At 35.9% G+C, this 72089-nt stretch overlaps 2 protein-coding genes across 3 annotated transcripts; one reads left to right on the top strand and one right to left on the bottom strand.

Moving 5' to 3' along the window:
- Nucleotides 1–33451: 33451 nt before the first annotated feature.
- On the top strand, nt 33452–50167 carry LOC145775776 (uncharacterized). Its single transcript, XM_082587143.1, has 14 exons — nt 33452–33530; nt 34656–34868; nt 35706–35804; nt 37223–37472; nt 38649–38710; nt 39320–39529; nt 40077–40184; nt 40716–40962; nt 42185–42225; nt 43983–44210; nt 46671–46778; nt 47044–47302; nt 47504–47601; nt 48766–50167. Exons 2-14 carry the CDS (start codon nt 34725–34727, stop codon nt 48955–48957), a joined length of 2046 nt encoding a protein of 681 aa, XP_082443269.1. The 5' UTR covers nt 33452–33530; nt 34656–34724; the 3' UTR covers nt 48958–50167.
- A 1045-nt stretch (nt 50168–51212) lies between these two features.
- On the bottom strand, nt 51213–67567 carry LOC145775809 (organic cation/carnitine transporter 2-like). 2 transcript variants are annotated; one of them, XM_082587180.1, is made up of 12 exons: nt 67564–67567; nt 65519–65651; nt 63117–63220; nt 62498–62598; nt 60981–61135; nt 59733–59901; nt 58649–58784; nt 58067–58200; nt 54602–54816; nt 53240–53422; nt 51892–52033; nt 51213–51660 (listed from the first exon to the last, which is right to left on the bottom strand). In XM_082587180.1, exons 3-12 carry the CDS (start codon nt 63177–63179, stop codon nt 51564–51566), a joined length of 1395 nt encoding a protein of 464 aa, XP_082443306.1. In that variant the 5' UTR covers nt 63180–63220; nt 65519–65651; nt 67564–67567; the 3' UTR covers nt 51213–51563. The 2 variants fall into 2 exon arrangements, with proteins under 2 accessions (XP_082443306.1, XP_082443305.1); XM_082587179.1 differs by lacking the exon at nt 67564–67567 and adding an exon at nt 66098–66183.
- Nucleotides 67568–72089: the final 4522 nt, after the last annotated feature.

Here is a 72089-nt window from a genome sequence, read left to right as displayed (position 1 = left end):
TGACGCAGATCCGGTCACGAGGATTAACAGAGTGAAGATTCCGCATGTTGTTGTCCAGTTTGTGAATTATTCCATTTCTCAGCTGCTCCTAAATAGAGAGCTGTCCTTGAAATGCGTTTCTCAAGCGCACAGTCCGAGAGTCGACCCAGCGATGCTTAATCTTGAAATTTATTCTTTTGTAAACTCAGTCGCTTACGCATTACCTATTGAGATAAAAGTTTTATAAAATATCTTACAAAGCATGTACGTATCCCAGCAGCGCTGTGGCCAGCGCATATGACCTGTTCTTCCCCTGCTTGCTGAACAGAATTATCTTGGTTAGAATTCTTGCAAATGCTAAGAGGAAGAGTCCTGATCTTGTCTTCCTGCAAAGTTCGGGGCGCAAAAGGACTTGGGTTACCTGTAAGAAAATATTTGTAAAGTTTTGACATTGGCTGAATGTAGAACATAACACAAGCGAGAGCCACTTCAGTGTGGAAACTAATATCTGGCAAGAATAGTTAGCCTAAAGCCAACATACATAGGAATAATCTATTGTGTACGCAATAGATGCAGCAGGTAAAATTTAACGTTGACTGGGATGGTACAAAACGAATAAAAGGACGACAAAAAAATAAATATTTTGACAATATCGTGGGAATTATGGTAATAAAAAGCATGCCGGAAGTAGGCTACTACTGAAAACAAAACACATAACAAAATGGAAAGAGTTCATATCGCAGATCACGAAGAAGATGCAGTAGCCTATCATAAATTTTTTCTATAATAATACAAAGCGTTGCGCTTTTAAATGAAGTAACCCTGCAACAAACGTGGTTAAGATTCACCTTTTTGCCCCTAATTAGTGCAACGCAAATGATACACGACCGAGAAAATGCTCAGTGGTATATACCCACCGTACTTTCCGTTGCTTTTAAAAGGGGGCATAAATTGTAATTTAGTTTAAGGTTAAATTTAGGTATTAATTTGAGGCTAAAATTAATTAACTAACTTCACACCAGGTCTGTGCTTACAATTTAGGTTTAATTCTACCAAGAAGCACAATAAAACTTTGTGGCTGACACAGCTGCTTGTCGCGATGCTCAAAACTTTCTAAAGGACTTCCGTTCGATACCGCTAAAGAGCAACCGGCAGTGTTTCAGTAAGACACTTATTAACATGCTCAAATAATGGAAAAGAGATGACTACATATTCTTTAGCAGTCTCCAGCTTCTTGCAGCGTTGCATGCATGTAATTAGCCGTCCAGACGAGAGTATGGTGTCGCGATGGGTACAAAATAAAGCATCATTATTATCATTTCATAATATTCCTACGATAAACATTTGCAAAAAAGCTTTAAACTGTCTGAAAAGAGTATTTGTTTTTAAGTTGTATCATGAAACATGAAAATTTAATGAAATAACAGCGGTTTAGTGTGTTTGACAGGCCACAAAACCTATCGCATGTAGCCTACTGTGAATAGTATTCGCTTTTTTATTACGAACAGTTACTATCCATGATTCGAGTTATTTTTATTAATTATTGTTCTCAAAACTCACTTGTTCCCCAGCCCAGTCCCACGCATTGGTAGTCGCTTGGAACAACCTCTCCCCGGGGAAGACACGCAGTTCGTACGTACAGTCCGTTTATGTCGATTTGTCGGTTTAGCTAAATACATTGATAAAAAATGATCGATGCAACTTGTGTCCTACCAACGGTCAACTGACATAACTGCCCGTTGATCTTCATTTACCTGATTAGTCACTTATCACTGACTAAATGTACAAGATTCCCGATTCAGAGACAAAAAACATGAGTTCGATACCTATGCAGACAGTGTTATCGAGTACCATCAATCACTTGTAATCTCAATGCTGGCATGTTGCGCAGTCATATGATTTTGTAGCATTTCACTTATTGCACAATGTGAACGGTAAAGAACATGGTATACCTCTCGAAACCTTGTAGATTAATTGGTATATTAAGATCGTGTTGGAATCGAAACAACATTTTGCTTTTGGTAGCACGAATGTCGTGTCCACCATTGCTTATATTGAATGTCGAAAAAGATTTCGCATATTGTTTGCATTTAAGATGTCCCGGAACACGGCTGACATGACAAAAGACACGTTTTCAATTCAGCAAAACGTACATGGCTTTGAAATTTTAGCTAAAATGCTTCTTATTGGCGTTCGTATTTCTTCATTTAAATTCAAGGTTATAAATTGAACGACACGCTGAAGAATGACGTCTATTGGATAATGCCCAAATAACGTAAGAGTCAAGTAACACCAAGGAACGACCTTCCAAAGTGTTTTGCAACTTTTTGACTACTGGTTATATTTCATACGAGAGAAAGCCATTTACTATAGTAATTCAAGAAAACTATTTAAACTATTCGTTCGCCATTGATTGCTAAATTACTAACATCATTGAAAATAGGCTTAACATAATAGTGAAGCCTATGGAATAGATATACTTTATATGCTATAATATAGCATATAAAGTATATCTATTCCATATTATTGGCATATTATGCCTGACATAAGCTGCACTCACACAAGCAAGTACCTGTAAAATTGCTATATTGTGAAGAAATTTATTTCTGCTTGGATTGTAAAAGGGGTGGACAAGGATCCGTCGCACTTGTCTGACTATAACTCGGCCCGACTGATCGTTTAAAGAGTCCGCCCCGACTTGTACTGATATCGCTCCAGGGGATCTCCCTCTGGAAAGAACAATGATGTTACTAGCCTACGTTTCAAGAACATGTGAAGACGGTAAATAACTAAATATATTAACCTAATCGATTGCTTTGTGTTACTAAAGTAAGCTTAAAACTGAGCAGTAGCTACGTGATGATAAAGAGTTTAACCACTTGCAATTTCATTTTTTTCTTGTGGCTGGAAATGACGTAGGCAACTGTAATAGTCTATCACGTGTTTTCAATTCAGTTTCGAACACACTTAGGCAGGATCTTTCACAATAGTCCATATAACTACAAATAAAGGTTCAGTTTACATCCAACGAACGATCTTCTCATGACATATGACCAAATGTAGATGAAAAAGTAACAAAATATTCTAGCTCGTCATAGCACGTTTTCAATGCATATGAAATAAACTCACGTTTGTACTCATAATCTCGAGGTCTATTCAAATGAGCAGACAACATTTTCTTGCCAGGAAAATATTTTGTTATTAAATCAAATATAGTTATTAATCTTTAAACCCTTGACAGCTGTTTCACCCTAAAACGGGAATCATCAGAAGGTCCTTATTTAAATGGAATTCTATTTGAATGAGGACCTTCTGATGATTCCCCTTTTAGGGTGAAACAGGCTGTCGAGGGTTTAGAGATTAATAACTATATTTGATTTAATTCGCTCTGTTTGACTTTTTGCTTGGCATTGAGCACTTTTGTAGGCTACTATATTAATATTATTTATTGTTTAATATTTTGTTATTATTATTTTGAAAGAACTGTGTTGAATTCACTTACGATACACAATCTGCAGAGGTCATGACGTATGAGGCGTCAATCAAGGTTCCAGCGCAGGTCGTTCTACTGATCCAAACTTGCGCCTGATGTTTAGCAATACAATATAAATGTAAGTTTATAAATAGAATGCTCATCTGTGAACTTTGCAATTTTGAAAATAAAGAACTAACTTCCTTAAAGTGATACTTCGTTTGAAATATGCATGAACAATTGAACATACTGATATTGTTTCTGATGATATGCGCTGTAATTTTATGTTGAATTTATGATTATTATTAATTTTTATGCGATAATTTTGTACTTTTGTAAATATCGTTGAAACCATTTCACCGATCAAAATCGATGTCCGATGCATAGCCGAGTGGTGAGAGCGCTGGAACGGCAATCGAAAGGGTGCCGGTTCGACACCGCTCAAGAGCATTCGGCAGTGTCTTTAGCAGGGCGCTTAAAGGCATGGCTGAAGGTGGATACGAAGATTGGCTTCCTTGCCTTCCCTACCACTTAATCTAAATTTTCAAACTCCAGGTGTAAGCCTGGATACGACAAACCGATCAAAAGCGCTCGGCAGTGCACTATAAATGAATCATTAAAAAAAAACATAATTAAAGTTGGAGATAAGGATCAAATTTATTTGCTTTTTTCTTTAATCAAGCACCAGTTGTGAGATTGAATACGTCACAAAATTGATTCAGTTGCATTTGAAATGGCTGGTGCTAGCGAAAAATTGGTTGCGAGATAAAAAATTTAAAGTTTCCTCTTCCAACTGGCCATTTGTTCAATTATTTAATTTTATAATACAATTTGGGTAGAGAGGTAACTCTTTTAAACCATAAACAGACATAACTAAGCAACAACACTACATTTAACATTATAAAATCTGTTTATTTAATTTTAACCTGTTAGAGTCTTTTATAATATAGTCCACATATTATGTGGAGTTACCCAATGCAGGTCACCGAGCAAACAGAACATTCAAATAGAGCAATGTTGAAAACGTGCTTGCTGCTAGCCAATCCTAGTATCCCACTGCTTACAGCAACAATTTTTATGTATGATACATACCAGCCACGGCCACCTTCCAATTTCGGCTTGTATTTGGAAATAACGAACAGCCAAGCCGTTGACTCCACAGAATGGCGTCTCCCGTCTAGAGCTGTCACAGCAATCATACGATCTTTCTCCATATCGTCTTTGAAAAGGTGAGTTACATGTTTCTAAAAATTAAAAAAGTTTAATCTAATCGCCTATTAATGGAGTATAAAAAAGGAAGGTTTGTTTACCTTCAGTGATAAAGCATCTAAATCGTTTTGGTGAAATAATTTTTCCTTTTCATTGATCCACTTAAGTGTCCCTAACCTGATTGATTGTTAAAATACACAAATATTCATTCAAATAAGAGGCCACTTACGTGGAGGGCAATCTCTTTCGTTACACTCTTGATATTCAACTGGACAGCGAAGACAGGCCCGCCTTGTTTGCACACCCCATCCACAAGAGCGGGAGCATGGGCCCCAAGCTGAGCTTCTTACTGGAACTGAAACACCCAAAAAAGATTTTAAACTTTTTTCTTTGAATGCCAACTGAGCAATAAAATCGCACAACAGTTGGACTCATACAAATCAAAAAAATGCTTTGCACTTTTCCAACAATGTTCTTATTAATACTTAGGACCATCCATAGATTTCATTTTAGTCTTCACTATATTGGTTAAAAGTTTACTATCTAGTTGTTCACATACCCACACAAGGGCCTTGGTTACAGGATCTCTCTTGTGCATTTATTCCAATACAAGAAGCAAAAAACGTTCGTGTGCATCTTCTGCTTCTTCGGGAGATCCCGTTACCACAAGTTGAACTGCAAGTTGACCAAATGCTCCAAATTGACCATCTGCCTGCAAACATAAATGCTTTGGTAAACCATCCAGGTTAAAATTACAAACATTTGCATCAATGCAACTTAAACACCATTGCAAGTTTGAATCGCCTTCTTCATTTGCTAAAGCACGTGCCTTGATAAAACTTAATACAGTATATCTGAAACAGGTGAAACGATGGGCTCGGGTTCCAAATAGCGACTGTCAGAACAGCGACTGTCAATAGAGCGACTACACGACAGCGATTCATTTAAAACAGCGACTGTCAATAGAGCGACTACACGACAGCGATTCATTTAAAACAGCGACTGTCAATAGAGCGACTACACGACAGCGATTCATCAAAAACAGCGACTGCCACAACAGCGACCTCACTTCTTTTATTAAATCCAAGGCTTACGCGCACACGCACTCTTTCACCCCCTCCACACATACCTTCCATCCCCCACACCTCTCTACACACGTATGCACGCACAAATAGGCAAACACTGCGTAGTGAAAGATTGAAACCAAAAGGGACTTTAAAACAACATTTTATTTGGACTATCCATAGAAGTCACATGATTTAAAAAGAAATAGGCTAGTCAAGCCAAACAACAGAAAGTCGTCAAGCCTTGCAATAAAATTCAGGGTCTAGAAAAAGATTGAAACCAAAAGGGACTTTAAAACAACCAAAAGTCTTGCAATAAAAATCAAGCCACGTTTATTTCTAAATTGTGAGCAAGGGCTCGAAGGAACTACCGCAGATCATACTGGCCTCGATTTTGCTGTACAACAGTGATTCGTGTGTTCATTGTCACGTATCTTTTCATTCGCTGAGTCAGGTCTCTGCCTTGTAGTAGCTGGGTTCGGTTTGGTTCGGTTTAAAGTGTTAAGTCGCTATCATAACAGTCGCTGTTTTAATGCAGTCGCCATTATGACAGTCGCTCACTTTATTACGTCGCTATTATGAAGTCGCCATTATGACAGTCGCTGTTTTGACAGTCGCTATCCGGCCTGGATGCCGAAACGATGGTCTTCCAGTTAGAAAAATTGATTTGATTTTTGCAAAGTGTGTAACCTACTACCATAGTTTGGAAGCCCTACTAGTGCGTAAAAGGCAAAGACGATCGTTCTTATTTCGACAGAGAAACTACACTACATATCGATATTAGGCTGTCTATGCTGTAATCGGTAAAAATCCATACCGAAAATCCACACAGAAAATAATCTAAACAGAAAATCCAAAGGGAATATAATCTATACGAAAAATATCAATAGGGAAAAAACTTCTTCACTAGGAAAATATCTAAGAGAAAAATATTTCCTCTCTCAAATGATAATGATATTTTCAATTTGGGATATTTTCCATATGAATATTTTCTTTATGAATATTTTCCGTATGAATATTTTCCGTATGAATATTTTCTGTATGAATATTTTCCGTATGAATATTTTCTATATGAATATTTTCCGTATGAATATTTTCTGTATGAATATTTTCCGTATGGATGTTTCCCGTACAGATATTTTTCAAGAGTACATTTCTCAATGCCTAGTTCAGGAAAGAAAATTTGGAAACCCTTGTGGCAAAAATGATGGTACGCTATGGTCAGACAAACCTCATGGCTATAGCACATGTCTGTATAATTGGTAATCGTTGCTACTGTACTTAGTAACTGGCAACAAGCAACTGTTGCCGTCTAACACAAGTCATATAACCTAAACATAAATTTTGCAGTTCTGATAATGGCTTATGAGATTTATGATAAAAGAACGACTATGTCGCAACTGTACCTGAATACGTCACATTTTGACGTTCTCCTGAAACGTATTGTTCTGTCTGCGTCTGATGAATAAGCGAATCATACGCAAATGACAAGGGAACTGTGTTTTGAAAACTCTTGAAAAACCGCTATTACCACAGTGAACCCGTACGCATTAGGCAGAAAAAGAACAGTTAATCTACTCTTATGAAATAATTTACAATTATGCTGCTAAAAGCGAAACTCAATCTTTAGCATAACCACAAAGTAATCAACCTTTAACATTTGCACACTTTGAATTATTGCAGAAAGACGGATTTCGTTAGTTGGCACCTGTGATTCTCTTGCTTCAGATAACTCGTGCAGCAAGTACGTATTGCATGCAATTGTATATTCATGCAAAATTAATTATTTTATATATGAAACAGCCAGGCCCTTATGTGAAAGTTATAGTTGATGGAATATCGCAACCCAAATATTCCTAACCACCTTTTTGTTAATTAACAGTAGTATTATTTTTATTATGATCACAGAGCTTAGGATTGTAAAACTATGATTATATAGTAAAAGTATTGCAAATTTTTAATGCAGATTTCTTGTAATGCTAAATTTGTAGCCAAGTTATTATCTAAACAATTCATTTACAGAGCTTCTAAAATCTAAGTTGTCTTGTTTATTATCACCTTATAATACATTATGAAGATTAATTGTTACTGTAATATTCAACCAATTCTTACTATGGACACTGTTGCAATGATGAGATCTACTTTGACATTTGTTGAGCAATCTATCCTACTGTATGCTGTGTAATCCACGATTCAATACGCAATTTATGATGCACACGTTTTATTCAAATTTTATGTATGACTGGCCTTACTTCTGTCACGCAATATACATTGACCGAGGTGACACGATTGGGGGATTTCAGATTCTCCAGTACAGCGACTTCCAAAAGGGATGCAAGTGCGCACACGGAGTCTTCTACCTTGGCCACATGAAGTGCTGCAAGGCAAATCTTCCCAACTTCCCCACGTTCCTTTAAAAATTGTTCAATGTCATTCAAAATACAGTATATGGGAAAGTGAAAGAGGTTTACACAGGGCAGTTGAGAAGATAATTTTGGCACTGTAGGCTATCAATGACATCTTCGATCCCACATATCAAGATACTTTTAGTATGTCCAAAAAATACGCAGCGGTTTCTTCAAGTTCCTGGGCTCATTGAAAATATTATGAGCCCTTAAAGTCATCCCGGTTGGGTCCACAAGTAGCCTACCCAATGGACCCCCTTTCAACGCTACTATGTTTAAATATTTAAAATGTTTGTTGAAAGTATAAGCGTCACAATCGTTTGCAATTTATGAGCCATAAACATACAGTGACCATAAATGTAATTCACATTAGAATACATTTTACGATAAACATTTCCAATTTATTTCTTTTCAACACCATTAAAATCACTGCAGAAAGTTTTTTTATTGTAGATGGTGCCACAACTAAAATAGCACAAAAACAAAACAATTTAATTAAACTTTGATAAAAGGTTTATATTTGCTAACACAACCGTAGAAATGTTTAAAGCAACATTAATTGAAAATCTGCTCTACAATTCAGAGTAGGCTACAAAAGTCACAAAATTGTTACCAAAAATTACCCACCAAATATTATAGGAAGCTGAGTTCTAACAACAGGAAATGTTGACGGTGCTCTCGTTGGGACTACGAAAGGGGTCTGAGGTAAACGTAAGGTGGTGGTGGTGGTGGTTGCCACTCGGCGAGGTGGTGGTGCAAGCACTGTGGTCCGAACTGGTTCTATAAAAAACAAAGCATATAATTAAAAATGATGAAGACGATAACAAATTTCGAGAATAAATTTTATAACTGTGCTGTTTAACTTTGGCTCATCACATTAACTTTAATTAGATTTAAGGCACAGATGTCTTTGCAAGAAACTCAACGATTGGCAATGCTTAACTTTGAGGTCACCCGTAACATAAAAACATTAGACACCGAAGATGTTAAAAAAAAAACATTTCCATCTTTGATACAATTTTCTACAAAAGCAATAAACCGAGGTTCAGACATTTTCGCTGTATTTTTGAAGGGATTTAACCAGGGTGGACATAAAAGAAACCTACTCTTAGGTTTCTGCCCAGTTGTTTTTTCCGGGAGGCTATTTTCCACTCAATTGCTTCTCAAATCACCAAAACGCGTCACCATCTAGACATTTAAATTCGTCATTTTTACCATGATTCAACGTCTGCGGACGTTGAATCATTGTAAAATAACAGATTTTAATGTCTGGGTAAATAAAGAAAAGTTGATGGTGTGACTAGTGCAGACTACTGAACTTACTACAAGCAAAGTCACCAAATAGCAAAACTGTCAAGATAAAACTTAACTAAAAGGCAAGCGATATCTATTCACAAGCATTTGCATAACAAAATACGCTAAATATTGCTTCTTGGTAATTGAGAAAGCACATACAACAAAACACATGATGAAGTTATACTGTAGTGATCCATTCCCACTGTAGCAATGAAGACTTCATACCAGGACAAGCTATTGGGTTCGCACAAGGCCTCTCTTGACTTCTCACTCCAATGCAGCTGCTGAAGAAAGATCCAAAGCATTGTCTTGATCTTCGTTCGTATCCATTGCCACATGACGTTGAACAGGAAGCCCACTCCGTCCACACAGAAAACACACCTGTACATGAAAACTCGATGTCAACATTTTTTTTCGCTGTTACATTCATACATCAGGCATTCAATAGACAGTTTTATACAAAAGTCAAGCAGGAGGCGTATTTGTGATCTGTAGGTCGCCGCACCAGATGCAGTGTTTGATTAATTGATTGATTGAATCTTTATCCTCGGACTGGGAAAGCTTCTTGCAGAGCTTAATCCTGGCAGTTTCGCATACTTGTAGAGGCTTTGAATCACTGACGCAGGCCCGGTCACCGAGATTGACAGGGTGAAGTTTCCGATTGTTGAAGTCTTGTTGCCAGGGAACTATTCCATCCATTAGATGCCGCTGAATGGAGAGCAGTCCTTAACGTGCGTTGCTCAAGCGCACACCCCCAGAGTCGAACCAGCGCCGCTTGATCTTGAAGCTTCTTCGTTCCAGAAGTGACGCGCTAACCAATTGAGCTATCGGGGCGGATATAGCACGCACTCCCGATATTGAGCTATCGGGGCGGTATACACTTCAACATAGGACAATTTTGCTTATGAAGCAGCTGACTGTAGCCATTGTGACCCTTCTGAGAACCAACCAGAGGTTTGATTCTTGCTTTGAACTTTGCTTGGGAATAATAGAAAAAAAAATAATGCCAGATGTAGGAACCGAACCAACATCATCGAAATTACTGCTTACATAATCCTAACCTCAAACCGCTAGTCCCAGCTGCCGACGCTAAACATTCACTTAATTTAATTTATATAAGAAAAACGCTCACAATATCACGCGCATGAGTCACATGACTACAATCAGCTGATTTAACTCTTGCCTTCTGAATGGTTAATAAACCTCATCAGCTGCAGCGACCTGCAGACTAAAGTACTCACGCAGGAGTTTTTTCGCAAACCGAATGTCAAATTTCAAAACAAGGTTGATCCATGTTTGCTTTGTAATTGTAGGCTACTATTCTACAGTATAGGCCTATACTGCAAGAGTTGCAAGAGTGATCATCATTTTTATTAAAACTTCAAAACGTGCTGAAAACCTTGTTCTCACAAAGGAGATGGGCAAACTAAATTCACATAGCCTTTTACTGCATTTATCTCAAATAAGTTGTCTGCAAATTGCTTTGCTATCTATCAATTGTCGATCTGTGAATTCATCATCATCATTAAGTTCCTTTCTCTCGTCGAGGGTTGAAGGCAATGAGACGTCACGTTTCTCTGTTGTGAGATTTTCTTACTGCAGTTTTGTAATTAAGTCCTGACCAGTCTTCAATATGTGAATTAGCAAATACAAAATAACAATAAGCATAATTTATTTAATACTTGCTAATTTAATTAAAATAAAGATTTGCCTCACAGTATATGTTGTTAAAATGTCACACCTCTGGTCTGTTGTACGCATTGGCCAAGGTTGCACCGAACTGTTACATCAGGACTTCCCAAGCATCTGCTTCCAACTGGCACGCACTCGCGAAGTCTTTGTCTGCTTCCAGTGCCACACGATCTACTGCATTGTGTTTCAGCCCAATTGGTCCAAAAACCTTACGACGAAAAAAAAAACGCTTAGTTCGTAAGAATGTCACAAAATTACACAAAGATTGACGTAATTTCTCAAGATTGAGGTAAAACTACTTTATAAAACATTTGAAATGTATAAAAAAAGTTATATTATTTAAGTTGCTGTTATGTTACACAAGTTGAAGAGATTATTACATTTATGAGGGCCTCTGGCTACACTGCTTCAAAAGTATGAGGTTTAATTTATGACAAGAGGTATAATTTTATGTCGTGTATTCTGCATCATGCGTTGGCTTCCCGTAGTTTATTGGGGTCAGTGATGTCATCGACGGTTCTCAAAGGCTTCAGTATATTTTAAAATATTTAACATAAAGGTTTCATATTATCAGTTGTAGAGCGATATTTAATTTTTTTAAAACCTTGGCTTCTCTGTTGTGTTCTTGATCTTTCTACTGTCGGAGATTGAACAGATGGACGCAGTCTTGAAAGTCTGGCTTCAGAGTTACCTCCAGCTCCAACTACAAGTGAAAATATGCTGATGCATTGTTTGGGCTGGTAAAAAAGCATAGCGGTCTATTAATATAATTGCAACAAAATTTTCAACCATTGCATGATTAAAGGATTAGTTATGGAACTTAGCTTGATTTCTACTACTTCATAGCACATGATGTATGCCCGGACAAACGTAATGTTATTTTTTACTTGCTTTGGCTAATATTGAATATGTTCCATATCCTACAGTGAGACTAATTTACATTATTGGTGACACGGTAAGAATATACTCAGAGATTGTCTCTATGTTACATTTAATTTAACCTGTGCAAATGGCTCCACGACAAGGCCTCTCTTGAACTGTCACTCCTGAGCAACTGCTGAAAAAACGTCTGAAACATAATCTTGTTCTTCTGGATATCCCTTCACAAGAGGCAGAACATCCACTCCAAGCAGTCCAATCGGAATACGTGCCTACACAAACCAAACGAATTGATACCCTATAGATGTGTTATAACATAAAGATGCGGTTCTAAATGTGGGAGTAAACCACCCCAATGGACAAAGATGGGGTTCCTTGGGGTTATAGTGTAATGCAGCATTACAGCCGCGCTTAAATGCTGTTGTTTTTCAATGTGAGGGTTCACTGCAAAAAGTCTTTCATTTCAAATTCGAGCAGCACTTGTAAATCAGGCGTGCCAGTAATGGTTCTTGAAATAATGGGTTGCAGCCTTGGCAGTCTGGTATATTATTTTAGGCAGCTCAAAGAGCTTTGGTAAACTATGCAGTGGACAATTATAATTTTACTGAGATTTCTTTTAATTTAGTTTATTTGGTTTTGTTGGCCAAATACAATACATGTATCACAAAAAAAAAATCAAAAAGTTTAGTTCGCACAACGAAGATGGCAGCGTACAGAACTAAAACAATAACTTATAAATACGAAGAAAAAGGCTAAGTTCTTTCTACAGAGCTGAAAGGTAAACATAATAAAGTTAAATCTCTACTTTGGTTTATGTTGCTGCTCAGTAGAGGTCGACAACCGGCAACATAGAGTAGGATACACATTAAAAAAGTTATTAGAGGCAAGAAAAAAGAAAATTATTTGAATATATCAACCAATAAACAGACGACATTTGTCGTAATAACTTGGAACTTTAGTGGTGAAATGGTATGGGAAGTAACCTGGCATTAAAAAAACTTTGTATGAAGGCAATCGTGTTTACTATTAGAGTCGTTCTAAGTTACCTTCTTGGATATGCTGAGTGTTCATTTTTCATCATACTCACAATTCCTTATTATTACTCACCTCTGTCCTCTACTACGCATCGGCCAAGGTTGCACCTTTGAATAACGTCTCCAGTTCCTAAGCAACGACTTCCATTCGGTGAGCACCTGCGAACTCGTTGTCTTATACCTGTTCCACAAGTAGCGGTACAAGCTCCATCTATCCAACTGTTCCAGGTTCCTAAACAAGCGTTGAAAAGCTCAAAATATACTTCTCTACATTGTCATCAATGTTTGTTTGTTTGTTTGTTTTTCATATCTTTATCCTGTATTGCGGGAAAGCGGACTTGAGCGCCATCCATCGGTGTACGCCTTCCGACGTACACCTGACCCACACTGCATCTGACAGCAATGTCTGTTTCCGGTTGTCTACTCTACTTATGACTTAAATTTAATACTACCCATTACTCGAAATCGATCACTGGGTAGAGGCAATTATCGTAAAGTTTCTTGCCCAGAGAAACAACAGCAAGTGCGGATAGTTGGAGTCGAACATGCAGGCTCTCGACTGCGAGCCCAACGCGCTAACCACTCGGCCAATGCTGCCGACGTTTACAATACAACACAACGTCTACAATGTAGTGATATCCCATAAAGTGCAAGAAACAAATTATACGTCATCAACGTAATAAGTTGTTAAAAGTTACGATCAAAACAATATAAAATTTAAATTGACGTTTAAGATAGCCTACTGTAGGATAGCAACGTCTTTTTACAGCCTGATGAAAAAGCACTTTTAACACACGTAAAATTTATGATTTCAAGTTATTACGTCAACACTTCATTAACTTGTCTGGAATTTTGCCTTGTTGGTAACAAATCAATATAAATACCTAGTGGTCCTTCCAATAGTCTTGCAGTGACATCAGGTGTAACTGGACTGGGTTGAGGCTGTAACGTTGGTGTTGTTGTAGGAGGAAGTATCAATGTTGAAGTTGGGGTCGGTGGGAGCCTCAATGTTGAAGTTGGGGTAGGTGGGAGCCTCAGAGCAGAGGTGGTTATTGCAGAAGTTGTTGTTGTTGGTGCAGCTGTGGTTGTTGTTGGAGCAACAGTAGTAGTAGTTGTAGTTGTTGGAGAAGCAGTTGTAGTTGTAGTTGTTGGAGCAACAGTTGTAGTAGTTGTAGTTGTTGGAGCAACAGTTGTAGTTGTTGGAGCAACAGTTGTAGTAGTAGTAGTTGTTGGGGCAAGAGTCGTTGTTGTAGTTGTTGGAGCAACAGTTGTAGTAGTAGTTGTTGAGGAAAGTGTTGTAGTTGTAGTTGTTGTTGGGGCAACAGTTGTAGTAGTTGTGGTTGTTGGGGCAAGAGTTGTAGTTGTAGTAGTTGGAGCAACAGTTGTGGTATCAGTTGTGGTTGTTGGAGCAAGAGTTGTAGTTGTTAGGGCAGCACTTGCCGCTATTGTTGCAGCAGTTACAGTATTAGATACTGATGTTGTGGTGATTGCTGCTATAACAGAAGTGGTACTTATGGGAGTTGATATTGTTGTGACATCAATGGTGTTTTGAGCTGCTGGTGTAGTCAACGTTGTCATCATTGCCGCAACAGTTGATGTCGTTGCAGCACGTTCAGTTGTCGCCCCAGTGCTTATATTTGCTGCTGCAGTACTTGCAGCTGTTACCGCAATACTTGTAGTGGTCACTGCAGTACTTGTAGTTGTCGCTGCCATGCTTGTATTTGCCGCCGCAGTACTTGTAGTTGTCGCTGCAATACTTGTAGTTGCCGCTGCAGCACTTGTAGTTGTCGCTGCAGTACTTGTAGTTGTCGCTGCAGTGCTTGTAGTTGTCGTTGCAGTACTTGTATTTGTTGCCGCAGTACTTGTAGTTGTCGTTGCTGTACTTGTATTTGTTGCAGCAAGAGTTGTAGTGGTTGTTGTAGCACTAGTCGTACTGGTTGTTGTATTTGGTGGAGGGGGTGGTAATCTCAGTCTTGGTGAAGGCGTTGGTGGTAGTACTAGTGCCGAGGTAGGGGTTGGTGGTAGTACTAGTGCTGAGGTAGGGGTTGGTGGCAGCGATAAGGACGTTGGTGACATTGTAGAACTTCGGGCTTCTGCAACAATTCACTTGTTAACATTTAAAAAAAGTAGAGACAAATGGAAAAAAGATGTGCTATTTCTCCATGTGGAACTTTTTTGGTATACAGGCAACTGTAGTTTACTCTTTGTACTGAACTTTCTGAATCAAGTAAAATAGAATAATCATTATAAACTGTTTTTCATATTTTATTCGAATTTTAAAAATCTATGCTGCACACGACGAAATTTACTCAGGTCAACAAAATATCCTTTTTAATGATGAGTAAAGTGTATTGATTGGTTGATGATGAAAACCTGTGTCTTAGGACAAACAAAGTTTCTTTGAAAAGTTAATTCTGGCTGCTTCGCATAATTAGAGAGGCTCTAAACCAGAGGTGACGAACCTACGGCCCGCGGGCCGCATGCAGCCCGTCAAACATTTTTGTGCGGCCCGCAAAGCAATTTGACAATCGCTCATGCATTAAAGACAAAAGACATCTCAAAGCTTTTAATATTTTATGCTTCAATTCTGTATTAGATAGGTTCAGCTGCATGATTGGCATGGGCTTTTGTTTGTTGTATGAAAAAAAAAATTTCATTAACTGATTTGTTGTTTCGGAGCATAATGGTCGAAACATTTAGTCAACTTGAGCAAAAAGGATAGAGCCAAAAAAAGAAGAAATCATACTCATATGAAAGCAAACGCTTCGAAAATTAAACTGTCTTCATTATCAGTGCAAGCACTGTTGCTCTATCCTTTTTGCTCAAGTTCATTTGATTTTTTTTTTATCGTTGTATGTTTCGATTCTGCGTAAGATAATTTCAACTGTGTGGGTTTTATTACTTTCATCTGCCGTTTGTTACTTTTCATGAATAATAGGCTATCTTGAGTCGCTTCTAAAAGATTTCATAGTAGATTACGATTAAAAAGTTGTGTGGCCCGATAATAATCATTCGCTATCTCCGCTTGCAGCAGATTGCGCATCAACATGGGTTACTTGACAGGGTTCCATGTGATTTTATGAGCCGTACTGCTTCCATGCTGGCTCAAGGCAGATTGGAAGAGGTTGATATGTCACCAGATTATTAACCGATTTATCCTCACTGCGTTATGCAAGTAGGAGCACAACCGGTACCCTTTTTAAAGTCTTTGGTATGACCCGACCTGGAATCGAACCCAGGGCTACCAGCACCAAAGCCGAAGGCGATAACCACTGAGCCACGGGTGCTGGTAACTCATGCTGATTGCTGGCCCGATAACTCATGTGTAATTGATAAAGTGGCCCGCGACCGCAAAAAGGTTCGTCACCCCTGCTCTAAACCAACGGTTCAGAGCCCACGCACGGTCACCGAGCTTAACACAGTAACGTTTCTGCTTGTTGAATTGTTGTGGTCTGTTAATTATTATATCACTTTAAGCCACCCATCGGAGTGTAAGGTCTGCGTGTATGATGAAAACTGGCACTGGATGATGAAACTAAAGACTGGCTAAGAATCTGGGGTGGTAAAAGGATAGGCCCTCGACCCCAGAGGCTCACACGACGACGACGACCAATTATTATATCCACTCGCTATCTCTTTTTATCTCTTTCCTTTATCTTTATCTCTTTCTTTCTTTCTTCTTTCCTCACTTTTTCTCTTTCTCCTTTTTCTCTTTTTCTCTTTCTCTGTTTCTTCCTTTCTCTCTTTTTCTGTTTCTTTCTTTCGCTCTCTTTTACTTTCTTTCTATGTAGGTATTATAGCTGATACAGCTCTCGATGTGTGCAATAATCTTCCGGTTTGATCGGGTAGGCACTATAACATGCAGATATCCAATCCAGCACGAACCAATCAGAAGCTACGCTTTTCATGACGTCATCAAGATTGCGTTTGGGAAGAATAAAGGAAAAACGCAAATTCTAGCTAAATTAAATCATCGCTTTGCCATCGGTTGGCTTGGCGCATTGGGTTAGGGCGGTAGTAGTCATTACAATGTCGTGGGTTTGATTCTCACCTCTGCTATAGCTCTTTTTTCTTCTGTAATTACCAAAGTTCAAAGTAATTATTAATTCTCTGGCTGAATGCTGGAATGGTCACAATAGCAGATAACGTAGCATCTCATTGGTTCGTGGTTGGATTGGATACGCGCGTGGATTATTAGAAATCTGCTTGTTAAAGTGCCTACCGTTTGATCGATCATGTGCGCCTTGCCAAAGCCGCTGAATGGAGAGCAGTTCAAATGCGCGCACATCGCAAAAGTCGAACCAGCGCTACTTGATTTTACTTTTGTGCACAAGTCACCACGCGTCTGTAACATAGCATTCCATCGCGGTAATTACAATGCCACCTTACAAGGTATAACTGTTCTAACTTAAGACATACGATAAGTTGTATTAATATTAATTATTATTATTTTTAACCATTAGTGATATTTATATTACCGCTACAGGAAAGTTGAGTGCAAGGTCTTTCTTGTGCTCTAACTCCTGAGCAACTAGAAAACAAAAACCCTCCGCACCGCCTTGTTCTTCGAGATATCCCGTTTCCACAGGACGCCGTGCATGCACCCCAATTAGTCCACTCTGAGAATGTTCCTTCAAAAACACATTGCAGACAATGCACAACATTTATTTGTTATTTGATAAGTTATTTTTGGCACATTACCCTTTTTATTGAAATTTTTTGTCAACAATCAAGTTGTATTATTATGGTTTTTGATGCAAAATGACAAAATGTTTTTATGAAAAGCATGATATTTGAATGAATCAAAATGTATAAATAAATTTGATGGTTCCTATCAGTTATATAATTCATCAAATAGGCATCTGTCCTGGCAAAAGTTTTTTAAATTAAAATTTGAATTGTTTAAAAACTAATAGGCCTATTGAAGTGTATAGATCTGTACATACATCTGTATAAATACTAAAAATATGAATTTATTTAGAACATTTCCATGATTGCCCTGAAAATTTGTAATCTTTTAGATTTCACACTGCGTTATTGAAATTTAGATGACTACAAAACTCAATGGCTGATCAACACCTGCTCTGACCTATACAACCTACGTCACCCGCTGCTTCAAAGGTGGTAAAAGGCAAAGTTCCTTGACTTTAGACCAGGCCCGTAGTTGCCAAGGGGGCTTGGGGGGGCAATGCCCCCCTAAGCTCAAAACTTTTAGTTATTTCCTTGTAGAAACATAAGCATTTTAAAACGTTTGTCTGACAGCCTGCTGCGTTTGGGACGCACAATGTCCTTTCCAAGCGAAAACATGCGTTCCACAGCCGCGCTGGATGGTATTGGTGTGTTGTATTTCAAAAACATGCCTTGAAAACGTATACTCTGAAAGGTATCACTATTCTAAGCGTGCTGTGATGGTTTAGCATATATAGCCTAAATCTTTTAGTGAAGTCCACTGCACCAACATCGCTCTTTTCAGGGGCACAGAGCTCTTGAAATAAAGTATCTTCAACCTCCGTGATGACATTTATTAATTTTTCGCTTTCTCTCTCTGATCCCTCGTGCTCGATACTGATCCCTCGTGCTCTTTGTTTCAAACTTCTAAAAATCCACATTTTCAACTGCTTAAAATTTTTATTTTTTGTCCTGAAAACACCAGGAATGGCATTTTAGAGCATATAAAAGTGCAAAATTTTCTGGAGGGGCATGCCCCCAGACCCTCCTAGGAGGCTCGCGCCTTCGGAGCTTGTCCGTTCCTGTCACTTTACGACGTCATATTTAACATCACCATTTACAGCACCTCCATGGCCAAAAGTCACGAGCCGCCACTGGTGCATAGCCTTTTACTTCGCAACAGCTTTTGAGCCCCCCCCAAGCTAAAATGTATAACTACGGGCCTGCTTTAGACGGACCAAGAACGGACTAACAATGACACATTATATGTTAAAAAGTAAATGTCTATTGCTTAAATTGAAGAAGATCCAGGCTCACCTTGTTCTGATTCAGTGCAACTACCCAAATTGCAATTTTGTGTCGACTCTCTGTTTCCCGTACAAAGAGTTGTGTTAGGAGAGCAAGTTCGAGTTCTTATTCGAATTCCTGAACCACATGTTGCGCTGCACTCCAATTGTACCCAACTGCTCCAAGTTCCTGTTCAAGCAAAGACATTATTTTAGGATTTATATTTTCATGTTCTTCATCTTTAAAATGTTGGATAATCCGCTGAATATCTCTTGAAAATATTATTAAGTTGCATACAAGTGCTCACATCTTCTAAAAAATTTCAGAAATCTAACACAGAAATCCAAAACTTTGGGTAGCCTATTCTTTATGTATGTGTACAAACACTGTTTATATCAGGTTATTTTGCTTTGCTTTTGTTGGTTTTAGTTGAATTTAAAGACTTAGTATCAGCCTGATTTTCAGAAATTGAATCGTACCGCATGGACAAGTGAGCCTTGATGGACACATCTGGCATTTTCGTGGACAAAGAACTCCATATATACGACCTCGTCCGCAGTCAGAAGCCTGGACAAACCTTTCACAGAAGGACGGATCTAAATCGTCACATGTCTGTTCATTTTGAACATTTTCAGGACAATCACACCTAAAGAAGATTGCAAAACAGAAATCAGCAACTGAGAAAATAGCGTGTATAAGTTGAAAAAAGACAGTTGGAGATAATAAAATATGTTTTGTTTTTCAGCAAATTTGATAATATTAAAGGCATACTAAAGGAAAATTTCAAACCGGAATTAAGCATTAAAATGAGTAAACTGAACATTCAAGAATACATTTCAAAAACAATTACCCAAAAAAATTTGTTTTCAATGGCGCTGGCAAGGCCCAAAGTCCAGTGTTTCATTTATTTTCATTTTTTTCAAAATGACCAAAACGTGCAAACACAGCTCAAGAATACGTCATAAAGTCCAGCAATAACAAAAACCACGTTACCAATCTGATGTTTTGAGCAAACTGTCTGCTGTTTTGATGTTAAAATGTGCTGTTTTGATGTAAATACATACATAGCCTACAGTCAAATCGCCCGCAGTAACAATTATTGCGTGATCGGTTGATTGCTAGACTTTATGACGTAGACTTTATGACGTTCTTTACAGTCGCACGCTTCGTTGCTCAGGCCAATGTCGTTTTGAAAGCTCTGACAAAAGCACGCGCACAATGGTGGTCAGACCGCAATGGGGCAAAATTTTATTGAAAATCGTTTTATGGTAGCATGTTAAACACAAAGAACGTGGAAAATCGCCAAGTCAGGTTTTTCCTTTAATACCCCTTTAAAAACTGATTAATCTTTTGAAGAGGAAAAACTACCAAAGTTTCTGTACATAGGTGAAAATAATTTATACGCGACATCAAGACCATTTGAACCATCTTAGTCTGTACGTACAAAAACGTTTTCTCAAGCTATGTAATTATATTGTCTGCTATTTCAAGTTCGATTTTCGAGACGTCAAACGAACGCTTTTCGGCCGCTTCTACAGCGCAGCCTACTAAATCACTTCATTATACAAGATAAAATCGAAATTTTTTTTACAAAATTTCGCTTTTTTCCCGAGACGAACAAACATCCGGTGATCAAAGCCACAGACTAAGCTGTATCACTAAATCGGTTGATTTGTTTAAGCCTATTACTGTACGTCTTATATTGTAGGCTGCGTTATTTGAAAAACACATAATTCAAAGCCTGCTTACTTACATTGGACACCTTTGTGTGTCACATCGCCTTCTTTGGTCAGTGTGGACCCTACATCTTGTTCGTCGTCCCATGCAATTTCGGTTGAATGAAAGTAACCCACAACTCGATGCGCATCGAGTCCAGGTTTGCCATTCGCCCCACCCTGACGAAATAATATTTGCATTGTGGTTTGAATGAAAACTGCTTGTTATCGGTGGTATGGAAAATTGAAAACTACATACTTTTGTTGTACATTTCTGCATAACTGATCGAAATTTTTATAAATGTTGCGAGCAAGTGATTTAAATCACTTTTTGTAATTTTTTCTTGTAATTTCTTGTCATAGCTACCGCGTCGCGATTACTTGCTTAGATGTGTAGCCTATTGTGTTTTAAAGTGTTAATAGAAACCATTAAATCATGTAAAATGTTAATCTGTTTCGGCATAATGTTAAATGACAGTTTTATACTTTCTCATAGGCCTACTCCCTTAATTTTTCCTAAATTGTGTTACATAAGCCATAGCTACGTAAAAATTGATTGCTTCATTTGGGTGCTCAAGTGAGCCTACCTGATAGCGAATTTGATCCAGCTGAAGAGAGGGGAGGTAGTGAAAGAGAAGTTGTCGTTGGTGAATCACCTAAATAAAAGTTTGTTGTATACAGCTTTATTTAGTTATAATAATTCATAATTGTTACTATCTGAGCTATAGTTTAGAATGTTACTCTTGATCCTTCGTAAGTAGGTGCATTAATGGTAAATAAGTAAGTTAAGGTTTATAAATCATCAGCTTTGAATTTGACTGTCGACGGACCTAGTAGACCATAACGTATATCTATAGCAATTCTCCATAATACCAACTCAATCTACCAGTTGAAAAAAGCTATTGAAACATATGTTTTAATGCTTCTTTTTGTTCATCTGTTTATTGTAAAATCTCAGATAACTTTTTTATGACAATTCTATTGCGATCGCTGTTTAAAATACCACGTGTTTTGTGCACGCCTCTGGCAACTAGAGCAAAGTGTTTGATTATTTTTGATTTAAAATAACAGCAGCTGTCTAGAGCTGCCATTATTTGTTTATTAAATCATTTACAACCAAGTTAGGGTACATTAAGTAAAATGATTTATATTTGATCAAATGCTGTATTCGTTACATTATACTTTTCTATAACCTATAATTTTGTCATTACAATACAAAGAGCTTTACGTAGCAGATTTTAACATTTGAAACGCAATCATAATTAACGGATTGGGCAACCAAATGTCAGAGGCTGTTAACTTGACTGAATTGTAAGATCAAACTTTTGTTTTAAAATGAATAACTTTTAAATTTTTATATTCAACAGAACTTTCATCTATAATCACAGTAAGCAGAAGACTATCTTAGCGCTTTAAGAAGGGCCATAATTATAGTATCAAGCCTTTATAAACAATAACTGGTGTAACCAATTTTTACTGTAACTATTTTCCATCTCATTCTTTATTTTTGGAATTTATTTGTAAACCTACAATGTAGAATAAATTAAAAACGAAATCCTTTCCAATTTATTCATCTTGCACACAATTCATACGATTGGGTGTTTACAATAGTAACATAATTAAACAACAATTCGATTTTTTGCCCTGGGCATTCTAATTCAATTTAAGCATCAAAGTGTACAGCAAACTCCACCTACTGCAGTATCTTTGCAGTTTTTCATATTATACGTATCAATACAATCTGGTTGAACCTTTCAGAAAGGAAAATAACTTGGATTGATTTCCTTTAAAAACAACAACAAATAATTGCTGAAGTTCAGAAAGTTGTTGACCAATAAAAAACATAAACTCCATTGCTATTGCAGCTAATTGACTTGAAGAGAAACCTGTGTAGTTTGTGATTTGAATAATGAAACTTAAGTGATTTTCTAAAATTCTGCACACAAAACGTAAACACTGGCAAACTCTATAGGAAAAGTGTATCTGCAGTTTGCAGCAAATAAATCTGTAATGACTTTTTCAGCTATGACGTCAGCATTTACAAAGTGATGTTACTTTTTCGATAGTGCATTGCAACGAGTTGTGCTTGTTTGGTGGATTTCCGATGCACGTGCATGCGATGCGTGTCGTGCTGTTAAATGCTCTTTTTACCAGTTTTACCGTCGCACTTTATTTCATTGACCAAACATTCTATCGCTACAACAAGCATTTTATGAAAGAGACACTCTTTAATGTTCTGTTCATTACTGAAAAACGCAGATGAAAAGTTGTATAAGCAGCTTATTGATAAAGAAGTATTTTCGAGATTACACAAATTTAACAAATACTTTTTCCTTTTTCTCAAGTTTATCCGCCTAGCATTTTCAATGATTCAACATATTTTGCTGTCATTGCAAATAAATCATAAGCCTACTAGAGTCTTTCAACAAACACAAATACAACGAGTCGTGCTTCTTACAATAACAAACTTATATTATGCAAAGCTCCAATCACGCTCTTATGTACTGGAAACAATTTATTGTGTTTTATAACATGCTTTTGGCTGGAGCGTCCTCTTGTCATCATAATTAACTTCTCACTCAGTTGTTAATCTATTTTTAACTATTGAAGAGCCTGATCTTAATTGATAAAAACAAACAATAACTATCTGACGTAAATTCTAATATTCAATGACACCATTCAAGAGAAGAACCATTAGCAAAAAAATATTGATAGAAAGAGAAAGTAAAACCAACTGACACTTTCTTGAAGTGATTTGTCCTACAGGCTATCGTGCTCACTTTTTTCTCACCTTGTGCTTTTGTTTCCGAAATAGCCAATATAAAACCCACGAGACAAACAGTATATGACAATGAGTTTTGGATTTTCATCACTGTAACAATTTCGTGCTACTGGGACTAACAGTCTGCTTTGTCTAAACAATCAAACTAGAAATGGGAGCATTAGTATGCCTAACATTTAATGAAAAGTTTATGATTTTTTTATGCGATTTGTCGTGTTTTCGTTCATCTATAATAATCAACCAAACGTGCTAGAAAAACTACAATTTGTTCTCTTGTTGCCGCAATGCTTTTATTAAGAAAAATATGAAAACGTTTTGTTGTATTATTAATAATACCGCAAAACATGATAGCCGAATTGCCATCTGAACTTTCAAATAAAAATAATACGTGTGGCACTGGATAGGATATCTTGCTTGCATTTTGTTTTGTGACACAACTTCAGTCTGAAATCAAAGCAAACGCCCAATACTAAACTTGAACAAAATAAGACGAAACACCCTACCATTTTAATATGGTAATGATAATAATAATGATGGTGTTGCAAGCACAGTAGTGCTTTTTCACTTTGTTTGAATGGTTTGAATGTTAACTTTCATACATATTGAAAAATGAAATAAAAAAATTTGGATGCTGCATGTGTAATCGGAAATTCATTTATGACTAATGGTTAAACACGTTTGGCTGTCACATGCTCTTGAATACTCCATAGTTCATCACAAATTTAATTCTAGTTGTGATTTACTCTATAGGCCTACTGCAGATAGGCTATGTTATAAAAAGTCATCTTTGTAAAATGGGTAAGTTTCAACGAAAAATGTCAACGTAACCTAACAACATAATATGTGTCTCCTTAGCCAAGTGTAGTAATAATGTATTTGACAGCGATAAACACGTGTTTCACCTATGAGGCTGGGTTCATCAGTATTGCACCATTAATTCATGCCACAGAGTTACCGACCGCTGATATAGGCTACTCGACTGCCGAGAAAAAAATGTTTCTGGAATAGCCTTGATGGCTCGCGTGAAGGCTACACGGGTATCGTTAGTGAAACGCAATGCTGCTGTTCCACAGCATAATGAGTAGTCAGCCTTGTGCCGACACCAGGAAGATCGCTCCTTGTAAACAAAGCAATCAATCAATGTTTTATTTGTCAGTAACAGGAACATAGGTAGGCCTACATGTTTGAAATATGCAAGTAATACACACAATGCAAAAGTTACACAAGTTCCCATACCGACAGGGAGACAACGAGACGACCATACGGTATACTAGTCAATTGCCACCCTACGGAAATGACAATTTTGCCATTTAAGTTTTGTTGAGCTACATATATTTATTATATTTCATTATCACCATTATTAACCTGTCATGCCACTGCTGTGGGATACGCTCCACGAAAAACGTTTTCATTCCTCCACCATTCTACTGTTTGCTCATATTATTTTTATAAACCTAAAACTTAGACTAATGTGACTTTAAAGTTGCCAACACAGTTGCTATAAAATTTGCGTGGGCAGTCTGGGAACCCTAAACTTATGCAAAGAAAAGCTTCACTGAACCAAACAAATAATGAAAAGACAAAGCTTGATTTATTGCTTGTTCTTCAAAAATCAACATCATCAGTAGACTGGTAAAAATTGTTTTGAAAATACGTTTATCTTATGGATCAACTTCATCTGGAAAGTCCTTGAAATCTTCAATCTTAGTAGAATTTCATGCTCCAAAGATGGGTTTTGAAGGAAAACTATTTGGTGAAAAAGTGCTAAATCACTTAAATTTAAGAAAAGCAACGCTCATGATTGATGATAAGTATGAGAAAGACCTGACAGATCGGTTGAAAGAACTAGTAGCAACATTTACGACTAAGTTTTTAAGTAACAGCAAATTGTAATCAATGCAGAGCATACAGCAGTCGGCAACCCACGATTAAAATCCAATGCTGTTGAGAGGATAATTTGGACCCGATACAAATGATATTCCAGACCCCCAAAGCAAAACCCCGCTAAAAATATGGGAAAAAATATTCGCAAAGTGTTCACCAACTTTTCGTACCCTTTAGAAAACTATGAAGCTCCAAATTTATTCTGGGCCTGGGTTAAAAGTACCTCTTGACCTTCTGTCAACGCTACTATTAGAGTCCATTTGCCGTCTTGAAAGCACCAACCTCAAACATTCAGTTGTCTGATAATATTTCTTGGTCATTTATTCGACGTCGTTCTTCCAAGAATGGTTCGTATGAAATCCTAGTTTTATAGAAGTTAAAACTGCTGAGTAGTTAGTTGATCCAAACAGAAGGAATATTCTTTAAATTTACGTTATATTCTGTAAAAATACAATATAAGGAAAAGGTTTGACAAACGTTGAAAAAAGTTATGAACTAAATGAGTGTCTGAGATTTAAGGAAAGATGGATTTTATGGAATAACAGAAAGATAAATTTTAATAAAAAGATGGAAAGATCATCAGAGTATTGGATTTCATAAAACCCCAATGGTTTTACAATTTTCGTCGCGTTATGAAACTGATTGTACCATGAGTGCGGTTGAGTAGGCCTTAGACGATTTAATTTGCAAAGCGACAAGCAAATGTTTATTATCGATAAATTGTTATGTAACAAAATTACATCGTAGCTTAAAATACTTTGCATTACTTTATCAGAGATATGAATTATTTATTGGTTCCACTTTACGTTTGTCTTTTGTTGAACTTTGATTAAGTGAGAAACGCAAGGTGTCGCACGAGACACGATATCTGTTTTCGGCAGTTTTTATTCCTGTTCTTGTCCAGTGGTATTGATGCAAAATTGCAAAACATTATATCTCACGCAGTGCATTGATGGCGCAAAGATGGGCTTTTTGATGTTACACAAACCCTAATAGTTTTTTTGTTTTTTTTATATTACGGACACTTGATATGTGCTCATGAAGTTTTGGGTTAAAATGGGCTGCACGTAAAGTAAAGTATGCATTTTACCATAAGCCGCTGAACAAACACAACTTCTTATAAAAACGCACCGGATTTAATATTTTATGTTGCTAACAGTGGCATTAGCATTGTTGCAAACTGCGTTTTCTAGCATATCTTCCCTTACCAATAGGCTGATTGCTACCTTTTACTGGTCGGCTTTTCTTAGCGTTGGCAAATAGCAACAATTTCTTGGGCTTGATACTTGCACAATTTTGTTATACTGCAATGTAGATTGTAGTAAAACCTCTGATTTTACAACATTCTTTAATCTACTATTTACATAAAAATGTCCCGTTCTTAATATAAAAATATCTTCTTTCGAAAATGGATTAATGCTTTGTCTTTTTTTCAAGTTTGTGACGTTTAATATGCAAGCGGTAAGGTTACACTTCTTCTACGTTTGCTCCAGCTGTAACATTTTTTCCAAATTACAATTCTGCATTTTCGTTACTTTCCACTACCCTTTCAGTGTAGTCAAATAAAATATAATGGCTAGTTATGTATGTTGGTATAAGAATTAAGAATAGACCGATGGACTCAATAACTCTATAAGATTTTTCTTTCCAGGACCATTTGTGCGAATTTAGAAGCTGGAAAAAACTAAATTCAAGAAACTATAACAGAAAAACTACAATTTCTTCTTCTTCTTCTTTAAAAATTTGCAAAGGAATCACAAATTGGAATTTCGGAAAAATGTGGGGAAAAAGAAAAAGTAGACTTTTAAAGTGGAGATTCGGTCATTTAAAAAAATGCCTGCCTTGAACTGGGATGTAATTAATTATCATTAAAATACAACTTTGAAGTTGACGGGTAGCCTAACTATAATCGTATTTCTAGAAGCAGTGCTACCAGTGGCGTATTTAGAAAGTTTGTTACGGGGAGGCCAAGACACTGTGTCAGTCAGCCGCGTAGCCGCTGACTCGGCGGTTGGAGGCCAATGAGGGACTGGGGGTAGTACACATGGGGTAGTCAGTGGTAGTAGGCTACACAGTAGGCTCAAATTTGATGAAAATGGCTGTTAATTGGTTCAAATGTTTCTACTTGGGTTAAAATTAGACTTATTTGACCTTTTAAATAGGGGTGGGGTATACCAAAATGTCATATGATGCGTCAGAACGGAAGGAGATAGGGTTAGCTGAAACCGTCAGATAAGGGGGTCCGAAATCAAGAGCGAATCCGCAGAGGTAAGTTACTGTTCCAGTCAATGAACCAACAAAAGATATCAAACACTTCAGAACATAAATAATAAGTTAGTCCTTCCGACCTCGAATACCTTTAGGCCTAGAACATTCTCGCCTCTCGGCGATTCGCAATGACAATTTACAGTTTAATGCGATGGCTGCGCTTGGCAAATATATCAATGACTGCATCATACTCGAGTACAATAGGCCTATCCTTGTTTAAATACTTCTGAGCTAGAACATCCAAACGTGGTCGTGCGGTAATAATTTTTCAGGTACTTATTTAGTGAACTGAAACATCGCTTATTGGAGGCAGTTGTAACTGGAAGCGTAGCAAAGATTCAAAGTAATTTATGGATATAATCGGATAAGTGACGAGTTGTTCAGCCGCTTGACACGCATCCACAAGAGTCGCAGGTCGTTTATCCACAGAAACTGCAAGCCAATTCGCTCTCCATCTTCGCAATTCAATAGTAACTGCAAAGCAATTGCTTGGTTCAACATCCAGCATTTCATGGTAGAAGCCGAAAATCTCGTCGATCGTGCAGTCTTCATCTTCATGAATCAATGAAGGCAGAAATGTGCTGACTTTAAAAGCTAGCGAGCAGTACTCATTGAATCTCTTGTGAATTTGTGCCATGCAATTGTCAAAAAAAGGAAGAAAAACTGTTGACAAATTACATTGCAAAAAGTATACCCCCGCCCTCCGCGCTATATGAATCATCCAAGCAATTATTGCGCAACAACTTTTTTTTTTTGCAAAATTTGTATTTTTTTTTACCTGATTATTAGGGGGAGGCCATCGCCCTTTATCCTCCCCCTTAAATACGCTACTGAGTGCTACCAGATATTTTTTTGTATCTTTTTGCACTAAAATTCATAACTTGTATTGTTTACGTGTTGTATTGTTCTTTTGTGTATTGTAAAATTTAAGTTGCCCTTGTTGCACTTCAAGTGTTTGTTTGTTTTTTTATCTTGCATTGCAGGAAAGCGGACTTGAGCGCTATGCATCGGTGTACGCCTTCCGATGTAGCCTACACCTGACCCACGCTGCAGCCGACGGCAATGTCTGTTTCCGGTTGTCTACTCTACTTATGACTTGAAATTGGTACTACCCATTACTCGAAATCGATCACTGTGTTGATTGTAAACTTATTTTTACAACGGACAAAATATGTATTTTTTTTCTCTTTGTTTTAGATTTGGTAGCTGTGTTTTTCAAACACTGTTTTATCGAAGCATATTTTAAACCTTTCGGTTTTGTCATTTTTTCTTGGTGTCAAATTTGTGTGTTTACTTATCGTTTTCTACATTTTCGCGCCAGCAATGAAAAATAAAATTGAATTAAATTTACTCAAGAAACGAAGATTAGTTGTCTTGTACTAGAATGGACACACCTTTTAGATCTCTATGCTTGCGGCAAACAGGCTACCACAGCGATACATGGGTGATGCAATTATTGTATCAATACAGTGTATCTATGACCACAAATAAATAAACTATCTGCATACAATTTTTGATGTTACTGGCGCCTACACCTCATTACAAGCTATTTCTAAGTTGCTAAATATATAGACATTCAAATAGCTTTCTGACAAAGATCTGTTGCGATTTTCTGTAATTAAAAGATACTAGTATGTCTTCAAAATCTGAGCAACGACACTTTGAAACCAACTCGTTCGCAGCGTCATTTTGAAAAAAAAAACACCTTGACCATCTAAATAAACATTTAGCTTTTTTCCAATGCAAGTAAGACTCTTTTAAAAAAATGAAGATTGCAAGTAGCGAGTGCTTTCGCCAATCGTCGTCGGCGGAAGTTGTAGAAGCGTCTTTCGGAATTGCTCACAAGATAGCTATAGAGAGAAGAAACCACACAGGCAATTTACAAGACGAATTCTTGGAGCTAACATGAAATTCTACTGAAAGGGACTACTTTGAAGCAATGCCACTACACTAACTGAGTTCTGGGTGAAAAGAAATGAAATTTATACAAACGAGCATGACTCAAGATCGTCCTTCTGCTTACCAAATATTTTACACGCATTGAGGCTACGAAGACGCGGAATCAATGGTCAGTAAAAATAACGGATTAGCTGTATGAGCATTTGCAAGAGATGACCAAATCACTAGTCCGCAGTTGCAAGTACGCTTTTATTGTTTATTATTTCGAAATATGCAGCAATTATTTAATTTTTTTGGACCCATTAGAATGATTTTGGTCCTTTAAAGGTCCAATACAAAAGTACTCCTGAACCCCCCTCCCCCTTTCAAGGCTACTGTACATATCCTTAAAAAATCCAAAACTGTCTAACAGTTATGTCATGATAAAATACATTACTCATCAAAGGATGCAGATTACATAGGAGAGAACAATGGATCATTGTTGAGAAAATGAGAAAAGCCCTTAGAGTTTGTTTATTTTTTAAACACCGAAAAAGGATTTCTCTTTTAACTGATTGCTGATAGGCCGAGGATATAGTGTTTTTACGTTTTTGTTGAGTTTATTGCTTCAAATATATCAAAAAAGCATTAGAGCCACATTTTGTAGAGTTTTATCGAATACATAATATTACATAATGATAGTCGTGATATACATGGAAAAACCAGCAAAAATAATGCAGTATATATTATTTTCAACAACTGCAGTGAATTAAGTGCATTTTAGGCAACAATATACTTCGTTGCGCTTTTATACGTCTATGATGGTAATGTTTGCTTCTAATGCAATAAGGGCTACACATATCTGCGATACATACAGCGCTACAAGAGCATCCATTTTCAGTAATAATTATATACTGTAAATGCAAGTGATATTTATTTTACTTGAAATGAAATCTTGTAATGGACACAATCCAACGATAACCAACAACAATCTTTGACATGTTGCTTCAAGAAGACAAAGCTAAGAACGCAAGGTTCAAGAAATGTCGGTTTTCTTGCCTTTTGTATCATTCAATGCTTCCAGAGGATGATGAAAGTATAGTTTATAGATAACAATTTTAGTTAAGATTTTATCGTTTTTTTTCAACTTAAAGTCTGGCTTTATGACGCATTTTGACTTCAAACATTTTTTAGTTAGCCTACATACGGTAGTGGAAATACCCTTGTTCATCACAACATCAAACGCACTTCTCTGTTATGTCATGATTAGCAATATTGTCAAATTTGAATTTTTCTCAATGCGTTTACTCTTTCCCCATACAGCAAATGAATTTTTGCATCTTACATCTTTGATTAATTTATTTTTTAATTATGAGTCTACGGTTCTAACTACATGGCACCAATGTTTTTATTGGCTTTGCATACTCTACTTTCAGAAACAACGCCTTACTTGAGTATATGAGGACAGGAAAAATTGAATGCCTCTAGGGGATAACTACAAGATCTCTAATAACAAAATGCTGGATAAGATCTCATACATTCCATTGCAATGAAAAAACAATTGCTTGAAAAAATAGCAAAGCAAAAACTTCAATACACTTCAGAAGCAAGTAGAAATACATTAGTGTCTGCATACAATTACCTTGAAATACGTTTTTCGTTTTCTTTTGCCTATGAGATGGTAGCAGTTATATTGTTTTATGTAAACGCTTTAGCCGTTGTACTTGCTATCAAGCGCTGTGAGGTTTGGCATTTCCATCTCGAGGTTTGTAGGTAGGACAATGATGGACAGTAAATAAGTTGTGCGGTTTGGGAGTCTAATTTACATGCACATGGTTACGATTCTACATGACCGCATTTAAACATATTCTTGCTGAAATGTCCAAACCCACAGCAGATCTAACTGTAAAGTGTTTGGTGGGGAAAACTATTCATCTTCGAAAAGTGCAAATGGAGTGGTAGAAACCCGCAGGCGGTGCAAACTCTTTAGCAGTCAAGATCTGAACGTCGTGTGTTGAAAGGACAAATATAATTAGTTCAGGGTATAGTCGTCTTTGTTCAGTGCTATTCAATGCTTTAGTTGTCAGTGCAGTTTGTTCCCAAGCTAGTCAACTGATGCAATCTCTGAAAGTGCAGACAAGAAGTTAAGAAAAGTGGAGTGCAGACTTCCCGTGAGCTTTCTTATTGAGAATCTTTCCATCTTGATGGAATTACACTGGAGCAGATTCAGCCAAGGCATCTCACAGAATGATTTAGTTTTGTGAGTTTGGCATGGGGAACTTTAACATGCTGTTTGTATGTGGACGGTTGATCAAGTTTTACTTAGGGGTATGTTGGCTTGTGAGTGAGTTGTAGATGAGGTTGATAGATATTTCTCAGTTGAATTCCTTGTTGTGATTTCTTGTTGCAACCTTCTTGGGTTTATTTTGTGACAAAAATCTATCTATACTTGAGACACTTTAGAGCGTGCTATACTCTTGTGTCACTGCAAGGTCACGTGTCTTTTAACCTATGTCTTGTAACCTAGGGTGGTAAAAATAGATCTTCGATGAAGCTACATTTGATGCAATTGAAGGCAAGCGTTACTGCTATGCATTATTTATTAAAAATTGAAGAATACAACGAGAGATACAACCTAAAATTGTTATTAAACGTTGTAAAGCAAGCCAGTAATATCATAACAAAGAATGAAGCTATAAGACGTACAGTCGTACACATATTGCTATTAAGTTAGAGTTAGTTGTTACCTGAAAATCGGTTATGCACGTATCAACTTTGCGAGTTACATATAGAAAGTCAGTAACTTCCGAAAACAGAAAAAGTTTTTGTATTGAAACTAAAGTCAAATCAAAAACAAACATATGACCAACTCATAAACTTTACTAATTTCTTTTAATTTAGGCTACTGTGAAACCAAACAAATTATGGAGACCTTAATGATGTGCAACAACGTTGTATTTACGCAAATGTGGCTTAAATACCTTAGCTCGAGGCAAAATATCGCAAGTCTTGTATCGTTACTTATTAGCGATTTTGCCTGTCACTTATATGTCATATTGACTTTTGAGTTTTTCAAGTAAAAGTATGTCATTTAGTTTGACAAGAAGTTACAGAATATGGAGGTGGTGTCATAAGAATTTTGTAGTTTTACTGTGGCCTATAGCTGTTAACCAAAGATTGAAAGACAGCAACTGTTTATAAAATACTTTATGTAGTTAGCAGAGCATCAAAAACCACGCCTTGCCAGAAGAAGTGTGTTCTAAAAACAGGGTAAAGTGAGCTTTTAAAAGACGCTTTATCTTTAGTGAAAAGTCATCAGCTTTACGTAATTATTTAGAGTTTAGACTAACCAGCTGTTATTTATTGAAGTGACAATAAGAAAGATGTAAACTTTATTAAAATTAAAGTCATGTTGAATGCGATGAGGTCTATTCTGATTTACAATTTTAACTGATTCCAGTGCGAAATAACCTACGTAAGGTGTTTCAGTCGGTATTTATTGGTTAAAAAAGCATGACGTAACAAGGTCTTACAAACTTACAACTTGTCATAATGTATTAATGCTAACCAAATTATATGCAGCGTGCAGTATAAACGAGTCGTTGACATTTCAAAACTCCCTAGATTCCATTCAACGCAGTAAAATCTGCTTCTGAGTTGGAAATATTGTATATTTTTGGGCTTATTAGTCATTTAGCGTCGTATCTTCAAAATTAACAAAAGTTAACGAACCAACATTCTCAAATATACCACAGCCAGCAAATCTGTTCTTTTATCAGACCTGATATACTTGGCTGAAAAGGGATAGACATGAAAAGTAATTTATTTTCACTTTTTTTCGACAATTTGTAAGTTATGTTGACATTTTAAAAGTAATTTTGCTATGTTTTCAGCAATTCAATTGATTAGATCAGATAGGCTGCTGCAGTGCTTCGCTATGTTGTTCAAAAAACGTTTGTATTTTCTCTTGGAATTAGCGTTTTTCTGCAATAATTTTCCAGCAATACAACCACAATGGGTAAGCTGTCTTTGTGAAATTGTATTATTTTATAGCAAACAAAGCGTAGTTTGGCTATTTTTATTTTCACGCTAGCTACATCTACACGCATATCAAAGATAATGCGCTGCCACATGATATGTAAGTGCTAGTAGGCTACTTTTCTGGTGGCCAAGAACACATTCATGGCAAAAAACTTTCTGAAATAAAATTTGAAAAGTGTAGTCTGTGTTATTAGGGAACTGATTGTCATGAAGACTTGCAGCAACAATTTAACGGGAATTGTTTATTTTGAAATAACACTCACTGCTACCACACCTTTTCCTACCTAATTGAATAAGATAAATACTGACTTTGCCAAACGAATCGTGTTATTTTCATCCTGGAATTAAACGACTAAATTAGCACTTAGGCAATGCTTTTGAAAATAATGAAACTGACTGAAAAAATGTTTCTAGCAGTTTTAATTTGTTGTAATCGGGTCTTATAACTGCACTGTTTCAATTTTTCTGATTGTGTTCGTTTAGTTTTCTCATGCGACCAATAAATTCTCAATTCTATTTTTTGTTTTGTTCATTGTTTTCACTTTTTGTTTTCCTTGTATTCTTACTGAAGATGGTACTGCTCGTTTGCATTCATCAAATGCTGGCATTTGCACAACAATCTAACCTCTTAGTGTAATTTATTAAGAATCGATTTCGCTATAGTAGTAAGTTGAAACGTTTAAATACATATTTAGAACTAAGCAATCATTTATTTAATTTTAAATTTATTTTATGTTTCTTCGCATAGCAGCCTGAGTAATTTTAGAGTAATTTTTACGCCTACAGTAACGTTAGAAATCGGCTGCAGTGTTGTAGGTGGTAAAGCATGCAGTACAAAAATTGTAATCTGAACGAAACGTAAAAAACGTTATTAAAACGTTGATGATACATAAAACAAACATTTATTTATATACATCAATATATTTATTCTATTTGAATAAGGACCTTCTGATGATCCTCCTTTTAGGACTTAGGTGAAACGGGCTGTCAAGGGTTTAAATAGTGATAACCATATTTGATTTAAAAAGAACATAAATGTTATTTGTGACTTTCATGTACCAAAAAAATAAGCATTTTGAAGGCCAGCTTTCAATTTTAATAGGGGATTGGGACGCTACCAAGTGAAGAAGATGACATAACTCGTTTTGATGACGGTGGTGGAATATGGCGAATGTCAGAGGGATGTATCAGTGCATGCCGTGGCGTATCTTGGAAACCTGTCTTAAAAGATGGTGATTTTGTTATGGAATTTCGACTTTCTACCTCAGACAGCAAAAATTACATGGCTATGGCGATTTCAAAAGACACTAAAATGGTAGGTTTCGCTATCATCATTTTCAGCCTGTGTGGTAGCCCACTACTGAGCAAAGGCCTCCGCCTTTTCTTTTCAATTCAATCAATCGTGTGAAATTGAAGTGAAAATATTGTGCTAAGATGTTTAGTTTCTTTCTACGCCCCCTATTATTATCACCTCAATTGTGCAATAGATATGTGAAGTTGCAACAACTTGGATCTTCAGCATAGAAAACTGTGTAGCCAAATATTCAGAGAACTCTGGAAAAGCGCTCGAAAAAATCCCGGTTTGCTATTGCTCCAGAAAATATTGTTGCTATAATTTCATAAAAGTTTAATGCTGTTGAAAACAAAACTTGTGATTTAGAAAATTTTTAAGTCTTGTGCGGAGAAACATCCTAACCCTAATCTTAACTCTATCCTATACTTTCGCCTTACCACAAGCCTTAAGTTTAACTTTGGTGACATCTTTAACAAAACAATGCTTTTTGATCGCAACCATGGCAACTCGAGTGGAAAAATAGCCTTTTTGCTCCAACAAATGCGACTGTGTCTTGCCAAGGCAATAGAATGAGAGCGGTTGACCGGTTTGACTATATTGTCCTTTCGTTACTTATAGACATATGTTGTAGCTGCATGTAACAATGAAGGCCACCGTGTATGTGCTGTCACAATAAAACGAAAGCGATAGGCTTTTCAAAAAATTACTTTCTTTGTGTCAGTTCACTTTATTCACTTAAAATTATTTAAAGTAAATAAACTAATTAAAGAAAGAAATGACATAAAAGAAATTATTAGCAATTTAAGCACTGTTGTTGATGTGCTGAACCTTTTGTTATACAAATATTGTTTATTTCAGGGTGACGATGACGTATATGTTTGTGCCCGGAACGGTAGCACATTTATGGTCAGATCTGGTTACCTGACTGAACATTCTAAACCTGTACTTGGAAGTCCAGTAAGAAACATTTTTTGTGAACTATGGATTTACAAGTCAAGAGCACAAAAACAAACAGTTCTCGTAATTTTTCATAGAAGCAAATATATTGTAAAGAAAATGTAAAGTTTAAAAGAAAAAATAAATTCAGATTAAGACCTATCAACTACTTAAGATACATTCTTTAATTTACTTACATCAAATATATAAATAGAGTGATAAAAAACAATAAAAACTATTAATACTACAAAATGTGCTCAATGCTAAGCAAAAAGGCAAAGCAGAGCAAATTAAATCAAATATAGTTATTACTATCTGAATCCTTAACAGCCTGTTTCACCTTTAACGGATCATCATAAGTTCTTATTCAAATAAAATAAAAACTATTTATTTATTTTATTTTATATTTATTTATTCTATTTAACTAAGAACTTATGATGATCCGTTAAAGGTGAAGCAGGCTGTTAAGGATTCAGATAGTAATAACTGTATTTGATTTAATTTGCTCTGCTTTTCTTTTTTGCTTAGCATTGAGCACTTTTTGTAGTATTAATAGTTTTTATTGTTTTTTATCACTCTATTTATATATTTGATTAAATAGAGAGATAAATTCCCACAGCCTGGCAGAGAAGGGCAAGAACACTTCAAGTACAGAGATTTGGAAGTGGAGCATTGAAAGGACAGCACCAATTTGTTTAAGGAATTGTCTATGTTCAGTACAATAATAGTGATTTTAGGAAGTAAAGACGTTGAATCAAAGACACTTAATCACCACAGTTAATTTCTCAGCAATTATTAGCTTAAGAGTGAATAGTTTAGATACAGGCGTTAGTTACGAATACAGCTTAGGTTTAAGAAGAACTGATTTTACGACAAAATGATAAAGTAATACCAAAGTGAAAATTGTGTCCATATGAATCTGACAGCTTAAACGTTTTATTTTGCACAAAATGTTGCCAATTTGTATTTTTTTGGTCTTTCTACTGAAAACAAAACACACTTTAATTCTAAACTGGGTTATAACGCTCATATTATAAATATTATTATCCTGAGCATTTTTATGTAGTTATTATTATTTATATTATTACTATTGCTATTGTTGTTATTGTAATTAACGTTATTTTTATTATTATATTTGTAATTCATCATCATCATTATGTTCCTTCCTCGTATTGAGGGTTGGATACAATGCGCCATTGTTCTCGACCATGAGCTGTTCGTACTGCATTTTCATAACTTAATTATGTCTATTTAGTGATGTTTGATGTCCAAATCATTCTTGGTCTGCCTTTTATTTCTATTACCATTTATCTTCCCTTCTATTAATGATCTTTGTAACGAGCTTTGCCTTATTGTGTGTCCGAAATGTTTGTAAATAGGTTTGTATTATTGCTATTATTATGATTAGTTATAATTATTAATTGGTCGTTTTCAAATAGGAAGAACCTGACGATCACTTGTTATTTGGAGGACATGCATCGTGTACCTTCACTCGTCCTCTTCTTGTTTCAAGGACAGTCAATGGGGTTGTTAAGAAATGGGATGTGACTATAAACGCTGTCAACATTTTGTATGCTGAGGGACCAACAGACTCATCCGGCCAGATTTTGAAGCACACCTTTAGTGCAAGTACTTCTCATGCATTTGATTTGCTTCGGACAGCAAACTACAAACCTCAACCATCACAAAGTGAGTCGATCACCGTTTCTATTGGTTCTATGACGCAACAAGTAGTGGACAATTGATCATGCAGGGTCACACTCTGATGCGTGACATAAAAATGTTTTCAGTTTTCCAATTAACAAAAATGAATGTACAATACTTTGAATCTTTATAACCTTGTTTTGTTTGTCGTACCCAGACCTACGCCCGGTGATTAGATTAAGAGCACGGGAAAGCAAGAAAGCCACTCTTCGTGTCCACCTTTAAGCACGTGTTTAAGTGTCCTGTCAAAAACACAACCGTATGCTCTTGAGCGGTGTCGAACCGGCGCCCTTTTGGTTGCCGTTCCAGGGCTCCCACCACTCTGCTATGCAGGCGACATATGACCTATGAACTATTACATATATATTTCTTACCTTCATGTGAAGACAAAGGAATTAAAAAGCATAACATTTTGTCAAAATTTTACGGGTGGTTAAATGTCCGATGATTGGTTGCTGCATAGTTACACCGTGTACAGCACTGTCGATTGCGAATTTACTTAGAAAGGACGCTACATAGTAAACTTATTTTGTTAAATTTGAAACGGTCACTGTACCGTAATGCGAACATGTTAGTTTGCTGTGATAAAGCTTTATTTAATAAAAATATTCAAAAATCACCACTTATTTTGTCTCTTCAAGACAACTGTGCTGTAGGCCTAGTTTACGTTTACCATCAACATATTATCTTTCGCTTTAAAATGTAAAGTGAAGAGGAAGTTTATCCTACTTATCATCAGCACTCACTGGTAAAGCAAAGTAAATACTTACTGAAAAATGCAAAAAATGAGATCAACAACAGAAATCTGAATAGCAGAAAAAGCAGATACTACAGTACTTCTTTTTTTTTCTTTATTGTACTGTAGTGTGATAGCTACTCTCTGTTATTTCATATGCATCATACCCACTGCACATCCATATGAATCAATGACTAATTTAAGCGAATAAATTTTATGAAAGTTTTCAGAAAAACTTTTAATTTGGAATAAATCTGAACATCTACACCCAGTGTAAACGAGCTATCCTAAAAAGAGACAAATAAGCATTCAGTGCAAACGCTGCTATTCTTGCCAACGTATAAATGAAGTCTTACTTAGGCTCAATTATCATATGCTTTCATGCCAGGCGAAATCAGGCTACTCATTGTTTGTTACCGCTTTAGTGCCTTCAACCATACCCGCAGAAGAAATTTCGCCCGAAAGGATAGATCTAACATCAACTCAGGTAATCCTAAACAGCATCGAAATTAAGTAACATTTGCAATTAATCTTGAAATACAGGTACGCCTACGTTAAGTTTGTGAAGTGAGTAACATTTGATTATTGTAATTATGTAAAAACTGAAAGACTTCAAAAGAAATGCATTAACAATAAAAGAATAATAATAGCAGCAGCAAGACAAGAAAACAGATTTAAGAAACCTAAAGTCCACTTTAATTTTTCGCTAACCATTTACTGTAAACAACCGAGTCAATTAATGTAGTAGGCTGCTCTTGGAATGCCTGCAGTCCTTCTAATCTAAGGGCTATGGTCTGCTAAACTGAACTTTCTAATTTGATACAATAAAACTTAAAACATCTGTTCATTACTACAATTTTGGTAGAGAGGTGACTTTAACCATAAACAGATAAAACCAAGCAACCACGCGGCACCTGATGTTAAATGCCGTGCGGTTGCTTGGTTTTATGTGTTTATTACACTTAGGCTACCAAAAACTAATCCATTGTCTTTATTTATATTGCCTTCATACAGATGAAAAGTATATTCAAGTAGCCTAAGTTTTATTGTAATTTGTCCATGAAACAAACATGATATTAAAATCACCGACATTTAGGTGAATGACTTGGACAATATCATAGCAACTCCAGGGTACACAGATAGAGGGGTGTGGTACGTTCCCAACGAGAGTTGTAAAAATAGTATTTGTAAATCTGTTAACTGGCAATTATTGGAAAGTGACGAAGATGGAGTATGGATGCAATTTATTATCACTGGAGAGAACAAAGGATGGATTGCTATGGCTTTGTCTAGAGATGCCAAGATGGTATGTTGGAACTTTTTCATGTTGCTTGGTTTTACGTTTACTTTGCTTTATAAATTCAAGCTCGATAGTACAGAAAATATCATAACTAGTTGGTTGTGAAAACACTTTACACTCAAGTTAGCACCCTGCATCTATAATACACATCCTGCTGTTTGGCTACTGCCGTTTGTGTAACTACACAAATTTGTAATAGAATACAAATGTAAACATTGCATAATTTATCCAATTCTAAAGGGAATCCTAATACAAATCTTTGAAGGTAATTTACGATTGGTAAACTGATATGGTAACGTAACTAAACCGTTGGCTTTCGGAAAGGCAACTTTCGATGCACTTTGAGCATTATTGTTGCAACTGTCACGTGTTTTGTCGTTTGTTTAGCGCTGTCAACGAGATGTAAAAGTTCGAAGCCAATGTACCAAACTATTTATATTGCAATTGATTGAGTTTTGCTTTTACCAGCATGATCGTTGCTTACTTCGCAATGTAGATTTTAACGACGTGTTTTAGCCTGATGGTTTCAACCTACTTATATTTTTTGTTAAAGGGAGATGATGATTCCTACATTTGTTCTCAAGCACGGCAGAGAAGTTCAGACATAACGTTTACATCGGCTTTCAATACAGGAACTGTTGCCCCAACTCCTGTGAAGACGGTATTGGGTTGATAAGATTTTCTTACTAATCTAAAAAATAAGCAGGGTTGAGAAAAACCCGGGTTTTTTGGGGTTGGGTAAAATACCGACAACGTTGAAAATAAGTGATACGGTTCCCACATTGCTTTCCACGAATTCAAAAAAAAAGTTTGAAAACCAATTTCAAGTGGCCTGCAGTAGAAATTTGTCGAAATATCTTAGTTCCGCTCTGGGTTATTGGCCTCGTTTTGGCCATGCGATTGTTGCAGTGGTCTCATGTTCTTTGTCTCTAATTATGGAGAGAACAAAAATTACTATTGAAATGGCACACAGTTGTCAAAAAATGTATTAAGAATTTTAGTAATCACTCATGATACCTTGCACACAATAATACACATGTTTTATTACAGTATACTAATTTAAACTTAAGGAGTCTTTCTCCACGTTTGTTCAGATCAAGATGTTTTAATCCAACAATCTTTCAACTTTAAATTCCAAAGTATAATACTGAATCATTATCCAAAACAAGCACAAGCTCTCTTCTGTTTCTAGGACCCAAACGTTGCGTTTCAACATGGCACTGTAATTGACACCCATTTGGCATGTCAATTTAAACGTCGTCTTTCCATTACAAAAACTGTGGCTGGCACATCTACAGTTTGGAATCTCAGAAACGAAACTTTCAACTTGCTTTTTGCCGAGGGGGAAATAAGCGAACAGGGACAATTTCTCCCCCATAACTTTGCTCGCTACACTCACGGTCCATTATTCTTTCTTTCAAACAATGGATATAAAAAAGGTGAGATATATATTAACTTTATACCGCAAGTGTAGGCTACTGTACACTGCATAGTTTGAAAATACTGTAAATAGAGCTAAAGTTAAACAAGCAAAACTACCGCAAAGAAAAATTAAATTAATTTCCTTTTCAGTTGATCACTGATAAGTATTGAAAACATTAAATACAAAATACATTTTGTTTTTGTACTTGTAGCAAGCGTAGTTGGTTACATATCTCCAAATAAGGAGGCTTGCTAGATATCGTGTTTTCTAACTAAATGTACAATACAGTATAGGCTACTGTAACATGTATAAATATTGCGTGATAACAACCCGCTTTAACCCTTTAATACACAAGCTCAGATGCACGTAAAAATTTATATTTTTGCTTGATTTCCTTACAGTAGCTTCTGACACTAAAGATTTTGAAATATATATTTCTTGTTAAATGTTTTGTTTGTTTTTGTTAAATATGTGTGTTCTCATTTGGGAACATTGAAAAGTCGTTAAGGTAAATTCGTTGTTTCTGTGCACTGCGATGTATAAAAGAGTAATCAAAGTCACTATGTATTTTAGCGTTATCGTTCCTTGAAGTTATGTTTATAAAATGCAAAGTTTGTATACCATAAACAACTGTTCATTATCGTTTGTGGACCAAAAAAATTTATGAAACATTTACTGATTTAATAAAACGTCATTAGGCAAGTATGTGTTGGAGCGCACCATTGTTGCACAGCAAGTTACAACTTTTTGAAACTCAACCTTGTGCTGATTTGCTGTGTGGTGTCTAAACCTTGTGCTGATTTGCTGTGTGGTGTCTAAACCTGCTTTTTTCATTTGTTTTCACCGCTAAAAGTAAAATGAAACAAATAGAAAGAAATTTTGCTCAGCTCCCAGTTTCTTTGGTGGACACGCTCAAAATAATGTATTTCCCTTTTGTAGGCTTAGTTTGAGGACTTTAGTTTAAGTGTAAGAAAATATAACGGTCGATTTGATTTTTTTGAGATAAAAATTTGCACAACAACAAACAAAACAACTACGTAATAAAAAGCTGACCTCACGCCATCCAAACTGATCCAAGCTTAGTCTAAGTGAGGAGAAAGGCTGTTACCAATTTGTTACTAAGTTGTTTGCTTAAAAATGGCAGGTGACGTCTATAAACATGATGTCTAGCTATTAGTTCGAATTAGGCTATATCATATGTTGTTGTCTTAAAATTACTACGGTACGTTTTTCTGCAGATGAGGGCTTAATTTCGAAGCCACAAATTCCATTGTCAAAGGTTAGTAATACTTCAAAAAGTGTACGATTTTCCGCATGTGTTACTGTGCGCAAACGGGCTTGTTCTCTTTCCTTTCTTTGGTCTAAGTTTTTAACGCCATGTAAATAAAAAGAAACAATTGTGCACTTTTCGTTTTATTTCTTCTTTTTCTCAATTCTAGTGATAAGCAAAATAAACGACCCTCCTGTAACTCAACCAAACTAAAAACTGGTGAATTTTGCTCCACGTAATCGAAAAATGGAGATAAAGCAACTGTTGGGGAATGCAAATATTTTAATGCTTAAAATAAAGAGTTTGCTCAAAAGTATAACCACTGAATGCATCGAAACATCCATCAAATGTCATTAAACATATAATACAATGCCATTGAACGTTGTAATAGTATTGAAAACATACATTTTTGGAGAAACAATATATAGTTTTGGGGGAACAACTGATCCCCCAAGTCCCCCGTGGCTACGTTTGTGTATTTCATTAATAATGCTCAACATATTGTGACAAAAGTGAAACAATTACCTTCAAATGACAACGTCCATCCAACAAAAAGATATCCTCGAAACAATATCGTTTGATACCGAGGATATATGAGTATATCTTACATACATTCACATCTGAGGTTTCTATATTGTATACTCGCCCAAGTAAACAACAAACAAACAACGCTATAGTGAACTGACTGCGTTGAAGTTGTTGCTTTAAAAATACTTTTTTGTTGCATTCAAAACAACCATGTCTAAGCTTGACACTTAATGCTCCAATAATGTGCTTTCTAAAAGACGGATTAAAATGTCATGTCAATAGGTGAAGAGTTCATAAGAGAATTAAATCAAACGAACAAAATTATCTCGGCTTATGCTGAGAAGACTTTGAAGTGCTTCCAAAATATATAGTTTTTTCTCGCCAAGCGCAAAGTCACTCTAATGTGATGTAGATCTAATCACCTGGATTAATAAGGCGCTCAATCGGCTGATCCAATTGCGCTTGACATGCAGTATGCTTATTACGGTAGTGTAAATTTCTGTCGAAAACAATTCAAAGCTGTTAGTTGTAATAAATATTGTACTTACAGTTTGACTCGTTTGATTTTTTTCTGAATAAAAACTAACACAATTCCATTGGTTCGGATTTATCGTGGGTTTTGTCTAAGCTTTTGTCAAATAGATGATGCTTAACTTTTCATAAAAATGTGTGACCAATCACAAACACTGATCACATTTATATTTTCAGCTATCAATACCCTTCATTTTTGCATTGATACAAAGTCTGCAAAGGCTGAACCAATAAAAATGAAAAGATTTCATTTGAAGCGGATTGTAAATCCTAAAATTTATGGTGTTGTTATGGCCTCCAATAGCTAGTTTTCAAAATGCGCAAAATTTGACATGGGTTGTTATGTAATAGGTAGCCTGAACAATCACCAGTTAATCAAAGGTTGCTTTATTTACAGTGTTTCAATGTCCGACGTCGATACTTTTTTCTCACAAAAAATACCCAGACAACAAAATGCATCATTTTACATCAATTCAACGTCAACTTAAAAACGTTGACGTTGAATCAATGTAAAAATAAGGCATTTTGCTCTCTCGGTATGTTTGAAAAAGGGCTGATCACAAAAGGAGATTGCCAGAAGACATAAGTATTGGAAAAACAGTGAGATTATTTTGGATTTCAGATTATGCACAAACTTATAGAAAAAAAGACAAATACAGCAATCGACAAACTTGTTTATGCTTGCTGAATTATTTTTTGATTTGCAGATACAAAGTTTGGATTTATCGCAAGTTATTTACCAAGATGGTGGCTATATTTGGATATTTCCTGCTAAATGCGAAGACGATTGTAGAACACTGCAATGGAAGCCAATCATGAACGAAGGACAGCTTGCAGTGAAATTTATACTAAATGCCTCGTCATCAGGGTATTCCGGATTCATGATAACCGAAAATTTTAATGATGCTTCATCAACACCTGAAGCTCAATTGAAGGTAAGCTGCTATTTACTTTGCAGTGCATTGGTGGAGCAGCTTTACTGTACAGAGACAACCGCAGTTAGAGCTTTTACCGCAGCTAGAGCTTTAACTATTTTAAGTTATTTTGCTGCAAAGCAAAACTACCACAACCCAATTTATTTACAGTTTTAGACCAGAAAAAGATCTTATGCTTTTAAAATAGATGCCTGGAATTTAGTCTCAACTATCATGTCATTTTTTATTAAGTTCATCTGTACCTGCATACTGAGTTGGTGTACAACTTAATTAAAAAAAGTGTATAAATAACATGATTGCCTTCTACTGGTACAAACTAAGCTGAATCATCACAAGATGTAGGCTATAGGTGATAATCTGCTTTTATCCCAACGTTTCGTTCCGGGTTTCGTCAATCAAACACGATTGACTTCTTCAGGGGGCTAGGTCAGGTAGTGACCACCTGTAAACATTGCAAAACAAAAGACCATGTTGCTGAAAACCAACCAAACATGCAAAATGAAATTCAACTTCCAAACAAAAATTATCGCACGCAAATTCAAAAGAACGCGTATCATGTTATTTAACTAAATGCTTGGTGAGCAATTTCAAATATAGAAACTATAAATTTACAATCATCTGTTGTTACAGAAGAGCGTGTCTTGCTTGGATTTGATTTTCGATTACTTTTTCGTTTTCGATTTTTACGTTTTCGATTACGTTTTCGATTCAAACAAAGTCGCTTCGGAGTAGAAACGACCTTTACATTTAATTACCTTATTTTTCAACATAACTTAAAGGTTGATTGTTTATAAGTGGACAACACACCATCTGGGCGCCATCAATTTCTGTGCAATTTGTAAAGCAAAACTGCAAATAAAAATCATCAATATCAAATAAGATTTAATTTACACAGCGCCACATTCATCACAAAAACAATGCTGTTAAGCTTTGTGCATGACAAATATTTATTCAGCAAGTTATTTGCAATACCAAAAAAATTATGCAAAGCAAACGAAAGTTTGTACACCAACAAATATTTGTAGGCTGTGCGATAGATAACGCAGCGAGACACTGAAGCCACTTTCATTACAGCAGCATGATCACGATTCGCGATTGTTAGAGAAATTAACTGTTGAAGGTGGGAAACACCACGAAGTTGGGTGTTGCAAATGTATCGAATAAAGATTTACATCTAGGCTACTAACATCGATGAAGTGATAAGCTGTGTACTGTAATTTAACTGACATTTCAAAACCTAAAAAAAAGTATTACATCATTGACAAAGTTTCCATTAACAAGATTGGATGTAACACTCAGTACTGGAATTGGAAGAATGTAAATTACTGTTGATCAGAATATGGCTCATGTGACTAACATTTAGGGAAAAACAATAAAACGCATTTCTTGCTTCTTTTAAAGCATAATACGATGAATCTAAATTGAAAAAACAATTATACAAGTTAGAAATTTTGATTTAATATTACTGCACAATGAGAACTGGTCGGCAGAATGTAAATATAGCTGTAAACCTTCGGCATACGATTGGTATGTGAAGCCATGCTTCTTTATGATCTCATTGAGCAGTTTGATAAATAAGCTAGCTGCAAGAGCTTATTGCAGAACCCTGGACAACTTTTAAAAAGAAGATGCAAAAGATAAAAACTCTTTTCGGTCTTGTAATTATGTTAAAACAAGCAAATACTGTTCCTAAAGTCCGATTTTAGACGAATAAGTAAAATTTTGTTAAGGGTGCATTCTTCCTTTCTATCAGAACAAGGCTGAGCACCAACTAGTACAGCAAGCAATTGGGATTCGCTAACCACGACGGTGATGCTTCCACGCTAGCCATTTGATGGTCTAAATTTTAGACCATCAATCAACAATATGTTCTTGACAGACAATTGTAACAAGAATTGACAGCGATATACATCGTGTTTTGCCGTCAGGCTGGACTCCACAAGGATAAGAGTTAACTGATTGGTAAAAGCGGTGGTCGAATACCCTTGTGACATGAATTAGTGGTGCGATACTGACGAGCCCAGCTTTAAGAGCCAAACACGTGTCTATCGTTGTCGATTCTGCTACAATCGGCTGCCGAAAAACATAAGAAAAATTTTGTTGAACCATAAGCAATTAACAATGTTAAGGTACCACTCCACCAAAATTGTATGACGTGAAATTTTGAGACTAATGATGTCAAAAGTAGTTGCAAGATTAAGAGAAAGTAAAAAGGATTATTCCTGCCTCTGTTGTGTAATTTTTTTGGTGAATTTAAGTTGAAATCTTTGAACAAAAATCACCATTGACACTTTGTGATCAAGTTTTTTCAATGAAGCTGAGTGGATTAACCTAATCTTTTTACCAGATTACACCAATGTTGTCGTAAACAGTTAAGCAGAAAAGGAACTTTTGAACTTTAATAAGAAAGTGTTTATGTCCCAACAAACGGGATTATTACTGGTATGTTTTTCAATGCAGGCTTTTGGAGAATGCTACTTCTGTTATCGCAAAGATCCATCTACAACTAAAGTGACCATTGGAAGAGGAAATTGTACTTTCTCTGACCTGCCAGTCATGATTGAAGAGGTATAGATGCCATGTGTTTTTGTTGGATTAATAAAAAGATTTATTGAACACAAACGTACAACAACATAGGATTTATTTCTCGCTCTAGGTTTCTATTATTATAATCATTCATTTGCGTCAGACAAAACGCCCACATTTGAACCAAAAAAAAAAAAGAAATAACGTTACACAAAAACGAAAGGCATACACAAGCAGTAGTGGCGTAAATGTAACCAGAAGACATTTATTGAAACCAATTTTTAATACCACCAACTGTAAATTTCAGCTTGGAAGCAACTGGTCACCAAATTCAACTGTTAATGGCGATGTGCTCACTTGTTCTTTTGTGAGACCTTTGTCATTGAATATCTCCCGTGGCTCTAAAACTGTGAACTATGATTTGTCTGCAAAGAATTACTATATTTTGTATGGAGAAGGTGCAGTGTCGAAAGATGGAATAATGCAATCTGTTCGTACCAGTTCTGCACTTTCCGAGCCTTTATTAAAAGTTAACAAAACGAACCAGGAATATTTAAAACCATCAGGTACGTTTTGAAGCATCACGTACTGTATGTAGTCTATTGTAACTATGTTTATGCATCACTACCATAAAGAATAAACATTGCAAGTTGTTTATCTTGCTGATAATTCAGGCTAAGAATGACGTAACATAAATTATTTATAGATAATAGTATTTTAAACTAAAACAAACTAATGTAATTGATGAAACTCTCATTACACTTCAGCTGTTACGAAGTTAAAAGAAGAGGAGATTGACTCTGGTGCTGAACATTCATCAACTACAAAATTGCCAAATAACTTAGAAGAAAACATTGAATCTATGGTAGGTTTTTCAAAAATATCCAAGAAAGAAAACACTACAAACATTGTTAACTTATGTGTGAATCAGAAAAACTGGAGTATGTTGACCTTTTTGTTTATTTTCTCTACGAAAAGAAGTTATAACCCATGGCCACCTAAAGATACGGCCTGATTTGTCACATTTTGCAGAAATTTCCAGGTTTTTCTAACTTTGGGCAAACGATTAAATAAATTTTTCTAAAAATTAGATTTTTACGCTTTCTTTATTCTTTTCCCCAGATGACACAATAGGTTTTAACATCCTCACATGTTCAAAAACAAAGAAAATTTGATTTTGAAGATTTTAGTCAGACTGTTAATTTTCAATAACAGTCTGATTTTGCGTTTTTCAACTTACTTTTTTTCATTTGCTACTGCTTCCCCAAGGCAACAAAAAAGTTTTATGTCATTCGGACACCGCAAAAAGTAAAAACATTTCAAAAAATGTCAGTCAAGCACTAGCAGTAGCTGTAATCAAAATCTGCAAATGTGACAAATCAGGCCGCATATCCAGGTAGCCATGTATAACCCAAGTAAAAAATGAAAAAACCTCAAAATGTGTATAATAAACAGGTGTCTACCAAACGTTCCGAAAGATAGAAGATTTTCGTTTTCAAACCCATAGAACAGCATTGAAAACAGACTAGTTTGCGAAACGTTTGCTGAACATGAGTTTAGTATCCACATTTTGGGCTCTTCAATATTTATTAGATTGACCAGGCGTTCCAACCATTTTGCTCATTACGGTATGATATTTCTTTAAAAATGTTATGCTTTGTTTTGAAATTCTTGTCTCGAATTTTATAAATGAGATTTTTATATCTGAACTTAGCAAGCGAACGTAACACTTGCTTCTTTGTCATTATAACAAAACTGGCAAGTAATTCAGCGAACTTCTTTCTGTTTTTCAAGTATTTAGGTAAATTTAAAACTATTCCAGTAATGAGTGAATTTAACATTGCTTAACCTAAGCATGGATTAAGATGATATTTTGATTTGACAAAATGTTTCGTGAGACTACCCGTAGGCTATTTAGGTCAAATACTTTTACGCTTTCTCAAGTGCGTAATAATGACTTCTAGTAGGCCTAACAGGATATTTTTCAAAGATATTTCTAGCCATAATCTCCAATAATTTTTTTCTTCAGCAAACCACGAAAACAGCCATGGACAGTTCAACAAACCGGCCTGATAATTTACTAAATTCAACGGATTTCGTGGTTTCTTCTCCTTCAAGCAACGCTCAGAATCATACGTCAGATAGTGCCACACCGCCACGAATTCATCAAACATTATTGTTATTTCAATTGTGCATTCTTTTTACTGTTTATGTCGTTTGATTGATCATTTTTTGCAATTTTCTGGTTAGCAATTGGTTCAAGCAAGCAAATAATAGAAACAAAATGTTTCAATTTTTTGATATGACCTCGAATTTTTTACAAGTTTCAACCTTTAGCAATGTTTCTGTAGCAACATAATTTTTGTTTGTACTATTTTATTGATGAAGCTTCTCTAACGTATTAATAATAGTTAATTGGTACATATAATAGCCTACAGTAAAAAAGATTCACCTGCTTTATTCGAGTTATGTGCCGTTCTATGCATATGGAATACAATAGCAAAATCTATAAAGTTTAATCACTGAGTACAGAATTGTTCATTAATTCTATCATTATGCTGATGTCAGCACTTTTGCAATAAACGTTTCATAGATTTGATTTTATCGTGATTTTTTTATCCTCTGAAGTGTCTTGCATTTGAATGCCCTTTTTGATGATCCCATGGTGTGTCTCTACAATCGGACCATCTGTAGCTTACTGTTGTCATTCCAGGTAGGACAATTCATGATTTTCTATATGTAGACTATATATTATCTTTTTATTGTTTTTCAAAGATTGAAGATCTGCTGGCTACCTGTTTGTTTTTTAATGGAGCGGTATTACTATTCAATGCAATCAAAGTTTAATCATAGACAACTCGATATGGCTAGACAAATTTCGACTTTCAACTGCATATTTCTTGATGCTTATTCAGTTAGCTAGTTACCCTCAAGAAGTTGAAATTTATTGTTTTTTTATAATGTTTTCCGATTCCTGATGAGGGCTTAAGTTAAGTCGAAAACGTTCGACTGTTAAAACTATTTGTAAATATATAAAGTATATTGTTATAATGCTCAACCCTGTGGTATTGTTGTGTCTTGCTATCTTTGGTACAAAAAAGCAAATTCTCTCTCGAAACTATGCTGGAAGAGTCGTATTATGCAATTTTAATTTTGTTTACTCGACAGGCTTTTCAACACAGGTAGTAGGCTATTTTTGTTGTTGACGAGCATACCTTCTCAAGCCAGAAAATCAGTTCTTTTTATTCATTTATAACATTGATTCGTTGTCTGCAGATGCGGAATCAATGTCAAAAATGACTAAATTGCTGACTTGGATTTTCGTCACCTTATTGCAGAAGTTCACTTCGTGTTTTGAGTTTCGCTGCAAAAAAGTTAGGCTGATTGCAGCAAAAATAGTTTGCACTGATTTTTGTACAAATAAACTACTATGACGCAGATGGGTTTAATGAGAGTGCTGCTTGTGACTTCACAGAAGGGCTGACGACAACTTATATTACTATGGCCTGTCAACCGTAAAAACACACCATGATTTAACTCCAAATTAGAGATACTATCTCAGAGTGTCTGAAATGCTTTCCAATTATTCCATTGTTAATATTTGGTGAGTGTGACTCAATAAAACAAAATAAACTTATCCTGCATCATTAATATTTAACAATCTTTCTTCCCTGTTTTTTTTCACTGAGTTTACAGTTGCGATAGATAAAGATGGCTATGATTTACTGATGGGTAACTGAAAATGGCTTTGATGTTAACCCTTCGACTACCGTCTCAAACGAATGTGATGCTGGCTATAGCCTACTTTAACCAAAAATTTCAAACTATCAACCTAAGTGACCGGAAAGTGGATTATTGGCTTAAACTGATTTTGATTTTGCAAAAAAATAATAAAAGTGTCTTCCTTGAAGGAACATAATCGAACATGAATATTTCGTTATCTATGACTGCATTGATTTACTCTGATTTTCTTCAGCATTTTCTTCACTTATTACAAAAGAAAAAAGAAGACTACAGAAAAGGAAACCCCCAATGCAGCTGTGGAAAAACTATAGAATTATATCAAATTTATTTTTAGTCTGATGTGATCACTTTAGTTCATAGCTACAGTAGGCTATATTATCGCTGTGCATGCTTTGCTCTCATCGAAGCAGTGGAATCGATACGGAAAAGCAAAAGATAATACAGTTTTACCTGAGCACGCAAGTAAAGTACCGTGTTGACCTATAGAGCAGGATACAAAACATGGTTATAAAAAAAGCAGTTAGCAAAAATCTCTACAAAAGCTAGATGATAACACGTCGATTGCTCATAATCTGTACCGGTACAAGTGTTTCAAAAGATGAAAGCAGTAGGCTCAAAACTTTCGAAAAGTTTGCTGAATCTAAGTATCATATCTACACTTTGGGCTGTTTACTTTTTTTATTAACGGTAAGTTAAGATGCATTAGCATTTCATCCGTTTTGATAGCGCAATTGGATTAGTGCCGACTTTACAGGCAAAGAAAGGTATCTCACCTTAGTCACCTATTGGGAGTGCATTTGAGTAAAGCACTTCAACGAAAGCTTTTTATTCGTTGGCACCTAATGATTTTAAGAATTCAGAAGCCACACTTCACTAAGCGAAACTTTCACTAAGTGGACCGCTGCTTGACCGGGTTTACATTGGTGGTTAGTCTCCATAAATATGAAACACCGTTAGGTAGCCTATAACGTTTTAATGGCGCTTTCTTAGTGCGAAGGTAACGATTCAATCAACCATACAAACAAACCGTTAAAAATGACTGATGCTAAGTGAGGTTATGTCAAATCAGCATTTTAACGTCTTCTAATTGTTGGTATTTGCTTCTAGCAGACTTTCTGTGTTGTCTTCAATGTTCGCTTCACTTTTTGTTTTTTCTGTTTTGCAGCAAATGGAATAGCCACTGCAAATGCAAATAATTCGTTACAAGCTACGACTGCTTTTAAAATAATTTGTCGTTTGAAAACAGTTTAAACTAAGGATGATGTGCCTTTTTTTATTAGGCCACAAAAACATTTCACCTTTTGAAATATTTCCCTTCAACTAAAAAATCTTGTTTCGAACGGTTCTGAAAAAATATTTCAACTTCTTCAAAACGTTATTGGGTGTTAGTTTGACACAAAAAATAACGCACCTTTTTAGTTTTAGCATGTCTTCGATAGTTTCTGGTAAACCACGGTTTTGGGTATCCGGAAGAAAAAGTAAAGTACAAAATCCTGAGGCCACGGAGAAACAGCTCATGATGATATAAGGAGTGTAAATTCCATGCAATTCCACTAAATGAATAATAATAGTAGGTACGTACGCATATTTGCAATGTGTAGGTCGCTGCCGCAGATAGAGTGTTTCGACCAATCAGAAGGCAATATTTAACACTGCTGAAAAAATTTCAAGGAAAAAGTTTAGTAAATCAGGTTTTTCACAACTCACAACATTTGCTTATGATTTGGAAGTTTCCACAAGCATGCCAGAAACGCACTGATGAATCTTAACAAGTAACCTACCTGAAAAATTAGCATTTGAAGATTTGTCCGCAAACCTTATTTACTAAACTTTTGTTGCAATGTTTTCCAAAACTTGCATTCTGAATTTCACAAGTTCGATTTTCACCAATAATGTTGAGAGAAACCTGATCTCTTAAACTCTTTCTCGCAAAATTGTTCTCAACTGAGTTAAATCTTGCCTTCTGATTGGTCAATAAAACTCATCTACTGCAGCGACCTGCATATTACAATTACGTCGTACGCCTACATATCTCAATTTTATCATTGAAACTTGTGATCTAAATTCTTAAACATAAAAACATATAAGAGTTGAATTATTTCGGACTGTTTTAGTTTCTGTCAATGGGAAAATTTCAAAGCCATTATAAAATTTGCACCCCCTGATGCCTTCTCTCGCAGGGTTTTAATCAGAAACCTTATTGATCAACCATTCACTCTGTCTAAATGTGAATTAAACAAAACAGTCACTTTTAACGTAAAAATGGACAAAAGCATAAAAGGGGCTACACGACTCCCCTAACATTGCCCGAAAACTGCCACTTTAAAACAAGCCTATTGCAAAGTGCCACAATATTACTAACGCAATTCACCTAGCACAATAACCAGGTTGCAAGTAGATTAATATATTTCTTTCAATCTTTGCCTATTGAAATCTAGTTTCACACTATTTGACCTTTTATTTAATTTTTGTTCATAAATAAAATCTTCCCAAAATGTTTATACTTAATTTTGCGGCTAATTCAATATTACAAACATACAGTAGCCTAACATCAGAAAAGTCAAGATTTGTAGGCCTACTTCTAATAAATTGACATCCACAAATTCAAAGTGATAAACTTTTTGTGCTCAAGAAGATAACTTAATTTAACTCGATTGAGTTCTCTACATGGTCTGTTCTAATTAAAAGTTTTCGATCTGTAGGCCCCTTCCCAGGCAGCCTTTGTTTTAGCAGATGTAAACACGTCGTAAAAAGTTTACCTAAGTAGAGAAGGTATGGAGTTACAAGAGAACCCACACGACCACAGAAAGATCCAAAACTCATGGCACTGTTTCGAATCAAAGTTGGAAATACTTCGGCAGTATGAATATATACCAAGTAAAATGCTCCTGCATTGAGAGATTTTCCTGCTAGCCCAACTATTGTTGCAGCTTGTGGCCTGTCTGTAAAGTTATAGAATTATGTAAATCTCAGAAACGAAGTTATATACCGCACTGCAGTATATAGCGTAGTAAATCTTATTTTGTATGTTATTCACTCTGAGAAAGCGCATTGTCATGGAGTCCGAAACGCCAGTGAAGCAATAAAACAACTTGCTTGTCTTTGCTTTTACTTTCGCCTTCATCAGATGAACGCTGCAGCTAGTGCTAAGCTCAGGGCCGGATTTACCAGTAGGCAGAGTAGGAAGTTGCCTAGGGCGGCAAATTATTGGGGGCGGCAAAATATACGAATATTATGGAATATATTACATTGATAATACTGTACGTGAATATAATAATTCACAACAGATATATTCAGATATATAGCAATTAATAAATATGTTATCACATCACAGACATTTATAAACAGTGCGGCAAGTCATGTATCATCTCCCCTAGTCAAGTCATCTCCCCTAGAGTACTTCACGCTTGATTGGTTTTCAACAATATGTGCTGCTTAGCGCTTCTTTGAGTTATCTGTCTCGCTTAGTATGGAGGACTAGGCTTTGTCTGTGCAATTTTTATTAATCTTTGTTCGGTTTGTTTCACTGTTAGTAAATTTGAAGGAACCTAGAAAAAATGTTTTTAGGCAATGTTAGGTTGATGGAAAAGTTGCAGGCTATTTTGTGTAGCCTACTTGCCTTGATGCTTAGAGTATGTAAACAAGCCAAAAAGTAAGAGTAGTATACAAAAGAACTTTAGTTTCATGAAGTTTTATAAAAATGGCGGCATTGAGGACAAGTGCCTGTCTTGTATCGAAAAATAGAAAATCACCATCGAAAATTTTTTTTTGGGGGCGGCACTTTTCTCATCTGCCTAGGGCAGCACTTAGGCTAAATCCGGCCCTGGCTAAGCTAGAAACGATAATTATCTTGCTGAACGTGAACACCCAAACGTTTCAGTATTCCAAAAGCTGTTTTTTGTTTTGTTTATTTATTTTAGTTTGCAACTTGCAAGTATAGTAATGGAAATGTAGGTATAGTCATGAATGATGTTAAACCAAGAGCACGGAAAAAAGTTGCAATGGACTTAAAACTAAAAGCATAATCGTTGAACGAAAACATAAATTTTATTCACTCCGCAACAGCTTTGCAAGAAATAAGGTCTTACACCTGCCATCAATGTTGATCAAAACTAATTTACCTTTGCTGAGAAGTGCTGCTCCCATGCAAAGCACTCCTGAACCTATCATCATAGCTCCATGGCTGCGAGATCTATTCATGTACTTCACAGCAAGGAACGCCATTACAATCCCAGGTATTTCCGTCAAACCCATCAAAGTGTTGTTGATGTAAATATCGCCGCTGAGAGACTGCACGCTTAAAGAAATCCCATAATACACTGTGGTAACACTAAACCTAAAAAGAAAACACACTTTTTTAATGACAGCAAAATTGAGTATTTTAAATTTATGAAGCGAAATAAAATAGGCTACAATATTTTCTACATGCGCAATTACTTCAATAATAATTGTTATTGTTTCATTTTTTTTTTTCACTTAAATTCTACTTTACAAGAGAGCACCATTGCTGATCGCTCTCTTCCACTTAACTCTGTCGAATTGTAAATGCCCAAATTTATGCCGGTTTATTTGCTTAGATTTGGTAACATGGTCTTATATTTTCAAGTGCTGACTAATAAGGTAGGCACTTTTACATCACCCACTCGTCGAAGAGCGCCTGCTTTTCAATGTGAAATTGCTTTGTGTTTTGTTTAGTCACAATTTTCCTTATAAACTCCATTGATTGCAGTCATTAAGATCCTTCTTGCACTCAGCTCAGTTGCAGAAGAAAAAATAGTATTAGCAGAGGGTGGGAATCGAACCCACAAAATCGAAATTACTATTCCTCTGGCCTAACCAATAGGCAACGGTGGTTGTGGCAAAGCATTCAACCACCGTTATTGCATGTGGTTGAATTACCACCATTATTGCCATTCAGTTAAATTTCTTTGTATCAAAATTTTTCGATCAGAATATCACGTGTCGAGTCACATGACTGAAATCAGCTGAATCGCGAGTGAACATGTCACGCATGATTGCGTACCTCTTCGACGAGTGGGTAATGTTAAAGTGCCTACCGACTAATAAAGCTTGGCAGTCGCCTCGATGTGTGCAAAACTAGCTCAACTTTTTTCCTGCGATAACTTTGTGTAAAACACTTTAGAAAAAGTTTTAGAAAAAATTCGGTGAGGTTGAGCTCTAACAGGGTGATAGGACCATTTTAGCCATAAAAATGCCATCGCGTCTATAAAAGTGAAATATTTGTGTAACGTCCAGAATCAATTTGAAATTGCAATAATTAGCTCTTCAGCGCGATACAACGCATGAAAGTGATGAGAGTTTGAGATTTCTAACCAGGCTCTTTTTAAACACCTTTTACCTTATTTGGAGTGAATGCAATTATGTTTTTGAGGTATTTCATCTGAGGTGAGAAAAACTGTTTTTTATGCTTGTTCCTAATAATTATTGTTGATTATTTGAGAACTATTAAGTAGCCTAGATTATTTAACCCTTTGAGGACCGCTGGGACATATGTGTCCCATGCACTTAACCGATCACTCTGCAGTTAACTTTAAAAAAATTGCCACTGCTAATACCCTAACATAGTATTAGATGTTTATCCTTCAAAATAAATATAAAAATTGGAAACTCTGAATCATTTTTCTTGGTGTTATTTTAGTTTGAAAACAGTGAAAAGTTGAGGTTACAAGTGCATTTTTTTAGTGACTAAATTGAGAAATTTTCATATCATTTAAAAAAAAATTTTTGGTTGCAATGTGGTCTGTAAGACCTCTTTGTTGTTGTATGCCAGTTAGAATTAGGAGAAGAGCGAATATTATGGCATGAAAGGATATTTTGTTTGCATGGGACATATGTGTCCCATCGGTCCTCAAGGGTAATTTTTTATGTTTCTTTAGAGACTGTGTATTCGCTATATTCCAGGATTGAAACACAATTGTTAGGCTAACTGAAAGTTCTGCAGACTGTTGAAGATGATAATTTTTTGATTAAAAAACATTAACAGCTAAATTAGGCCTATTCACTATTTTAAGCTGCTAAACTGCAAATAACTAGCAAGCATTATCAATGCAAAAAAATATCTCTTACATCCACAAGTTCAATTCTCTGCACACCTTTAATCAGTGCATTTTCCCAAATAGCCCACTAAAGTTTATACAGTTACATGCTAAAAGTTCTTCCTTGCACACACTATGTTTTGTCAAAAATAGGCTATCTGTATATTCCAGGGTAGTCTGTTATTATGCAGTTTACAAAGCTGTTCTTATGCTGTTGGCCAATAATGTGCTTATCTTTCATATGATTTAGCCTATTTCAAGTATATTTCAGCTTCATTCAGTACCGTATCTATATTTTGCGATTTATTTCAGAAATTTATTATACATAATTGCATACACAACAGCTAACTGCTAAAATGCTATCTATTGCTCGTACAAAAATGTTTCATTTGGATGAAGAATCGATTAGTCAACTTCAGTATTGCGATGATGAAGATGTTTTGGTGCTTGATGAAGAAGATATTGCCTTCTTGGAAGATGATTTTAAAAATGTTGTCAACAATGGTGGTGATTGTCCAATTGAGGTTGTTATTGAACCTCTAAAACATGTTCAGCTGGTCACACATCTCAAGCTGAACCTCATGTGGTAGACCATTCTTCAATGATGTCAATGAAAGCCAGTCACTGACAAGAGAATGTTCAAGATCCCAATTTGTTGACATGGAAGAAGTCTAGGCCTACTGGTATAGGCCTAGACTGTCAATTGTCTAGTCTAGGCCTACTGTGCACAAGTAAAAAGTTGGAAACAGGACAAACAATAAATGTGAAGAGTGCAATATTTTCCTTTGCAATGTGAATGGCAGGGACTGTTTCAGAATGTACCATCAAGTATAAGTGCATGTTACAATAGCTTTCAATGATAGACTGTTAGACCCTAAATGTTCTTCATTACAATGTTCTGTTTTGTTGTTTTGTGAAATTACAAAAATTTGCATACATAGTAGTACGGTACGCATCCTAAAAGTTACTTCTTCTGCAGTAAATGCTGTAGGTGGTAGGAATCTTCAGGTTGGTAGTGGTGGACATCCACTACAATACCATATAATACAAAGCCTGCATATGAAACAGAAGAATTTGTTTTGTAAAACTTCTGTCTATTGTGTTATTAGCCATGTTTTTTAGTCACTGTAAGAGCAAAAATTAAAAAACCAATGTTTAAGTATTGCGGATAAAGAATTACCGTTGAGGACCGATGGGACATATATGTCCCATGCGATATCTCCGGCATGTGAAATATTTTTTTAATTTTTTTTTGATAGATGTTTTTTATATGACATATGAAGTGTAAACAAACAAATTCTACCTAAAAAATTTGTCTGGAAAATTAATGGTCCTCAAAGGGTTAAGCGTGAGTTTGATGACCAATGGCTATGCTTTTAAACGCATTTTTCCAATCAAAAAAAAATCAGTGAAAAGTATGTGACAAAAAAAGGAGAACTGGAGAAAAAAAATTAAAAAGACAAAAAATGCTAAAGAGTAGGAAACTGTCCACAACTTGGGATAAATTTTTAGATAATAAAATTTTCTTACCAGGCAAAAGCACAAGAAACGATAATCATTAACAATCGTGGTGTCGTCACCATTTTTACGAACAGTTTGTGTTTCTTGTTCACGCTGTCCTTGCTTTTGTTCTTCTTTTTTTCGGCCATTAAACCTTCTGCCACCTACAATTATTGTTTATATATTTAACAGTATTTTGAATAATAACATAAGTTATACTGGTCATAATGTTCTATTTTTTAAAGGTTATTAAAAAGATTAATCTACATAATTTGTTGAAGTTTTAAGCCTGATACAAAATGTTAAGCTATTTAACTTACAATAGTAAAGCTAAGTTAATGTATTGACCAATAAAGATCCTTTGATAATTTTAACCAGATGCAATGGAGCACAAGAGCACTAGCCTACATTTAAATGTTGCTCGTTTTTTTGTTTTTTCGCTATTTTAAAATGTTAATTTTTTTTCTTGAAAAAAAGTTTAGGTCCATGCTTTTAAGATTGATTGAGAATTGATTGTGGCAATTTTTAGTATATGACTGCGTTTTTCAGCACAGATTAAGTGCTTGATTTGGCAGGTCAGTTGATTCTTATCACTCGTTTCAAAACAAAGACCTGTTGCACATCTTTCATCACTTCTTCAATCAAAGCATCAGATTTCTTGTTGGTCTTTCCAATCATTTTCAAGATTTTCTTGGCTTCCTCAATTCTCCCAGTTGCCATCAACCAACGTGGAGATTCGGGAGTGAACCTGATGCAATGTAGTTACTCCTTTAACCCTGGCATGCATAACTTGAGTCAAAATGACCCAAACAGTGCTACTTATGTTATGTACTAGCGAAAATGTTTGGTTTACACAATCCAGGGTTAAACTTTGCAATAAATAGGCTATATTTAACTTTTGGTTGGGCGTAACTAAACTCATAACAAAAAATACAAATATTGAGCAGCTTCACAGCTTACAAAACTTACAAATCGTCAGTTTGAATAGAAAAGAAAACAACATTTAAGCACTACCAGGAGTTCAAGAAATATTTTTTTAATCTCTTTCATGTAGCAGTTGGAAAAAATGTCTGTAACCAAATAGAATTCAAATCTTTGGTGAAGGTCGGCAGCAACTGAAGTAGGCCTGGTTGTCTGGGTATGAACTTAATCTCATCTATTTTTCAGTTTTTCTAGAGTTAAATGGCATATGGTTGCAACCAGAGGCATGTAAAACAGTTTTTCCTAATATATTAATGAGTTCTGATAACCGTATTTCCATTACTCGAGATGCCCTCTGAGACAGACCCTATACTTGGTATATCTTGATTCAAATCTTGGAAAATACTAAACTGCACTCAAGCATACGAACAAATAATTATTATCTCACAAAGCATCGTTGCATCTTTGTAAATATTTAAAAAATAACATAGAATTCAAATTACACGTTATATCAATGATAGGATTTTGCAAATGATGAAAAGTAATATTGTTGTTATCATAAAGACTGGTAGGCTATGGACCAAATTCATAATAGCACCGTGTAAAACAAAGAAGTATTTAAAAGTGTAATCGGTTATGCTAAATCAGCAGAAATTGAAAGTAAAAAATGTAGAATAGAATGAATTTATAAAATGCCTTGTGTTTTTAAGCTGTCATACCAAGTATGTTTCGGAACAAAAATGTCCATATACAAATAAAATTCAGTCATGCCCACCAAATGTTGGGGATGTAGAGAATGGACAACATTCCCATTACGCGAAGAAACCATCGCCAATTCGGGCATAAGTAAAATATCAAAGTTGAAATTACATAACCGATGGGAAACGAAAAGAAGGAACTGATTGAGATGAAATTTCGCTTTTCTGGTGTGGTAAGTTCAGTACCTGAAATTACATTGACATATTTTCAAATACACTGAAATATATGACCAATTGTCATTTTTTAACTGTTGATTTAATTACTGTACGTTAAATAATAAGAATAACAAATCTGGAATTAAAACAACAGATCTTGTGTAATTCTTACAGTGTCCAAGTCAGGATGTGTCTAGTTAAGTAACCCACTTCAAAAACTGTCCCTCAAGTATTCACACGAGTTAAAAAATAATAACTCACAGGCAGTAGTAGGCTATTTTAACAAGCGAAAAATTATATCCCTGTCCAGTGTTTTTTTTAAGGTGTTTTGGGGGATCGAAACGGTTCCCAAAATTTCTCCAGCGGTTTCCAAAATTTGGACTTGCAACTACAGTAAAAAAGTAATGGTTGTTTCTCGCTATGCCTTGTCGATAATACGAATATAGCTTACGATCAATAGTTCACGTCCGGAAAAAAGAATAAGTAGAGGTACAGCTAACAGCTGAATCAAAGAGTTATTCACAAAAGAAGTGCACCTTCGATACTCGTCAATGTTTATTTCTGATTTATGGCGCATAATGATCAGTTTTCACGTGTGGAAACATAACAAGCAGAAGCCAACAAGCACACTTTGTTTGATTGTGCAGCAAACTTGTTTGGCGGCCGTGTTGGGCAGGCTGTTTTGTCGCTGTCACAATCATTTAAGCTGTGCCTTGTCGAATAATTCATTTTATATCGCGTTGATTGTATGTAGTTACAGCTATTTTTTGGTATTTAAATGAAACACTTGCGGTCTCTTAAAACTACTTAGCGGTCACCCAAACGAAACCTTAAAAAATAAACCTGTCGCTGTCAATACTGGTGCGCAAAGTTGTCAAAACAATATTTTTAAATAGAGTTTTTCAAGTCAAAGACAACTCTTCCAACCATCAATCAGATGATTAAAAATTCATTTGCTTATCTTGAGTTTATGATTTGTTTCATCCTAATTACAAGATATGTGTGTGGACCTCATAGATCCTATCACTGAAATAGTGCACTGCTTACAGCAGCTGAGAGATGTTGCATGAATAGCTGCCTCATGGGCAATAAGAAGAAGCAATGCTTACCAAGTACAAATCCAGTAACGTAATTAACCAAACTTGTAAGACCGGCAAAAAACAAAACAACCGAAAATGTCAACGTCGTATAAGTGAAGCTCTCCAAAAACATTGTAAAAAATCCCATAAATGTAAATGAAATAAAAATAGGACGCCTTCCAAACCTGCACACCAACAATGGAAGTGTTAGAATGGCATCTTTTTGCAATTTTCACAACTACTGCAGAATCGATTGGTTCAAGAGTTTAAAGCACCTATAGTACCAACATTATAATATCGATATAAACTCTAATTGATTGTTCTTCTGTCATTTGCATCGCCAAGGGTGAGAGTTCCCCCATATCTTCAACCAGGTATCATCAGCCCAGAAACGACAAAATATTAGCTGTTTTATAATAAAATGATAAAATATAATAATAAATAATATTATTATTATTATTATTAAATGATAAATAATAATGAAAAATAATAATAAATAAAAAAAAATGAAAAACGTAACCTGTTGTTACTGTCTGTATAGCGGTGGGATGGCGCAGCGGATAAGGCGCTCGCTTTCCAATCATGCAATCCTGGTTCGACTCCCGGCTACTGCTGGTTGTTGACAAACAATGTTCACCTCTACCCAGGGTGTAATAAATTTGGTGGGCGTAGTTGCTGAAGGAAAGGCGGCCGAGAGAAAGGAACTTGGCCACTCTACTCTCGTTAGTGCCGACGACTTAGTATAATAAGAACCTTATCTTCTCATCCCCCGATGCTTGGATCAAGTATGGGACTCACCTTTACTGTCTATATCAAATTTCGTGGTTACTCATATCGACATCAGCTAATTTTTAGCCTACCTATTATTACTACAGCTGTCATATTGATGTAGTCTACTCTCAACTAGGCCGTTAAGATTATTTGGGCCCGGTACCAATGAAATCCTCGGGACCATACTCAAGATACTTTGAAAAAAAACGAGCTATTCAAAAAATATGGGGTGGCTTCTTTAAGATCTCTGGTTCTATTGAAAGATTACTGGCCTCTAAGATCATTTCGGGCTCACCAAAATTATCATTAGACATCCTCTCTCAAAGCCACTGCTATGATCCGACCCGAACTGGAATCGAACCAGCATCAGTTACGGAACATAAAGCAGCCGACCACTAAACTGGTAGTGCAAAGTTGTTAGGAGCAAATAAAGAAGGAATAACTTTTTTAGTTGTAGAATCGATGGCCTGAGTTTACAACTACTTAAATAATCTTTTGTGAAGATTGAGCAATTACCAAGAATGTATTGTATTGTATAATGGTCAATGTATGTCACAGCGAAAATTTTGATTTAAGAAACGACTTAATTTTGCTATAACACACGCTGGTTTTTGTATAGAAATGAAACATTTTGTAACTTTGAAAATTGCTTTTTTTCAAATTTTACATTTTTAGACTTAAGTAGTTCTCTAAATCAAGTCTTCAATCAGACTTGTTGTGATTTACCAACTTTATATTACAACTGACTTTCCAAGCAAAGTATTTGCAGAACTAACCTGTCAGATAAGTATCCTGAGCCAGAACCGACGCAAATCCCCATGTAGAATGCAAAATAAATTATAGGTTTGATTTTCACTTTCTCACAAAAAAGATCAAACTGCGTAAAAAGCAAGTTATTACTATCTCTGAATATATGGTTATTTTTATAGTCTTACAATGTAGCCTACTTGCAATAGACAATGTTTGCAATGAAAGTAAACACTAGTCCCAGGTTGAAGAATAAGGAGTTTTGAGACGAAATAACCTGAGACAGGTAGTCTTAGCCTCCACAAATAAGCAAGTCAAAACCATACATCACAGCAAAATTAGACGACAAGGTAACAAACATTAGGTTTTTTAATGTGTTGCTGGTGTAATTATTCTTTAGGACAAGCTACAGTTCAGCAAGACATACGTAAAACTATCATAAATTTTGTCTATCTAGACAAATTGAGTTTTGAGATCTACTGTGCATAAATACAGTACATGTACTGTATTGTGTAGACCGACTGCATGTTCAACACTGAGCAACAACACTTGCATTTACGAAAGAATAAAATGTTATGCTTGTATGCTTATTGCTTAGTGATGTGGATGGATGCTGATCAATACAACAAGTAATAAATCAAGATTTACCTCTATTCCAGCTGAATGGACATTGTATGGATTCATCACTTGATAACCATTTTCGCAAGGCATAGAGGTTACATTTTCAAAAGCATAAGCCGTTTGAAGCGTGTCTAAATAATGCTGCAAATTGTTATTTCAACCCATTACTAGGGTTGGGACTCCGGAAAATCCCTATCCCGGAAACCCGGGATTTTAAACCGTTTTTATGATCTCGATCCCGGGATTAATTTTATTAAAATCCCGGGATTTCCAGAAAACATCTACACAAGCTGATGTAGCGCCATATCGCTTGACGCTCATATTATTTTGGTTTTAAGTAGCTTTACAGTATCATCTGGTTGTTTTGAACATTCCACATTAGTGTGATAATAATACCAACCATGGCATAACAATGAACTACGCAATCACAATCAGTCGTAGCATTAGTGCTACTGGGTATCGTAGCGTTAAAAGGGCGGTTGTGCCATTGTGCTATTAGTACAGTTTCTGCTAATTCTGCCCTATCTTTTTGCAAAGGAGAAATTAAAATTTAGCTCAGAATGGAGAATTTTGAAGATGTAAGTTCAAAAAGAAATCCGAGGTGTGGCAAAACTTTTGTATTGTAAATCTACAAAAAAAAAGCAAAACGTAACATCTGTCCACTGTCCAGCCGTTTTGAAAGCTTCAGGGTTTTGTACAAAGGGACTAATAACTAAATTCGGAAATTAGCAAGGATGAAGAAAAGCTTTAGGTTTCGAATCGACGAGCGTTGGTATGCCGAACTGGCTCACCTTTTTGGGTACGGTACCTCAAGAAACCTTCCTACATTGATCAACCGCAGGATCAGCTTGGTCATAAAATAAAACGTCAGAAACTCGCTGCCCTGGCCGCAAACGTTCTTCAAAGATTGTTCCCAAGCCCAACTGTTGAATTGGATCGAAGCTCTACTGAACAGCATGAAGATGCCATTACAGAAGATAGTAGCCACGACACTGAAATAAGTTTAGCTCAAGGGCTGCATGCTTTCGTAGCAGAAGATGAAAGGGAAGAAGCACAAAACTTTGATGTCGGCGCTCGAGTAATGCAAAAAGAAATGCTGCTATAGGAAGCAAGCAAAAAAGGCCAGAAAACCTGAACAATTTATATGAGGCATTGAAAAGTACTAAGCCAACATCTCTTAAGAATCCTGATCCCGGGATTTCAAATTTAATCCCGAAATCCCAACCCTACCTATTACCATTATAACACCAGCGAAGTCTTCGAATGGCTCACATTACAACAAGTCAAGCTGAAATGGTGAGCTTTGTTGATTATTTTTTGTTTAATTTTTTTTTGAAACAACATTTGCTAGCCTCCAACTCTCCAAACAAATACACAAAAAAGGAAAAGAGATACATAATTAAGTTTAATCAATAAATGATATTAATACTACAAAAAGTGCTCAATGCCAAGCAAAAAGCCAAGCAGAGCTAATTACATCAAATATAGTTACTATTCTCTACACCTCTACAGCCTGTTTCACCCTAAAAGGAGATCATCAGAAGCTCTTTAGTTAAATAGATTCTATTTGAATAATATTTGAATTCTATTTGAATAAGGACCTTCTAATGATCCTCCTTTTAGAGTGAAACAGGCTGTAGAAGTGTAGAGAATAGTAACTGTAGTTGATGTAATTAAGCTGAATAATATGTATTTTTTGCTTAGCTAGTTTGCCTAATAACACTAGATTAGTTTGTCTAATAACTAGCTAGTTTGCCTAATAACACTAACACAAGCTAAGTAGACGAAGTTTTGGAAAATGCTTTTACTTTTTTGTAGTAATTAAGTTGGTGCCAAACTTATTTTGAAAAGCGTCTGTAAATACGCCTGCTACACAAGCTTCATAGCATTAACCTACATGGGAAAGACAAGAACGGATCTTCGGACACAGTCTCCAGCTATAAACAAAAAGAACTTCCCCACCCTGCGGGAATGTCCCTCGCAAGACTTGCGTGGGTCCGGCTTAACCGCCTACGAACCGGCGTCGGTCGCTTTCGTTCAGACATGTGCAGATGGGGCCTGGCTCCCTCACCGGGATGCGAGTGTGGCGCCACAGACCAGACAGTAGATTATGTCGTCCATGATTGCCCAATCCATCAACCACCACATGGAACGCTTGGACTGAAGGCCCTGGATGACGAGACTGTCGATTGGCTGATGACATCATGCCCAAACATATAGTCCGGAAGAACAGCTCATACGACGAAGAAAAACAAAAAGAAGAAAATAAAGAACAAAAAATTTACTGTGTATCTAAAGTTAAAACTAAGACTTAAAAAAGAGTGTGATTTGAAGTGTTAACAAATTAAAGGTGAGAAATTATGATTTTAACTTGTTGTAGGCCACGAATGACCACAACTTTAATATGATTTACTGCAGTTTACATTTACCGTTTTGAAGGAAATCCACAAATGATGAAACATCGTTTGCTGTTCTGTTGTACTGAAAGCATTTGCTTCTTGTCCCATTTTCTTTCTCTGGGGGTATCAAGTAGTCCAAAAGCTTCTCCGTTGAAGAAGAGTTCTTTAAAATTTAGGATTTGTAACTGTCAGCTTTCATCACAATATTCACAGCATAGCTCCAAAAAACCTCGCACAAAACTTACTGTAGATCTGAAGCTTAGACTACATCCGTTTTTTCGATTGTTGGATTATGAAAGTATATTTATCCACGCAGTAAAAAGATTATTATGAAACTCATCCTCATTTCGGTAATAAATTACTTTTCAAGAAACACAAACTATCAACAATGAAGTCTTGACGACCAATAGCTGGTTGAATAATACGTTGAATTTACAATCGCTAAATTGATGTATAAAAATTCAAACGAAGCAAATGGAGGCACTTGTTTTGAATTATAATTGCAATTGTAAAGTTTTGCATGTAATAAGTCTGTTGTACTAAAACAACAAATATCAAGTCTAGTTATACAATTAGGCAACTACTGTATTTTATGAAAACATCGCCTACCGGTACATCAAATTCTGCAACCACGCAATTTGCACTTTATGCATTTAGAATTTTGAATAGATTTAGTCCTTCGTAAGCAAAACCATTTGGTGAAACGAGTATATTGTACAAATGCTGGATGTGAGATCATCTAACAAAAAACCAAGAGACCTCAAAGAAAGCTGTGGCCAGATTTAAATATCTCACTCAACTTCTATTTGTAACTAAACAGAATTTACCAAAAGAGGTAAATTTTGCTTTTTAACACGTGCCAAAATACAAAGCTGCTTTCAATCACTTATGCAACTCACTAATAATAGTAACTTAATAATACAAAAAATTCGTTGCGTCAACGCAATGGATATACTAATTGAGAATATCAGCCAATAAGACTTGCAACTTGAAAGAAATATTACCTATACAAACTAGCGCGTTTGGTATATACCACAACGCAGACTGCTCCTCTCTTAACTCTTTCGCGCCCAGCATCATTTTAAAATGATTTGCGGTTTAATGCGAAACGCCCAGCATCATTTTAAAATGATCTGAGGTTTAATGCGAAATGCCCAGCATCATTTTAAAATGATGCTGTTTGATGCGTGATATAAAACTTTGTGTTTGTAGCAAAATATCTATAAATTTACTGGTCCCTTGTAACATGCTTATTTTATTGATATTCTCGTGTTTTTCAAAAAAAAAAATTGCTCAAATTGGACAAAGTGTGCTTACTTTAACCAACAGTTAAAATAAAAGTATGTATATAAAGGAACAAGGCATGTTTGATTTTTCCTTGACACTTCATATCATTAGGAAGTCCACTGAAGAAAAAAAATCTTTTTTAGGTTCTACAGAAAAGGTGGGAGTATTTTTTTTGTAAGATGCTTCATTTTCACAAAATTTTCAACAAACAAAAAAGTTAAAAAAGTGCACATTTTGAAAACACTGTATCTTCAAATATGTTGTATTAGGAAAGTAGGTTCTAACATTTATAGTCAGAACTTGAAATTATCTTTCCAATGAGATATTCCATGTCAAAATACACAATCGGTGTTACGCGTGTCAACTCGTTAAAGTTAAAGAAAAAAAAGAGAAAATGGCTGGGTTTTGCGGTCAAACCGTGCAAAATCGCTGGGCGCGAAAGAGTTAAATTTCCTTATGGCGTTGCAAGATTTCGATGTTTTATATTGAGCACAACTTTGGTACAACTGCTTGGTGAGCATAATCTTCACTGCACAGTGCACACCATTGAAGAGTGGATAAAAAGTTAAAGTTACAATTTGGAAGAAAAGTAAAGGAAAAACATCTGTCAACACTTTTTATGCTTTTTGGCAGCAGAGTTCAGCAAAATTGACAGTGATATCCACGTATTTCCTCATTTCACTTTAATTGTTTCTAGAAATCTTTGATTACACCAACAAGTTTTGATAAATATTCATTCAATGCCATGCATTAAAGTTAAATTGAGCTGATATTAACCTAACTCTTACTTGGGTAAAGTGAGTCATTGTTTCATCAGGAACTTTGCACCAATATCTTTCAGGCGTGTACAAGATTAAGGCTAAAGTTGTGATTAAAAACACGTTTGGTAATCCATTGAGGAAAAAAAGCAGAAACATTCTCTTTTCAAATCGCTTTCCAGAAACTTTTCGCAGAAGGTCGTCGTAATTCATTTTGATGAACAGTAAACTTCCTGCAATTGTCAAAATGTATAAACCTGCACTGCCTCAAAATAAAACCCGGAAAAGAAAAGTATTCCTTGTTACTGTTGTCACGTGTAAAATATTTAACGCCTAAAATAGATCAAAGATTTTGCATTTTATTTGTTTTATTCATTTAGCCGAGATCTTAAGCAATAAAGTTTATTAAATAACAAATTTTGTTCATGTGGTTTTGTTTTACTACAAGACTTCAAAAACAAGGGTACTTTGTTTTTGTTGACTGCAAACATTGACAGAATGGATTAAAATACTGCGCATTTGCTCTTCCTTCAATTAGCCTACTTTAAGTTGTAGATTGCCTGCACAAAAGCAAATTAAAAGTTGGTTGGTGAATCTTTATCCTCGGACTGACAAAGCCTTGAAGCCTTGATAGGTTATTTTTGGTAGTTTCGCATACTTGTAGAGGCTCTTGACGCAGGGCCTGTTAGCGAGATTGGCAGAGTGAAGTTTCCGATGGTGAAAGTGTTGTTGCCAGGGAATTAGATGCCGCTGAATGGAGAGCAATCCTGAAATGCGTTGCTCAAGCGCACACCCCGAGAGTCGAACCAGCGCCGCGTGTTCCTGAGCCGGGCGCGTAACTACTGAGATAACTGAGCTTTTATGCTTTCGCCAGCTTATGAAGTTTTAAGAATTGTATTATGAAGTTTTATAGCCTACTCTAGTCTAGAGAATGCTAGCTTATAATAAAAATGTATCTATATTTGTATAATTTCGGCGTAAATATACGGCAGACTATACGTTGTCGGTGGCCAATTATAACTTTGCTGGCTCAAAGCCTGTACCTACACTAAAACCTCAAAAGGCACATCCAGCATTGTATTTTTACCACATGCTGTAATTGGAAATCTTATACTGCAGAACCCAACACTGCAACAATGCACTGGCTGCAATAGACATGGGAAAACTACAACCCGCAGGCCAAATTCGGCCCGTTAGGCCTTTTAACCGTATTCAGACTGGGCTCTCAAGGGATTCCCTGAGTTGGGGGTGGGCATAAAGTGCTCACGGTTTTTGAACGTTTATTACGCCTTTGATATGCATGCTGTCAGTTAGATATTTTACCAATTGAAAAGAATTTATCTGACTTTCCAAAAAATTCAAACGTTTCTTCGAATCATGTGTATATCTATAGCTATAATAGATTTATTAGACAGGAGTCAAATCGCCAAAGTTAGATGTAAATTATAATAAAGAAACAAGGCTTTAACTTGCTCTGCTTGAGATAATGACGTCACGGTATTCCCACGGTAATCACACTTTGCGCTCTGTCTCTCACACTAACAACCACAACGGCTCATCAACTGCCGAGAATCTATTTATTCTGTAATTATCCAACCGGCAAAAGTGCGACATTATTATATCGACTCAACGTTTGACCACAGTGCTTAGACGTGAAAATTGTTTATTTGACTTCAGTTTGTTTGGAAAGATGCAAAGGTTGGAAACAAGTGTTGCTAGAGATGTAGGCAGATTTGGCTACAAGCCGCAAAAAATATATTCTTACACAGCTAACAATTGTAAGACGTAATAATCATTCAAGTGCATATTTTTTTCAGCAATTTATAAATACTGTTTTTGGTACGTCGTACTGGTACTAACAAACGATTTTGTTTGTGGTTTCTCCCTGTAAATACGTGCGTAACTTTTCGTGTAGCTGTTGTTTCATCATTTTCTCTCGTCGCTATCGACGTACAATATCAGAACCTGCAAACTATGTCGTTTATATACGATACATATGTCGTGTATAACTGTATATACGACACACGAAATAGCGAAATTTGATCTCTCGACAAGTCTCTAATATTTTTTCCACATGCGTGGCACCCAAGCTGGAAATAATTCACATTCACACCGATTGGGCGTAAAATGGGCGATTTTCTAGCTGAAAAGCAACGGTGAATGTAAATAACCTTCAATAAACGCGGATTCAATGCAGTTAATTACATTATAAAATATCGTCATATGATTAAGTATTTCTCATTGCAATACGTGTATTGTGCAGTAAATAGCGTTTCTGCTTCAATAATATTTTAGTGAAGATTCACATGTAAAAGTTATTATGTTTGGATTTACTGGACTACCTTGTTGTAAACAAGTATTAGCACATATGATTATGCGTGATGACGGCTGAAATAGTAGGCTATGCGTGTAGGTGTAGCCTACATCTTGTATGCAAGGCTAGAGTTATGGCGTACTGTGCTTTATTTACTATTTCGTTGATTTGCAACGTTGAATGGGCACAGTTTCGAAAATCGAAGTAATTTCAAAGCAAACATTTCTATCTTTGGTGTTTTACAACTACAAATATCATTGGTAGAACTGAATGATGGGTTAATAAATTATGTCATTATCGTTAACTTACTGCCTGATTATAACGTAAACGACAGGATGTAAGAACAAATAAGTAGAAGAGCAGTTGAAATAAGTCAAATAACCTACAGAGAAAAATTGACCATTTGTGCGTCTACTCAACGTCTTTAGTTGTTGAATCAACGTAAAAATGGCCGATTGGTCAGCGGAGAACCAGCACATGGAAATGGTTGTATTTCTGTTTGTTTCAATCGCAGTAACGTTTTTACATCGATTTTACTTCGTTTGACGTTGGATCTGCGTAACAATGGAGGATTTGAAAACAGGAAAATACGATCAAATGCAAGTGAAATGAGAAGACGTTGATTCTATCCAATACCGAATTACAGCGAGCGAGTTATATCGATTGAACATCTGCGTTACATCAAAATCATTGAACAAAAACCACGGTTTGTTTTGTATGTTTGCTAGTGGCATGATACAAGTTAGGAGAGTCGGTTTACAATGATGCGTAGCGGCCGCCCATGTTGTGAAATCTTTTATTTGGCATCACAACACTCAACTGAATTAATTTTGCTGGTTGTTCTCGCGCGCCAATGTAAACCAGCTTATCCTTATGCATGGTTTTCAAACGAGCAAAACTGGTCCTTTTTACATTGATTCATCGTTTGCAGACGTTGAATCAATGTAAAAAGGACCAGCTTTGCTGACTGGGTTGTGTACCGTAGCCGTTGCGGCTGAGGGTGAACTTCTTTGAGGCTTCAGAAAAAAATACGCCACTGTTACATTACTACAATGTTGCTACAAATAAGAAGGCTCCATTACCAATATACTGTATATGCATTTCAGAGAGAAAAACGAAACAAATCACGCTGTTACTCAATTTACACGCTGATACACAGCTCGTACAATCTGTCACATTTATGTTGATTCAACGTCTACGTCAACGTAGAACTAATTCCAAACTTACCGAGTTTTCGAGCTGGATATAAATTGCAACGGTTTGCCGATGCTTAGAACAATCCAATTAGCAAAATCAGGAATTGTTTATTTACCACGTTTCTGCAGAAACAGATCCGAAACAAAAACGTAGTGCGAAAATATAAAGTTACAGACTTTTCGCATTCTATACCCACGAGTTACGTCACTTTACATCGGTTCAACCATGATGATAATAAATCAAAGCTGAAACAGCAATGTGCTGTTCTTACACTTATCTTTTGAAACATAACAATAAGCGATGTCCACTTGTGCAGTCATTGGAGGCAGCCAATTTTACAATAAAGCAAACTCGTCTAACGTTGATTCGATATAAGAATCCTATAGTATAGGCCAGTGGTTCCCAACCGGGGTGCCGCGGCACCCTGGGGTGCCAATTGTAATGCTCAAGGGTGCCGAGAGATATTGAGAAATTGCAATACTGCAGCCTATTCTTTATTTTAACTTTAACCTGTTGAGTGCGGAATTTATTTATTTCTAACTGAGTTTCAGTGCGTATTAAGTTTTGCGTCTCGCAATTATTCCCGGCTCCTTTCTGGAGAGTCGCTTAATGGGGAAGTCGTTGGCGATAAGTAGCCTACATAATCCACGATAAGCCTTTGTTTTCTCATCTAGGAAAAACAGCGTGAAAGAGATTTTGACTCGTTGCTGTTTCTTCCATAAGAACGTTTGAAACGCATCATTATTGCCAGGTTTCATGATTTTATTTTGCGTTTCACGGCGCACAATTGGGTCTCCAAATTAGCGTATTTAGTAGATATCTTCGACCATTTAAATAACGTGAATGCCAAAATGGAGGGCAAAATGACACTCTCTTAACTTCAACCGATAAAATAAAAGCACTGAGAGAAAAACTGCAAATGTGGTCCTTAAAAGTGGAGAACGGAAACTTTGACATGGTTTCACATTTCCCTGAAATCAAGAACAAAGAAGTTGTCTCATTAATAACTCAACACCTAAAATCATTGCAAGAAAAAATTGAGAAG

The sequence above is a fragment of the Aplidium turbinatum genome, chromosome 8 (assembly GCF_918807975.1).
Source record: "Aplidium turbinatum chromosome 8, kaAplTurb1.1, whole genome shotgun sequence".
Taxonomy (NCBI): Eukaryota; Metazoa; Chordata; class Ascidiacea; order Aplousobranchia; family Polyclinidae; genus Aplidium; species Aplidium turbinatum.
This window is presented reverse-complemented; position numbering and strand designations above follow the sequence as displayed.

Excerpts from the sequence above, each read along its gene's own strand:
- LOC145775776 (XM_082587143.1), top strand. The coding sequence starts at position 34,725 with ATGTCAGAGGGATGTATCAGTGCATGCCGTGGCGTATCTTGGAAACCT. Across the intron at positions 38,711-39,319 it reads TAGATCTAACATCAACTCAG|GTGAATGACTTGGACAATAT; the intron begins GTAATCCTAAAC and ends ACCGACATTTAG. Across the intron at positions 46,779-47,043 it reads TGCCAGTCATGATTGAAGAG|CTTGGAAGCAACTGGTCACC; the intron begins GTATAGATGCCA and ends TGTAAATTTCAG.
- LOC145775809 (XM_082587180.1), bottom strand. The coding sequence starts at position 63,179 with ATGCCTTGCGAAAATGGTTATCAAGTGATGAATCCATACAATGTCCAT. Across the intron at positions 58,785-59,732 it reads CTCTACATCCCCAACATTTG|GTTCACTCCCGAATCTCCAC; the intron begins GTGGGCATGACT and ends ACATTGCATCAG. Across the intron at positions 51,661-51,891 it reads GACATGCTAAAACTAAAAAG|TGGCTATTCCATTTGCTGCA; the intron begins GTGCGTTATTTT and ends TTGCATTTGCAG.